This window comes from Grampus griseus, assembly GCF_964374135.1.
Source record: "Grampus griseus genome assembly, chromosome: 4".
Classification (NCBI taxonomy): Eukaryota; Metazoa; Chordata; class Mammalia; order Artiodactyla; family Delphinidae; genus Grampus; species Grampus griseus.
The window spans coordinates 101,325,471-101,395,886 of NC_138997.1; the positions used below are offsets into that span (position 1 = coordinate 101,325,471).

Here is a 70,416-nt window from a genome sequence, read left to right on the forward strand (position 1 = left end):
CCCCCACTGGTGACATGTACTGAAAAGGCTGAGGGCTGGACACCTCGCACTTGATCCTCCAGTTTCTCCACCCACTTCCATTTGGCTCTCTGCCCCCATCCTACCCCAGCAGGCTCTCCCAGAGGGAGGAAGGAGAAAGCTATGTATTTCCTGTCTTAGTTCATTTGGCTACTATAACAAAACACAAAGACCAAGTAGCTTCTAAACAACAGAAATTTCTTTCTCAGTTCTGGAGGCTGGGAAGTCCAAGATCAAGGCACCCGCATGGTCGTGTTCAGGTGAGGTCCCTCCTCCTGGTTCACAGATGGCACCTTCTCGCTGTGTCCTTACATGGCAGAAGGGGAGAGAGACCTCTGTGGGTTCCTTTTCATAAGGCACTGATCCCATTCATCAGGCTCCACCTTCATGGTTAAGCACCTCCCACCAGCCCCACCTCCTATTACTACCAACTTTGGGGGTTAGGATTTCCACATATGAATTGGGGGCACACAAACATTCAGACCACAGCCATTGCCCTGGCTGGCTCCCTCCTTGCAGGGTGGCCTCCCACCTGCCGGATTCATTGACAGAAGGTCACTGCTGCTCTCAAGGTGACCTCTCCATGGGACTCTTTCCTTCCAGATTCTTGTGGCCACCTCATCTGCTGGTCCCTTTAGGCAGTGTTTCTGCACACTCTCAATATCTTTGTAAATGGTCCTTTGTTAAATCTTCTTCAAATTATCCAAATTTGAGTGTGTCATCTGGGTCCTGCTAGGACCCTGAGGGAGTAGACTGGCCCTGCCTGCAAAGCAGTTTGATTTTGCCCCATCATTGCTTTTGATGACCTCTCTCACTGGGAACCTGCATCTATGCCATAGTTGGGTCACTCTTTGGTAGCTCGGTCCCCCCACAATGCTATTCGTGGCTCTGTGTCCTGTCCCTAAGGCTCTCCCTCCCAGAGAGAGATGCTGTTAAATAATTACACGGGGACAAAGGAAACCAGTTGGCACTATGGGCCAAACAGGATGTATGATGTCCACACACACACACACACACAACAAATCTCTACTACAGATATAATGATAACCTTCTAATTCTTCTCCACTTTCCAGAATTCCTTTGTTATCTGATAACCCCTCCCACAATGGATTTCCAAAAACCCCATGCCATCAGCCCAGACCTTTCTGAACCCCAGGGATAGACACAGCTTTGACAAAAGCTCAAAAACATGTAATCTGACATTTTAGAAGAAGAGTAGAGTGTCTTATATTTTAGATATGACATTATTTCAAAGACATAGAGGTAGAGAGTAATCCATTGTCAGATGAAACTCTACCAGAATAGTACTTCACCTCCTTAGGGATTGGTATTTGATTGATATCCTCAACCAGTATTTGGGGGCATCAGTATGCTGTGGCCAGAAGGCTCCTTCCAACAGGCCTCCAATGGCTTTCCATCATATTCAGAGAAAAGTCTGCAAAATGGCCTGCAAGATCCAACCCGATTTGTCCTCTTTCCCTCTGTCACACTGATCCCACTATCCTGGTCTCCTTGCATTTCCTCGAATAATTCAGACACACAGCCCCCCAGGGCCTTTGCTCCTGAGGCTCTTGCCTGAAATGTTCTTTCCACAGAGATCAGCTTGGCTTAATCCCTCCACTCCTTCAAATCTTTGTTCAAACATCATCTTCTCAGGGATGTTTTTCCAGACCTCCTTATATAAAACAGTAACCCCCAGCCCAACACTTTCTATCATCCTTCTCTGCTATATTTTTCTTGATAGCATGCATCACCTTCTAAAATACAATTTACTTCTTTATAAAGACTACTTATTGTTCATCTCCCCCACATACTAGAATACGCACTCCAAGAAGGCACGGATTTTTGTCTGCTCACTGAAGTAATCCTAGCAGTTAGTGCTTGGAACCTATAGACACACAATATTTGTTGGATGAGTTAATGATTAGAGCACAGATCTGATCATCCGTCTCCCTTGTCCAAGTTTTTTAGTCTTCAATAGTTCCACATTTCTCTAAGGACAAAACTAAAGCTTTTTAGGGCTTCCTTGGTGGCGCAGTGGTTGAGAGTCCACCTGCCGATGCAGGGGACACGGGTTCGTGCCCCGGTCCGGGAAGATCCCACATGCCGCGGAGCGGCTGGGCCTGTGAGTCATGGCCACTGAGCCTGCGCGTCTGGAGCCTGTGCTCCGCAACGGGAGAGGCCACAACAGTGAGAGGCCCGCGTACCGCAAAAAAAAAAAAAAAAAAAAAAAAAAAAAAACTAAGGCTTTTTAGCATACTTGTAAACTGGCAGCAATTCACCTTCTGGTCTTATACAAGCCTCCCTCCCCTATTGCCATGAGTTGTTGTAAGAGAAGAACTAGGATGATCTGTGAAAAATGAGAAATTCTGGGTTTTCAGTGTTGTGTTGAGAAAAGAGAAGCAAGGATGTAAACATAACATGACTAAGGAAATGGTGAGTATTATTTATAATACTCACCATTATATACATAATAATACACGGAAATGGTCCATGTATTATTTAGCCTACTCAGCACTCCTCCCTTCCTGGACCAGCACGAGCTTTCTTCTAAAGCATTGCTTTTTCTCTTCTGAATAGGAAACATTATATGTGGAATCTAAAAATATTACATGTGGAATCTAAAATAATGGTACAAATTAACTTGTTTGCAAAACAGAAATAGAGTCACAGATGTAGAAAAAATAAACTTATGGTTACCAGGGGGGAAAGGGAGGGAGGGATAAATTGGGAGCTAGGGATTGACATATACACACTACCATATATAAAATAGATAACTAATAAGGACCTACTGTATAGCACAGGGAACTCTACTTAATACTCTATAATGACCTATATGGGAAAAGAATCTAAAAAAGAGTGGATATATGTATAACTGATTCACTTTGCTGTATACCTGAAACTAACACAACATTGTAAATCAACTATACTCCAATAAAAATTAAAAAGAAAATATTTGCTGAATGAGTGAGGGGAAACAGCACAGTTGGAAATAGAAAAAGTTAAATGAGTAAATTCAGGAGAAAAAAAGACTGTCAGTGGATCTTGGGGAGAAGGAAAGAGAGTACTTCCAGATGTTACTGGGTTCAAAGAAAACCAGACAGAAGTTAAAACAGCAATGGCAAATTTTATTCAGGAACTATTATAATATGGGAGAAAGAGAGCTTGGTATAGAGCTGGCTCCAATCTGAATAGAACATGGACAAGTAGAGACTTATAGCCAAGGCATAGGGGGAGGTCAGTGGGTGGAAAATTACCAACAAAAGACATCAAGAATAGGGAAGGTTATGGCTAAACTGACTTTAGGGGTTTTGCTAAAGGCAGGTACAGAGGAGGAAAGAATAATTTTGCCTCTACCCCTTTACGTTTTTGGCCAAGGGCCCTGTAATAAAAGACAGAGAAAAACAAACAGATGTATTCACATGTATACCTCATGCATACATGGGAGATACCCAGGGAAAAAAATGAGTAACTCCCTGAGGTGGCTTAGCATTCAGAATTAAATTCCACCTTAATAGGGAAAGGGGAGTGGGGGGAAGACAGTTCTGGGAGGTTATCAGGAAAAACATGGTAAACAAGGGCAACGTTTGTTATGCAGATTTAAGTGAGTGCCTTCTCCACTGATAAGATTCTCTTGTGATTTTGTTTTCAGCTATATTGAGGCATAATTGACAGATTGTAAGATATTTAAAGTGTACAACCTGAAAATTTGATATACTTGGGATTCCCCCCATCAAGTTAAACACACAATTTCCTCACAAATTTAACTTTTTTTTTCCAGTGAGAACATTTAAGATCCATTCTTTTAGCAAATTTTAATTATTCAATACAGTGTTATCAGCTATAGTCACCTCAGATCATAGTCATCCTAAAACTGAAAATTTGTACCCCTTTACAAACCTCTTCCTGTTTTCCCCTCCCCCCAGCCCCTGGCAACCACTTTTCTGCTTTCTGTTTCTTTTTACAGAGGTACGATTTACCAAGTTAATGTAAGTTATAGATAGCTTAAGAGAAAAGAGAAAAATGTTTCCTTAAATCTGTAAAACAAACCATTAAAGAACCAGCAACATCACCTAGAGGTAGAAAAACACCACGCGTCTATAACATTCATGTAAAGGCAGACACAGAGATATTACAGCTTTCGTTCTAAAATTTTGATCATGAGACAGGTACAATGATACAAAAGTCACCGATTTATAAAAGAACAGTTAGATCCAAACTGTGATTCTGGCAGATGGACTATGTTAAGTTTACCCACTCAGATGGCCAAAACTTTTAACTAATATTTGTGGCGAAGACCTTGTCAAATAACAAAAATAATACACTTTAGTAAGGAGTTTGATGTTTTTTAATCAAGGGAAGACAATCCATGGATTGGGAGACTGCTGTGCCTCACAAGCTGTGGAGCAATCTTCTCCAAAAATCTTGGGCAAGAGGAAGTTTTATACAATATTAGAAGAGGTAACATGGAAACGGGACATGATTGGCTAGGAGGTCAGGGATTTCCTTAAACAACTCCAGGTCCCATTTTCTCGGACAATGTGACCTAGCTAAGCCAAGCTGGTGGGTTCAATTTTTAAGATGTTTCATTTGCTTTTTTCCAAATAGCTCAGGTAGTTGCTTTTGGGGTTGCTTGAGTCCCTGGAGAGCCCCCAGTGGAGAAGGGGGGCCAAAGTTCAAGTGACTGTAGGAATTGAGGGGCGGGAGAAGGAAAAGTCTGGGAGGCATGGACAGAAGGATGGAAGAGGCTGTGATTTTTGGTGGCCTTGGCCTGTAGCGGCTTGAAGCAGTATCTCAGTTCCCTGACCCGAGGTTGAAGCCAGTCTGAAGCAGTGAGGGCACCTAATCCTAACCACTAGACAAAAGGGCCGGTGGCCAGCAACAAGGCCCTGGCTCGTCGACTTTGGAGAAAGGAGTTTCAACAAAGAGACGGAAAGTAGTGAAACAAGTAAAATGTTCATTAGGGGGAAAAAAGTATGTGTGGAGAGACACACACGGTCAGTCTCAGAGAGAGAGTTGTTTAAATCACTTATACGGGGGCAGTTCTTCTGGGTTTCCTCTGGCCAATCATCTTGCTTTGTCTGACTCTGAGTCCATTTTTGGTCTGACTCAGGGTCCTCCCCCGTGGGCACGCACATCGCTTAGCCAAGATGGATTCAGTGCAAGGCTTTCTGGGAAGTTGACAGAACATATTATGGTCTGGCACACACACACATCCCTTCTCTGATCTCTGAGGAACCTTTCTGTGCCTGCGTAGTTTGGGAGGTCTCCTTGACCTCAAGAGTGAGAAATATTTGGACTCTTTATCTCTTATCTGGGGAGGACTCAGCTCCTCCTTGCTCCGGCCATTATCTTTATCTTGGAGTATCTGTCCGCAGGGGACAGACTCCAGCTGCTCAGCCAGAGGCCCATCTATTTCCTGCCTCACTTGAACAGACCTGTATCAAAGGACTCAAGGGAGCTGGATGGAAGACAGAAGGTGACATGAGGAGGAAGGATGTTTAGAGGAGCCACTCTGGGGAGCACTTCCGTTTCCCAAAGAGGCCAAGGAAGTTCCAAATTATCCTCAGCAAAATCACGCTAACAATGAGATGGGCAGAGTTGACAGAGCATAGAGTCAGCAGGAGTTTGAGAAGGGGGTTCCGACTGAGAAGTTCCCATGGGAGGAGCAGCATCAAATAAAACAGACAGAACAGAGACCTTTTAAAAATAGCTCCGATCAGCCTCTGAATATCAACTGCCAATGTGGCTAACTTCTGACCATAGAGCTATTTTAAAAAATCCTTTCAAATATCTTATTATCAGATTTCAGCTGGAACAAATAGCAAATATTCCTGGTGGTATTCAACTCTTCTTTTTTTTAATCCTTTTTCTCTTAAACCAAAGATATAGCTTTTCTCTTCCTGGTACAGAGTGGGAGACACCCTTACAAATGGAGATTTCCTTTATAAATGTAAATTTCCCTTACAAAAGGGTAATTAATCCTCAGTTTTTGAGCTTCTCAAGTGTCTGCTGTTTCTTAATCAGCTCAAAGTAATCCTTTGGCCCAAGAGGCACATTTTGGGGTGACATATTCTACTCCCCTTCACAGGGTAGGGTGATAAGATTTTGAGGGTGGGAGGCGATGAACTTGACCATCCATCAAAGGTGGGGGACTTTGGCTAAACTGACCCAGCGGCATTCTGCTTTAGCAAGAGTCTTTGCTAAAACTGGACTGAACAGAGTTCAAGATCAGAGCCCCAGGTCAGGGTCTTGAGAGTTTAGAGGAGCCTGACTAGAGTGAGGTCAAGGAGAATCTTTGTCACTGGTCAGATACTTCTCCCAGAGTCTCTGGGCAGGGTCAGCAGGAGGAAATAAGCCATGTGGTTTCACAGGCAAGTTATTCACCATGTGAACTCAGTCTCACTGCTTGGAAGGAAGCTCCTGAAATCGGGGACCTAAAGCTGAGGACATGGGACTGCTTGGTCTCCTGGAGCCCTGGGAGGGGCTGTGGGGGATGCTGGGACTGTTCTCCCTGGACCTCAGCCCATCCCTGAGAGTCTACACCAAGAGGGAGCAGACCAGGGCTGCAGGGCAGCACTTGAGCTCCAGTACAGGTTTCTGGAATCTTGCAGCCAGGGTTCATACTAACTGGTCAGTAACGAAAGTCTCAGACCTTCGCCCCTGAAATCAACATGTATGTGGGGATTAATGAGTTAATACATGTAAAGCAGTTAGAACTCTGCCTGGCACGAAGCAAGCACTCGAATATAAGCTATGTGTAAATAGGAAAAATTTGGAAAAGTATCCACTACACTCAGATCAGTTATCTCTAGTGAATGAAATGTGGCAAAGATACTTTCACTTAATACATTTCTTAATTTTTTGGCAATTAAAGAAATACATTAATTAGAGCCTGCAGATAGAAGTTGATAATGATGAGGATGATTCTGGCAAATAGTAACTACATGGATGATCCAACATAGTTGTTAAGAGTACAAGTTCTAGAATTACTTCGCTGGGTTTGAGTCCTGGCTCTGTAATTTCCTAGATGTGGTATCTCGCTGACTTATTTTCCTGCTCTACGCTCCTGAGTTTTCTCACCTTAAAAAGGGGGAGGGGGGATATTATTAACTATAAATTGCAGTGCGAGGCTCAAAAGAGGTACTGCATGGAAAACACTTAGAACTGCTCCAGACACACAGCAAATACGTCATCATTGTTAGCTAATATTGTCCAGTCATTTCTGGTCTTCTAGCTTATTCACAAAACCTTTAGGATATAGGGCTGGGATTTTTATAGCAATATAACTGGAGCTCTTAGGATGGTAATTAATACTCTGCTGGGGTTTTATGTTGTTGTTTCATTTTGTTTTAGTGTTTTGTTTTGTTTGTTTGCTTCTTTTTAGATTTTACTTAGCTTTTCAAACACACAAAAGTAGAGAGACCAGAAATGAACCCTGCTACATCTTTCGTCTGACTTAAACAGTTATCAACATGTCACCAATCTTTAATACTGGATTTTGTTCCCTTTCAATTAGGACACAGATTTGGTGAGATTACATGACTTGCCCTAATTGGTGAATCAAATAATTTGCTGTGACAGGTAAATTGGTGAGAAGTGCACAACGGTTTCATTTTTTAATTAATTGTTCCCTCTTCAAGAATTCAGAAATAGCTTAACTGTCCTGAGGGCTCAAATTTGTGGACTTTTGACTCACAGTGTAGTTCATGGCGGGCCATGTGATAATTCTTTCTAGATCAGCACTGTCCAGTAGAAATATAATGTGAGCCATAGATGTAATTTTAATTTTTCCAGTAGCCATATTTTTTTAAAAAAGCAAAAAGAAACAGGCATAATTAATTTTAATAATATATTTTATTTAACCCAACCAATCCAAAACATCATTTCAACATACAGTGAATATAAGAATTATTAATGTGATTGCTTACATTCTTTTTTCTTTGTACTAAGTTTCTGACATATGGTGTTTATTTTATATTTATAAGACATCTCAGTTGGGATGCTCAGTAGACACAAGGGGCTAGTGGCTACCACAGTGGACAGCACAGTTCTGAATAGTAGTTCCTTGAGGTTTAAGATCTGTATCTTCTTCATCCTGCTGTCTTTTACAAATAATTAATGAACCTCTCTCTAGTTTTGAGCAGAGATACATATTAAAATTCTTCCACCTGAAGGGGTAGGAATGGATTGCTAACTATTCCTCACTGTCATTTGCTAGAGAAAGCCACATCTGCTACATTTTGGGTTTGTTATCATTTTAAACAAGGAAGCTCCGTCATTTTAATGAAATAAATACCTTTATTTTCAAAGGTATCCTTTGCTTTGAAAAATAAGAAAGTGACCAGGAAAGTGATAGAGTAGGAAGTCTGCCATGAATTAGGCAGTACTGTAGCAAGAAGGGATTTTGAGGCAGAGGCAAAATTGAAAGGATCCCAGAGAGAATCCCTAAATAAAATCCCTTATCTCAACTGGGAAGTATTTAAATCAAGTGAGAAAGAAACCAACCATAGCAGATAATGCTGGTGTGTGATGCTTACCCACTTGGGCAGTTTCTGGGCACTTGTCCAGCTGCCCAGGGGAGGCACCTGCAACTCTTTGTCTGGGAGCTTTCTCTGACTTCCAATACCTGCTCTATCCACACACAGGGTAGCTTGAAAGTGCCCAGGAATTCACACCCTCCCTGGGAGCAGCCCTCAACCAATGACTGACTGGAATGAAGAATAAAGACCTCAGCTCACATGTGTCTCTGAAGTGTTCTACCCTGTCAGCCCAAAGCTGCCTGCAGGATCAAGTTCCAGTTGCCCTCAGTGACAATTTGCCTGGAAATCCATCCTTTATTGGCTTCTTCCCTCCCTGGTCTCAATGTACCCCTCCTCTGACATGCAGTGGCATTACAATCACTAGGACCATCACAGGAGGGAAGCTCATGGGCTCAGTGAAATGGATGCATCCATTTATATACTATCTGAGCCACTGAGAGATGTAAGGAAAATAGTATTATAAGGAATGTGGAGGTTGCTTTCTGCTACCCCCAAAGTGCTAAGGGAAGAAAATGATAGAATCAGGTCAGCCAGCTATCAACTAAGGTATGGTGGGAGGCTAGAAGACCTCTATGGTGCATTTAAGGAGACACTCACCTCCTGCAGCTGCAGGGCAGACTGTGCTGAACATCATGTGAGCCCAGTATGTTCACCGTGAGCAGAGCAGAGTGACAAGAAATCTGAATTCATAGCCCTGGTAGGTCTACATCCCTTCCAGGCAAGGAGTGAGACCCTGAGACTCAGGATGGGCACATCTTTGTATATGTGATTGAAAACCTTGAACCCCCAGAGTTGGTAGGACTGGCTTTCTCTTCCTTTCTGGAGGACAGCAGCTCCCTTTGCCTGAAGATGTGCACAGGCTTCACATGGCAGGGTGATTCTTGCCCTCTTCAGGACCTGACTCCCTTCGTTGCTTTTAGATCATAACTAGGTTCGGAGCTTCCCTGGTGGCACAGGGGTTAAGAATACACCTGCCAATGCAGGGGACACGGGTTGGAGCCCTGGTCCGGGAAGATCCCACATGCCGCGGAGCAAATAAGCCCGTGCGCCACAACTACTGAGCCTACACTCTGGAGACTGTGAGCCACAACTGCTGAGCCCGTGTGCCACAACTGCTGAAGCCCACGCTCCCTAGAGCCCGTGCTCTGCAACAAGGAAAGCCACTGCAGTGAGATGCCTGTGCACCACAACACAGAGTAGCCCCTGCTCAATGCAACTAGAGAAAGCCCATGCGCAGCAACGAAGACCCAACGCAGCTGAAAACAAATAAAATTAATTAATTAATTAAAAAAGAAAAAAAATGTATTGATAAGGGGACGCTCTCCCATAATTCAAAATTTAACAATCTGACAAGGACACCTAGGACCTAGTCCTAATAACATTGTTGGAATGGTTCATTGAAATCTGGAATAAAAGATGCCCTGAAGTAAATGAGATAAGATTTATTTATTATTTTACTTTGGCAGAGTAGTAAGAAAGGGGTTAAAGGCTCAGAGAGATGGGCATGCTGGAAAGAATATATAACACATCCAGCTGACTATGTTCCCTCAGAGCGCCCAGAGATGCTCTTTGTTAAAACAATAAAGAATGTGCTAGTGATGGGGGTACTGTCCTCACGGAGAAGCTCATAAGTGCCTGTGTTCTGAAGGCCAGGGATGGTGGTAGTGATGTTGCCATGGGATTGTGCTTCCTAGCGCCAAGAGGAAAAACAGGAGTCCAGAATTGCAGAGACTGGGAGGCAACACTTAACTGGCATAGGCAAGGCAGATATGATTGCCATATGGCAATGAGTTGACATGGCAAATGGGGGCCTGGCAGGAAGGAATCTGCCACAGAGGCTAATAGATCCTATAGCTCCTTAGAGCAAGATATAGCTGTGGGCAATCAATGAGAATGTTGCTTGACCTTTACAATCAAGAGTGATATAGGGCTTCCCTGGTGGCGCAGTGGTTGAGAGTTCGCCTGCCAATGCAGGGGACATGGGTTCATGCCCCGGTCTGGGAAGATTCCACATGCTGCGGAGCGGCTGGGCCCGTGGGCCATGGCCACTGAGCCTGCACAACCAGAGCCTGTACAACCAGAGCCTGTGCTCCACAACGGGAGAGGCCACAGAAGTGAGAGGCCCGCGTACTGCAAAAAAAAAAAAAAAAAAAAGAGTGATATAGAGCAAATGAGCCAAAGGCTGATGTCCGCTATTACAGTGGGGGATCACAATTATTCACCCAATCCCCGGACCTGTATCTGGAACCTCAGACCCAGATCCAATCGTTTAAGGGGGAGGAAATGTCCTGCAATGCCACAGCAAGTATATAAAATAGTGATTCTCTCAACCTTTCCTTCAAAATGACCTATGGCCATTTATCTGAGTTACTGCACATTAGAAGAATGGAAATATTCTGACCTTCTTATGACCACTGACTATAAAATTTGAACTGTCACAGCTACAAGACTCAAAACACAGTCACGGCCCCCCTTAGTTAAATAAGGGCTTACTGAGGCCAGGTAACTAATGGACTCCTGGCCAAAGTTTATCACAGTGGGTCCCATTGTCCAGGGACCCATCCAGTGGTCATTTCCCTAGCCCTTCTCACATTGGTTCCTTGACCTGTAATAGCTATTACAGTAGGAAAGACCAAATGGAAGCCTCTGAAACTGACCTCCATTCCAGAAGCAGGACCACATCCCAGGTGCAATGCAAGAGCTTAAGACCACCCTCAAAGTCTCAAAAAAATAAAGTAGGGTGGATTATTCCACTATATCCTCATTTAATTCAGTCTAGACCCTGCAAAAACCAAACACTAGATGGATTATGTCAGAAGGCAGCAGGCTATTATATATTTAATCAAGTGATAATCCCAATTCGTAGTTGCAATGCCAGAAGGTAGTATCTTTTTTTTTTTTTTTTTTTTTTGCTGTAAGCGGGCCTCTCACTGCTGTGGCCTCTCCCGTTGCGGAGCACAGGCTCCGGACGCGCAGGCTCAGCGGCCATGGCTCACGGGCCCAGCCGCTCCGCGGCATGTGGGATCCTCCCAGACCGGGGCACGAACCTGTGTCCCCTGCATTGGCAGGCGGACTCTCAACCACTGCGCCACCAGGGAAGCCCGCCTCAGACTTTTAGGTCATGGGTCAGTGCGCATTTTCTTTAAAGGGCCCAATAATAAGTACTTTCAAGTTTGCTGGTCATACAATCTCTGTTGCAACTACTCAATTCTGCTACTGTATCTCAGAAGCAGCCACAGACAATATGTAAACAAGTGAACGTGGCTGGGTTCCAATAAAACTTTACTTCCGGACACTGAAATTTGAACTTCATGTCATTTCCACGTCATGAAATACTGTTCTTCTTTTGCTTTTTTCAACTATTTAAAAATGTAAAACCCCCTCATGGCTTTTGGGTTGTACAAAAGCAAGTGATGGGTCAAATGTGGCCCCTGTGGACCATTGACAAACATACTCTCAATAATGCTGTCAGTTGTACCCCTCCTCAACTACGTTGTGAGCCCCTTTGAAGTCTGAGAGCTTCTGGGCATCTATCACTGTGACCTTTTTTTTGTTTAGTTTTTATTTTATATTAGAGTATAGTTGATTGACAATGTTGTGTTAGTTTCAGGTGTACAGCAAAATGATTCACTTATTCATATACATATATCCATTCTTTTTCAGATTTTTTTCCCATATAGTTTATTACAGAATATTGAGTAGAGTTCCCTGTGCCATACAGTGGGTCCTTGTTGATTATCTATTTTATATATAGTAGTGTGTATATGTTATTCCCAAACTCTCAGTTTATCCCTCCCCCACCTACCTTTCCCTTTTGGTAACCATAAGTTTTTTTTTGAAGACTGAGAGTCTGTTTCTGTTTTATAAATAAGTTCATTTGTATCATTTTTTTAGATCCCACATATAAGTGATGTCATATGATATTCATCTTTCTCTGTCTGGCTTTCTTCACTTAGTATAATAATCTCCAGGTCCATCCATCTTGCTGCAAAAGGCATAATTTCATTTTTTTATGGCTAAGTAATAGTCCATTGTATATATGCACCACATCTTCTTTACACATTCATCTGTCAATGAACATTTAGGTTGCTTCCATGTCTATCACTGTGACTTTTCATGAAGATTATCGAGGGTACAGACAGAACGTTTCAGCACTTCTCCCTACTTAATCTGCCTAGCCTCACCTCTTTCCACACCCCAATGCCCTGTCACCCCCTTTCAGGAAGGAGCAGATCCTGATATGATTTCTGGGAGCAAGGAATTCTTGAGCCACTTTTACTCGTGGGCGAGGTGACCACATCATGAGAGTGATGTGCTCTGGGGCACATTCACTCAGCTTAGCCAGGGTTGTCCCTAATTAGCAGCCTGACAATCGAGTGGTTAAATAATAATTGTCAGTTTCCAATCTGTGCTTGGGCTTGCCTGTAGCTTGTTTGGCAACTCCACTGGAGGAGAGGGGAGAAATTCAAACAGTCCTGGGTTCTTGGATATGACACCTCCAACAGTCACTACCTCTCCCAGGACTCCTAATCAAGATAACCAACAACTATTGGCTGAGTAGTATAAAGGTGTTAAATAAACAAAGTGCAAACATTTAAGACAGACTCAATAAGTTGAGGACATAAACCTTTGTACATATTAGTCTCTATGCCTGGAAATACTTTCAGCGCACCTCCTCATGCCCCCACCTCTCATCTGGCTGAATAGCCCTTATCTTTCCCATCTCCACTTAGAGGTCACTTCCTCTAGGAAGCCTTCCTTCCCTGATGTTACATCGAGTTAGGTCCCCACTCTGCCATCCCAAAGCACCCTGTGTCTCCATCACACACATAAAAATAGAGAGCAATTCCTAGTTTAATTATCAGGGTCAGGAGAGTCTCTCTCCCTCCCCACCTCTCTCTAACCCTCCTAAATTCTACTAACAGCAGCAGTGGTAAACAAGAACTCCATTCTGATTATAATTCTGTGCAGATCACTGTGTCACACAGAATCCAGTCCAAACAAGCTTAATGTGTTCTTCCAAGAGATTTTAACTATGTGCCAGCTATTCCCAAATAGCAAAATTTTACAAGTCGCATCTTAGAATTATCACGTCACATTTCTATCACAAAATCATGCACGTGCAGCTGATACAAGTCAAATTAAAGCCTTTCTATTTCCGCACAGGTCAGAAACACACACACTTGGAATGGCTTTTTGACATGCATTTTTCTCAAGTAAATAAATCATTTGAGTGAAGACTTTGGGTAGTTTTGACAGCAACCCTTTAACAGCTACATGACAATGGGAATTTGAAAGGACGAAAATAACATAACAATGAAAATATGATTTGGGGAATCTGCTTCAATCCACATCTTTCGGGGAAAAAAAAACTATATTCCTAAAATTCTAAGTAAAGCGATTTCATACATACACATTTCTTATTATTGGGACGAATTTGGGGATAGACTCTACCAAGAAAACACAGAAACATAAGGCTAAAAGTAATGAATAGTTGTGTTGAAATTAGCATAGTGCAGATCCTGCCACCTGCTTCATTGGTTATTAATGTGGATGTTCAGAACCCTGGCCAGGTCTTAAAAAGACAGCTTCCCAGTCTCAACAATAGTTGAGCCCTGCTGGCCAGTAAAGTGTTTGAGTTTACCCTTTTCTTTGGTGCCACAAGTCTCCTTGTGTAAAGTGTAAAACTGTGCTCTGTGTTTCAAAAGCCTATAAATGAAGTTCTAGCAATTGCAAAGTCTTCAGTGAAGTTTCGTTTTCATGAGTTCCACTTTCGGGCACTGAGGAATTTTGGAAAGACTAAATAAATGGAAGAATACCATTCAGGGCTGGTTCAGCTCTGCTTTGGACTGTCCCACATGGAGTGAGGCCACGAATTCTTCTCTAAGTGACACTCTTTATTCACCGTATCTATTTAGCACTCTTGCAAACCTCAATTTTCATTATCTCACAGAAGAAGGAGTTGAGAAAGCTGGTTTTCACTTCAGCACAGGTCTGCCTCTACATCTTACTTTTGAAATATTCATTGTTGTATTAGTTTGTTGGGGCTGCCATAACAAAACATGAACCGGGGAGGAACCTAATTTAGTCCGCAACATTTGTGTTCAAGGGGAATTTCAGACATGTAACTGATCAGCCGGCCAAGATGTGCTCACTCCCACTACACGTCTCTGAAGATCACCAGGAGAGGGTCACCTCATTTTTTGATCAAAGTCCTGTGCCTTCCAAAATATTTGTTAAATCAATCAATATTCAGGAATGTTTTAAGGATTTTTTACCATTCTTTTTCTTTTTAATTTACCTCAGATGCCTCAGAATCCAGGTCCTCCCTCTTTAACATCACATTTTCTCATCTTTGTGCACGTCCCTCCACTACATTAATACGTGCACCATACAGAGTGAATATCTTAGCAAGGAAAGGCTCATAAACATTACACTTTATCTCAAAGGTCTGAAATTCCTTTTCAAATTGGGCTTCTATTTTGTCCTGTTGCTTCTGAAGTTTTTGAGGGACGTTGACACGGACCGACCTCAGCCAGGGTCGCTGGAGATTTTGGCTTCCTTTCTGTGGGAGTCAAAGGCATTTGAGACTTGCTGAGCTGTCAGTATCATGTCAAAATTAATAAAGGGAAACCTCACTAAAACGGAGTCAGGAGGGCTGAAGGGGAATTCTCATGCAGGTACCACTCTAAGTCAATACAGATCCCAAAAGGAAGAGATGTATCTTGCATCTCCTACAGGAAATGACACTACTTTACTACTGCCAGCAGAAGGGAGAAAATTTTTCTCCTCGCCTGGCAACAACTCAGCCAATGAGAGACTGTCACAACTTAGCCAATGAAAAGCCACCATACTTCGAACTCCCAGTTTCCTCCAGTGGACTTTTTGTTTATAACAGCCCGTCTTAACTTCCCCTATTCCTCTATAAAATAGTTCCCTCTCTTTTGCTCTACTGGGCTTGCATATGGTTGCCATACTTGCCTGTCCTGAATTGCAATTCTTTGCTGCTCCCAGATAAACCCATTTTGCTGGTAAAGTAACTGCAAATTTTATCATTTTAAGTTAACCATCTTCACCATCATAGTTTCTACCATTCCTCTTCAGGTTCCGAAAGTCACTTGTTATCAAGTATGTCGTGCTAGAGGGAAAATGACCAATTTTTAGGGTGGCTACCAAGGAGACCCAGAACAGAACAGAATAGACTAGTACTCAGTTCCTCAACCTGCCTGCCCAGCTCTCTCTCTTGTGCTCTGGGGCCTTTCGTAAGCATTTCGTTTGTGGTCAAATGCCAATCATTATTCAGTCACTCAGAAGATATGCATTAAGTACCTACTAAGTGCCAGGCTTGGTGCTAGCACTGAATGTCAGTTCATGAAGAAGCAGAGCTGGTATATCACTACTTCTGCTAAGGCTGGCTGCCACCATCCCTGCCCAGGGCAGGAGGAACTCTCAGAGATGCTGGAGTTGTGTGATCTTAGCCATGTAATGAAACTCTCTCCTTCTACAGTTTCTCCTCGTAAAACAGGATATAATAGAACTGATCTCATGGGGCGGTGAGGACTAAAAAGGGCACCTATGAAGGTACTTGGCACAGTGCCTGCTGCACAGTAATCTCTGGACTGCACTAGAAAGTACTGTATTGGTAGATAGTGTTTAGATAAGTATCAAACATCTCTAGTAGTAATAATGAAAGCGCACACCTCAGACTGGCACTTGAAACCAGCCAAAACTCAGATTAAAACTTGAACCCACGGGCCGGGGGTCAAACCCGCTGTCTTTTAATTAAAATCACTCACCTGGTATCAGGACTTACTGAAGCTCATGTTCTTTATGTCTCAACGCAGAAGGACTTCAGCGAGAGGCAGAGGGATAGGCAAGAAGTAGATTTATTAATACAGGACCCTTGTGAGAGATACAAGAGGGCAGGCAGGGGACTCTGCCCCAAGAATTAAGTGGGAAAGCCGGTTTATTTAGGGAGATACACACTCCATAGACAGAGTGTTGGCCATCTTAGAAGGCGAGAAGCCCTGAAATACGGGGTGGTTAGTTTCTATGGGCTGGGCAATTCTATAAGCTAAGTGGGAGGCTTATTCCAACTATTTGGGGAAGGGGCAGAGATTTCCAGGAATTGGGCCACAGCCCCCTTTTTGGCCTTTCATGGTTGGCCTCGAAACTGTCATGGCGCTTGTGGGTGTGTCATATAGCATGCTACCGCATTACAGTGAGCGTATAATGAGGCTCACGTTCTACTGGAAGTCGAATCTCCCACCGTCGTGGGCATAATTGGTTCTAACCAGTTTATGTCATAGCCTCAATGGCTATGTCATTCTTTTAAAAGATTGTGCCCTACCCCCTTCCCTCCTGTCTCAATAACAATATTAGCAACTAACACTGACACAGTGCTCACTTATCACAGGCCTGGCACTGTCCTGGGTTCTTTATGCACATGGACCAATTTCATTCTGAGTACTTGTAATCCCTATTTACAACAAGGTGATGCAACTTGGAGACATACATGATCTGCCCGGGGCCACACAGCTAGCAAGTGATAGAGGCAGGACTGGCCAGACCTATGTCGACTGAAAAAAATGCACGACGTAAAAGTTGAGAATTATGTTTCATTCGGCAGACAAAACTGAGGACTTAAGCCCAGAATGCAGCATCTCAAATAGCTCTGAGGGACTGCTCCAAAGAGGTAAGGGAGGAGCCAGGATACAGAGGAGTTTCTGCAGCAAAGACCAGGTAGTGGAACATCAAAAGATTACTGTTAATTTAAAAAATCCAGATATCTTGAGTTAAGGAATTTAGCGCTTTTCTATATATGGGAAGATGCAAGAGTCTGGGTTCACTGAAATCATTCTTTTGCTATGCACCTCAGCCGTCTGCGGCCAGTATCTTGTGCTGTCTCGACCTGAGTCTCCTCAAAGCGCATCGTTGGAAGATGACTGCAGTGGCTGATGGCTTGATGGCTGCAACATCCTTTGTTTACTGATATGGCGGGGCAATATTTTTCATTCACACCTAACAGAATCTGCTCTTAGCCACAATGTTGGGCTGCAACCCCATTTGGTTCCCTGTAATATTGTGATTTATAATAAGAAATACAGGTTTGGTCTTCATCCCTGCTCCTGGCACAGAGCTCCTAAAAACCTTGGAATTTCCTGAGGAGGGCAGTAAATGTGTCTTTGTTATCTTAATGAGTGAAATTTTGGAAAGCCGACAGGTAAAAATGGAGGCTGCTTGTCAGGGGAACCGACCACATGACCAGAGGATTGGAACTTTCAATTTCACCCCCTTGACCTCAGGGGAGGGAAGAAGGGCTGGAGTTTGAGTCCAATCACCAATGGCCAATGATTTAATCAATCATGCCTGTGTAAGGAAGGCTCCATAGGAGAGCTTCCAGGTTTGTGAATCCACAGAGATGTGGCAGAAGTGGGGCTTGCAGAGGGCGTGGAAGCTCCGTGCCCTTTCCCCGTACCTTGTCCTCTGCATCTCTTCCATCTGTCTGTTCCTAAGTTACATACTTTGTATTAAATGGTAATCTAGTGAGTAAACACTAGAGTTATGTGACCTGAGTCATGTGACCCACTTCAGCACATGAATCAAACACAAAGAGGAGGTCATAGGAACCGCTGATCTATAGCTGGTCAGTCAGAAGCACAGGTGACAACCTGTAAAGGAGCAGGACACTATGGGGCTTTCCCAGGACAGACCCCACCCCCACATCCTCTGCCGTAGCTCCTCTCTGAAGTACCTAGTTAACAGTATCTGATGCACATTTCTTGAGTTGTTTTTTCAGATGCTAAAACCCCCAGCAAATGGAAGATGTTGACTACTTGATGACCATGAGCAAGTAGCCCCCAGACTTCCTGGAGCCTGAGGATTGATAATGTTAGTTATCATTATGACACTGCCCTGTTACCTCACCTTCAACCAATCAGAGAATTGTGCACGAGCTGACCATATACCCTGCAACTCCCCTCCCTTACCTGGCCTTTAACACTGCTTTGCTGAACCGCATCAGGGAGTTCGGGCTTTTTTGAGCACTAGCTGTTCTGGACTCCTTATATGGCATCTTACAATACATGCTGCACTTTCCTTTACCACGACCCAGTGTCAGTAGATTGGCTTTACTGTGCATGGACCACCAGACCCAAGTTTGGTTCAGTAACAAACATGGGCTGACAACTGGCTTGGTGGAGGAGGGGAGGGGCAGTCTTGTGGGACTGAGCCCTTAACCTGTGGAATCTAACGCTGTCTCCAGGTAGATAGCATCTGAATCAAGCTGAAATGTAGGACACGCGGCTGGTGTCAGAGAATTCCTTGATGTGGGAAAAACCCCACATATCTGGCAACCAGAAGTGTCAGAAGTGAGGTGTTCTGTGTGGCTAGTAAAGGGGAAACCCAGGAGGAGTAGTGAAATGGAGCAGGACACTGTGGGGCCCTCCTGGGTACAAAATCCTTTCTGTGTCCCCATTTCTTATTTGCAAGAAAAAGTCTTCATCCCCCTAGACCTTCCCTGAACCAAAGGGCAGATTTCAACAGTTGCTAATCTGGGAAGTGAGAGAATGTGTTATAGAAACAAAGGAAAATCAGTTAAGAAACAATAGTTTGGCAATAAAGCAGAGACCTAGTTCCTCCCCAGGGGACATACATGACAATACATCTTTGAGCTCTTCTACAGGAACCCTCCACTTGGGTGGTAACCACACACTGAGACCGAAGACTGGTTGGAACCAGAAGGCTGATGATTGAGATTCTTGGAACACCATCCTGTTATCTCATCACCAACCAATCAGAGGAAAGTCACACACCCTGCATCCCTCACCCCAAATTTTGCCTATAAAACCTATTCCCCCAAACCCATTGAGGAGTCTGGGGTATTTGAGCATGAGTCACCCATTCTCCTTGCTCGGTCCTGCAATAAACCTTTCCCTGCTCCAAACTCCGATGTTTCCTTTCATTTGGCCTCACTGTGCTTCGGACACGTGAACTTGCGGTCAACAAGAGCAGTGTAGGATTTTTTTTTTTTTTTTAAGATGTTGGGGGTAGGAGTTTATTAATTAATTAATTTATTTTTGCTGTGTTGGGTCTTCCTTTCTGTGCGAGGGCTTTCTCTAGTGGTGGCAAGCGGGGGCCACTCTTCATCGCGGTGCGCGGGCCTCTCACTATCGTGGCCTCTCGTTGCGGAGCACAGGCTCCAGATGCGCAGGCTCAGTAGTTGTGGCTCATGGGCCTAGTTGCTCCGCGGCATGTGGGATCCTTCCAGACCAGGGCTCAAACCCGTGTCCCCTGCATTAGCAGGCAGATTCTCAACCACTGCGCCACCAGGGAAGCTCCATGAGTAGTGTAGGATTTTTCTTCATATTCCCCAAACCTGATCATCTTGCTCAATCTTAAATGCAAATTCAGTATTGATGCCTTCACATATCAAATGCTCACTGGGTCATCATAGTTCAGGGTGAAGCCTTCTGACAGACACAAAGACAATGGATGAAGTCACTGTCCTTCAGAGAGATATTAAAAACAAATGTATCTGAAACTGGAACAAAGTGAGGCTTCAAGGAGGAGGTGAGTGAAGGGACCGGATATGAGGGTTTTGTTGAGAATGGGGAACTGAGAATAAGCGGCTGCAGAGCATGGAGGGTCTCTGGGGACACAAGGTGAGGAAGACAGTTTGGGGGCAAGTGGAAAGACCTTGAATGCTAGATTTAAAACTATGGATTTTATTTTGCACTGGTGAGTTTGTGAGACAGGAGGGAAGGGGGCATGGCACAACCTTTAAAAGAAGGACACAGCCGCTGAGGACATGACATAAACTGGTTAGAACCAACTAGGCCCAAGATGGCAGGAGATTCAACTTCCAGGGGACCTTGAGCCTCATCATATGCTCATTGTAATGCATTAGCATCTAAATGACACACCCACAGGTGCCACGACAGTTCTGAGGCTGACCATAAAAGGCCAAAAGTGAGCAGTGGCCCAATTCCTTGAAATCCCTGTCCCTTCTCCAAAATAGTTGGAATAATCCTCCCACTGGTTAGGCTATGAAAATACCCAGCCCATAAACACTAACAACCCCATATTTCAGGGCCTCTCATCTTCTGAGATGGCCCACACTCTGTCTGTAGAGGGTGTATTTCTGCTTTAAATCTGCTTTCACTCTACTTCAGCTCGCTCTGCAATGCAATTCTTTCCTGCATGAAGCCAAGGACCCTCATTTGGCGGCCAGTCCCAGGGACTCACTGGAGACCTGGGATGTGACCATCCTCTCGCACCCCATTTTCCTACGACATCTTAAGTAGGGGATCAGATCATTCGGTCAGGACCCTCACTTAGGGTGCTTGCTCTGGGAGCACTGTAGAAGTTAGGCTGGAGAGGAAACAGATCAGGAAATGTTTGAAATCAGCCTGTTAATGTGTAAAAAGCCTAGAACTTGCAGTTGAACGATTCTGCTCTCAGTTGTATTCCTGATATCAAACATAGCTTCATGTGTTCAAAAAACACGAGTATGTGTTTGAATGTATATAGAGAAAAATTTGCTACGTTGCATATAGGATGACAGAGGATATTTATCGCCTTCTTCCTTAATTTTTCTGTATTGTTTAAAGTTTTCCAAGTGATCAGATGTCATTAAAAATGTAAAGTTATTTTTATTTTTAAAAAAATAAAACACTTTATTTTCCGCGGAGCTCAAAATGACAGCATCTAATTAAGTCACAGGCCAGTGTGCTGTGAATGACTGTGTAAATCCACTGGTAACCCAGGCAACCCAAAGGCAGTGGACACTGTGTTCTCCAAGCCTAGCCTGAGAGATGCCCTTGGCTGGGACTTCCATGGGATTAGCCTGAGGAGCCAGCTGACCCTGAGACAAGCTGAATTGGAAGTCAGTAGGGACCTTTCTCTTCCTTTCTAGGAATCCCAAGTTCTTATGCCACTTGTCATCCTCCCTTCTACTCCCCTCACCCACACTAGAATATATCATATATTTCACGTTTTATTGAAGTATAGCATAAATACAGAAAAGTATGACATGTGATGCTTTTTTTTTTTTTTTTTTTTTTGCAGTACACGGGCCTCTCACTGTTGTGGCCTCTCCCGTTGCGGAGCACAGGCTCCGGACGCGCAGGCTCAGCGGCCATGGCTCACGGGCCCAGCCTCTCCGCGGCATGTGGGATCTTCCCGGACCGGGGCACGAACCCGTATCCCCTGCATTGGCAGGCGGACTCTCAACCACTGCGCCACCAGGGAAGCCTGACATGTGATGCTTTTAATCTTCCCTTGTACCATCCCTGACCTCCTTCAACAAAACTTACATTAAAAGAAAATTAAAGAATCACCCAACCCTATGTTTTCTTCTCTGAAACCCAGTTCATTCACATATCCATTCTCTCGTTAAAGCCACATGTGGAATGTCCACTTTATCCAGGCAAGGTCAGGCCAGGGAGGAAATGATGAGTAAGTCTTCAAAAACCCACAGTCCCAACGATGACAAGACAGTGAAGATGGACCACCTTAGGGGAATGCACAGGGGCTGAGGCAGCAAAGGAGCAAAGAACAGCCAAGGCTCTGGTGGTAGAGGTACCAGAGGACGCAGGAGGCTGTCGGGGAGGAAGAAATTTTCCTCTACCCTTCTAGGTGCTTCTGGCCTAAGAATTGAATTGACATGAGATGGATTAGCAGGAGAAATCAAAAAGGAGTTTAATAACGTATACATGGGAGAGACCCAGATAAACTGAGCAACTCACCAAAATGACTGAAGTCTTCACCTTAAATACTATCTTCAGCTAAAGATGAAAGAGGACATTGAGGGTAGTGGTTGGGGACTTCAAAGGGTAAAAATGCAATTCACATGAAGATAGTAAAGCAAATGTCTGGTAAATAAATGTTTGCTGGGTCATGCAGAGACAACGGGTCACAGAGTGGACCCATTGTCTTTTCTCTAAGCCCTGCTGAGTTTCCCCCTCCACACTGAGCCCATATCTTTGCAGGTATCTCTGGTGATAGCTCTATTCTAGGGAACTGGCCCTCTTTCTTAATTCTTTTAGGCAGTTAGGGGGAATTTCAAAGTTTCTTCCTGAGTCTTTTGGGCCTTGGTTATTTTCAGCTCAAGGTAATCCACATGCCAAAGAGATATTCTGGGGTGGAAAATTTTACTCCCTTACAAGGTGATGCTTAAGATGGGCCTCAAAATCTGACAAATGGATGGCAGAGCAGGAAGGGAAATCAGTGCAGAGAGACCATCGCATTCAAGACCCCAAGGAGTGGGAAAGCAGGACACATCTGGGTTATGGCAAGCTACTTGGTTTGACAGTGCCCAGCTGGGTACAGCCTCTCTAAGATGCTGACACCACTCACAGTTCACAGCAGTAGCCACACCAATGAACATTCTACATCATGCCAGCTCTTCTTGGACTTCGTTCCTCTACCGTCTTTCTTCCCATACCCTGTTTACTTAGCCCATTCTGAGCTTGACCTGGTTCCCAGCCCCATCCACTCCCTGTGTAGCCAGTGTCCTACCACACCGTGGTCCCCCGAGTGTCCTGGCTTGGAGGGAGGAATCCACTCTTCTACCAGGTACCTGAGTGTCTGCTCTATATGGAAGCTGGAAAGCATGACCAGTAGCTTCAGGGAGCAGGGCTAACTGGTGTCCACGTCCTGAGTAAGGGCAGGCTAGGCAGTCACAAAAGGTCCAACACATTAGGTCCGAGAATTGCTTTGGAGCAAATCTAGGATCAACAACAGAGAACAATCATTTATTCACAGGGATATTTATTGAGCATTTTTTTATGTGCCATGCACTGGGCCAGGGGCTGAAGATACAATGAGGAGAGTTAATCCCATCCCTGCTGTGGCTGCTACTGGTACCCTCACCATGGCTGACCAGTTGTTAAAGCTAGTGGCCTTCCTGATTAGGACATTTAGTGTCTGCTCTGATTGGTCAGGCCTGTGCCACAGTGATGGTTATTTATTTATTTTTTTTTTAGTGATGGTTATTTTTAATGCTACCTCTGGTCCCTGGCCTTGTTGTAAGTGGGCAGGTACAGATGTTAATCAATATTCATATTAACAAACGTACAATTACAAACCGAAATAAGGAAAAGAACTTTGAATCTGACCTAGAGTGGGAATGGTGGTCAGGGAAAGCTTCATGGAGGAAGAGACCCTTGAGCTGAGATCTAAATGATGAGCAGGAGATAACTGGCAGAGATGTAGTGGGTGGAGCAGAAGGTTAGAGCATTCTGAGCACACAGGGAGAGCCAGATGGCTTTGTGGATAGAGTTTGGTTGAACCCTCTAAGGTGAAGGGGTGGAGTGCAAGATGGATGAGCTATGAAGAGTTCTGAGTTGGCTTGGGCATCAGTGCTTGTTATGGTCTAAATGTTTGTGGTCCTCCCAAAACTCATCCCCAAAATGTTGAAATCCTAATGGCTGAAGTGATGGTTTGGGGAGGTGCTTAAGCCTTGAAGGTGGAGCCCTCATGAATGAGATGAGTGCCTTTACAAAGAGGCTCCAGAGAGACCCCTAGTTCATTCTTCCATGTAAGGACACAGCAAGAATGCCCCTGCTTACGTATCAAGAGGAGGGTCCTCACCAGAACATGACCTTGCTGGTAACTTGATCTTGGACTTCTCAGCCTCCAGAACTGTGAGAAATACATTTCTACTGTTTTTAAGCTACCCAGTCTGTAGTATTTTATTATAGCAGCAGCCGAAGTGGACTAAGACAGTATCCTTTTTTTGGGGGGGGGGCAGCAGGGGAGTTGTTGAGATTCATACAAGAAGAGATGGTGGCTCAGACCTCAGCAGCAGAAGTGTAAAGTGATGGACACTCAGCACTTCTGTCCACCACCGCAAGTTAGAAAGAAAGTATACCACAAGGGCACCAGAAACCACAGGAAATTGGCAAGCCCAGACACGCACACTGGCAACCACTGCCATTTCACATAGGGATGCTCCTCTTCATCAGTGAAAAACCTCATAAGCTCCCAAAATATGGAGACATGGCTGAGCAAGTCATCTCTAACCTTCACCTTGAGCTGGAGAGGGCTTCAGTTAGAGTCAGAAGCTTATCAGTTGCAAACAACAGAATCCACTCCAGCCAGTGTAAGCAGAAAGCACTCATAGAATCTCCAGGAGAGTCAGGGAATGAAACTTCCAGACTATGAAACCTGAAACCACACCCAAATTAACAACGTCCTTCCACCCAGCAGAGATTCGGAGCCCAGTGACCGCTGGGCACGGTCGCCTCAGCCTGCACCAGTCAAGGCACCAATAACACCCCACTCTTCATGCTTTTCCCCTCTGATCAGGCCAAATCCTGGAGGCATCTCCATGTTCACCTCTCTTTCCCCTGAAGGGAAGTCTCCTGCATGAGCACCTGACCAGCGAAGTACAGGTCACATGTCTGCACCCTAGCTTCAAAGAAGACTGGGAAAGCATGCTGCTAGCTTCCTTCGTGGGGAAGCGGGACTTAGAAGATAAAAAATTCCCCAGGTATATGAAATACGCTGAAGAGGAGCCAACAGGGGTGTTTTCAGCTCCCATTAAGCGCTGAAAGCCTGTGATCAAGATTGGGCACAGTCAGGGCCTCCATCACCTATTTCTTATATATATAACAGGGCCACCTTCGACAGAATAAGGCTCCCTTTGCTTTGGAATGCTTTACTTCCACTCAGGACCAGCTACATAATTTACAGGTCCCAGTGAAAAACGAAAATGCTGTGCTCCTTGTTCAAAAATTAAAAATTTAAAGACAGAGACAGAAGAACAGTAAACCAAGCATGGGCCCCTCTGAGCATGGGTCCCTGTGTAACTGCACAGATCACAACCCTTGAAGCTGGCTCTACCTCCTTTTTCTTCCGGTTGGCCAGGAGGATTTATGTCGTTTGGACACTTGTCTAATCTACTGTTGCTAGACATGGTGGGAAGAGGTGCTAACTCAAGTGATATCCTCAATAATAAGATACATGGTAAGGTCTGGATCCCTCTGGAAACCTATTAGAGCTCATTGGGTAGGGGGAGAGGTATCATAAAATTCTGGAACCTACACAAAGAAGAAGAAATGATGAATTCCAAGGCTGAATTGAGAACAAAAGTTGCTTTGGCAAGCTTGTTCATCCTGCCTCTCTTTATAATGCTCTACTTCTTGTCATGGCACATGGGTTGTTATGGTGAGTGAACTGGGACAGCGTTGTGAAACATTACAGAGAAGGTTTTCTTTTTTCTTTCTTTCTTTCCTTTCTTTCTTTCCTTCTTTCTTCTAGAAACCTTGGTCAAATGTATTCTCTGAAGCTAAGGTAAGACATCCGTAACCTGGTATTTCATGACAAAGGATACACGTGTTCAGCATTTATATAAAAAGAAAAAAAAAATCCCAAGTTTCAACCATCCATACCAGGCTTCTCCAAAACCCATGGGCCTCAGCTACAAAAAAAAAAAAATCTTGACACTGGTAATACCTCATGCTCATCTGCACACCTGGAAGGATTCTAGCTCTAAGTCTAATGCCCACCTACAATGCTCAGGCGGTCTGAATAGGGATCTGACAATGTCAGCTCTGGGAAGGTGAGGTAGAAGGCATGTCACCCTGACAAGTGTCCTTAAATGTGCTGAGGTGAGGAGGAGAGATGCAGGTGTAGAAAAGATGGGAGTTCAGTTTGGGACAAGAGAGACTGGTGTCAAAGTGCAAAAGAAAAGCAAAGACATAAATGGTAGGTGGAGTGTGGGGTTGGAGATCTAAGAAGACTGAGGAAATAGAAAGAGGAAGGGGGAAGTGAGTTCGGAGGGTTCTGGAGCAGAATCCAAGTGTTGTTAACATTCCTGGGGCCTTATTTAGTGCAGCAGATGGAGAAAAGCACCTCAATGATGGAGTCAGTCCACCTGGTTGTAACACTTCTCCTCCATTACTAACTGGGTGACCTTGCAGAAGTGACTTAACCTTGTCAAGCCTCAGTTTTCTCATCTGCAAAATAAGGATAGTAATGAGAATTCAAAGAATGATTAAAACTTGAAACAGTGACCGGTTCATGGTAAGAACTCAATAAATACTAGGCATGGTGATGATGATGGTGATAATGATGGTGGTGATGATGACTGTTAAGATGATGGAGATGATGAAGGTGACTGATGGTGATGGTCAAGGGACCTGCCCTCTCCCGAACCCTGGAATGAGCACCACGGTGTGGGGCGGCTGAGTGTGTAGACCCCACAAGAGAGGGGTAGTGATGGGAGATAAGAAGGAACCAAGAGAGAGAGAGATTGGAGGCACAGGGAGCTAGTTGGGAGACCTGTGCAATCATTCCCAGTGAGATTCCCTGCCCAGCGCAGTGTCTGAAGTGATCTCTAAAAACGCACGAGATTGAATTGTAAATGTGTGTTATATAAAACAATCAAGCTGTGAGGATTCCCAGCTTTACAGTGAACACTTGGGCAAGTGGTTACATAAAATGGAGTAGAGGCTCTGTCAGGAGGAAGAAAGAGCTCTGCAGTCAGGGCAGCAGGTTTGAGGAATGGCTCTGCCCGCAATGGGCAATTCTTTTTCTCTCCAGAGGTTTACAGGAAACGACAGAATGTGAGAGCTCTCACTCCCAGTTGCTGGCCGCTGGGGCACGAGAATCTGCGAGTTCTCACATCTAAAGCTCCCATGCTCACTTTAGGTGAAAAAGGGAGTAAGAACAGGAAGTGTCTGTGAGGAGTTTTGGTTTTCTTTTCCTCTTTTGGAAATGTTTTGTGTTGTGTCAAATTACCACACGTAGATGATGTATGTGTTTATTTCTCTTTTTCTGATTAGAAAAGTAATGCATGCTCATTAGAGAAAATTTGGAAAACACAAAAAGTCAAAAGTCAAGAATAGGGATCACTAATAAGAACATTCTCCAGAGATCACTGCTCCGCTTTTGGGCTTATTTCTTTTCCTTTCATTCATTTACAATATGCGTATAATACAAACATACATCCACAATGTTACATTTGTATTATATTTTAGACAATTAGATCGTATAAACACTTTTATGTCCTATGTCTTACACCGATCGCTGGCATTTTTCTATGTCACGAAATGTTCTTTGAAAATTTTTAATTTACAAACAGTGAAATGACTTTATGGCATACAGTTCTGAGTGTTGGCAAATATAGATTCCTGTCGCCACCACCATAGCCAGTGATCCAGAACAGTCTTGTCACTCCCCTCAAATTCCCTCAGGATGCTCCTTTTCAGTTAGCCCCTCCCCCTAGTCTTAACCCTGAAACCAAAAAGTTCTCCATTCCTATAGTTTCACCTTTTCCAGAATGTCCTGTAAACAGAATTATACGGTATGTAGCCTTCTGGTCTGGCTTCTTTCACTTGGCATGCTGCAACTGAGCCTCGCCCACACTGCTGCATTTATCCATAGTTAGTTACTTTTTATTGCTGAGTAGTATTCCACTGTATAGATATACCAAGGTTCGTTTATCCATTCACCAGATGAAGGACATTTGGGCTGGTAAACATAACTTTTCCTATTTGAATAATATTCCATCCTACAGATATACCAAAACATATGCAAAGAGTTCCCTATTAGTAGAATGTTTAGTTCCCCCTCATTATAAATAAGCCTTAAATGGATGTCATTATACATAACTCTTTGCCTACCAAGCATGTATGAATACACTTATATAGTATACATATATTTGAAGCTATCAACAAACATGCAGTGTGCCCTGCTGGTTGTATAAGAAAATATAAATATATATACATACAATTCTACCAAAATTTTCTTAAAATGTTTGCTTATATAACAAACAGTCTGAGCCTCAATATGTTGTATCATTATGAAAATAAGAAAATAATAACTAGCTTTAATTCTAATGCAGTAGTTCTTTTTCTCTGTGCTGTACAATCGGTTCTCATTAGTTATCTATTTTATACATAGTAGTGTATATATGTCAATCAAATTGTTAATGCAGTAGTTTTAACCGGTTAAATAGAACTAGCTTAATTTCTGAAATCCTGACCGTGTATATCATTCAAAACCCATTTCAGGACATTGTTTTCCCAGCAGGAAGCTTCTTTAGACAATGGAGTCACCTGGCGTACACAGAACAAGAAGGATGACTGGGCAAGGGCAGGTTTCAGGACTGCAGGCTGCTTAGTGCAACATAGCTGAGTTTCTAGTTATTACATCTGAGCAACTGAAGCCAAAGCCACTATGAGAGGAAAGACAAAGCTGGCACTTCGTTCTGCATAAAGGGACAGGGCTTCTCTTTGAGTAGAGGTTGCTGCCCTGCAAATTAAAAAGGAAATAGAAAACACGTCAGTATTGGTGGATGACACCTACTTTCAAAAACATATACGCACACTGCAGAAAATTTAAATAGTACATGGGACTTCCCTGGCAGCGCAGTGGTTAAGAATCTGCCTGCCAGTGCAGGGAACACCGGTTTGATCTCTGGTCCTGGAAGATCCCACATGCTGCGGAGCAACTAAGCCCGTGCACCACAACTACTGAGCCTGTGCTCTAGAGCCCGCGAGCCACAACTACTGAGCCTGCATGCCACAACTACTGAAGCCCACGCGCCTAGAGCCCATGCTCTGCAACAAGAGAAGCCACTGCAGTGAGAAGCCCACGCACTGCAACAAAGAGTGACCCCGGCTCGCCACAGCTAGAGAAAAGCCCACGCGCAGCAATGAAGACCCAATGCAGCCAAAAATAAATAAACAAATAGATAAATAAAATACCTAGTACAGAAAGTTACAAAGTGAAAAGTAAAGGCTTCTTAGCTTCCCTATTCCCACTTTCCATAGAGAATCATCCTTGATAGTTTTGATTTGTCCTTCCAGGAATGCGATACACACTCCCCCCCCCACACGTGTGTGCACACACACTCCCACGCACACACACACACAGACTCACATATCCTTGTATCTAAGTACAAGTGGAATCTACAACTTGTTTTTTCACCCAACAGCACATCTTGCACATACTTCCATATCGGTACACGTGGAGTTTATTCATTCTTCCTCATGGGTGAATTCTGATTGTATGGATGTACCATAAAGTTCCCCAACTTCCCTATTGATGGACATTACATCATCACAGTTTAACTGGTGAGGAAAAACCAGTCATGACATAAAGACACTGAGAGAGGATCTGGCCAAAATAGGGACTCTGGTCATAGCAAATAGGGTCTGACCACCAGATTTTTAAAAACAGAAATTACTGAATTCTTTGAAAACAATTAAAAAACAAACTTTTAAAATTATGAAACAATCTGAGGTTTTTATTCCCTGGATCCTGACTAGTGGCTGGGGTCCTTGAAAGTTGCTTACTCCATATGAGTGCTATTCGCCCCTTTTTTGCTAAAGGAATCTCGAGCAGCCCACAAATTTGTACTAGGGCTCCTCCTGCTGGACATTTTCTATAATTGCACTTCTAATTCAGTTAATGTTCCAGACAGTTCATTCAAAACTGATTAGTGTTTTTGCTGTTAAATAATTAACCAATTAAGACAAAGACAAATTTACTTTTACTTTTTAAGAAAATAAAATAATACAGAACTAAACAGTAATAATGAGTCTCCCTTCGTCTTTTTCCAGTTCTCACTCCCTTCCCTAGCCATTGGGAGTTTATCTTAGATCTATTTCTATCATTTACATCTATTATCATGCACAAACAGAATATAATTTTGTTTTCTTTCACTTTAGATGCATGGGTCCACTTGTCACATTTTAGCTTAAGCTTTTCATGTCACTGTGAGGCTTTGCTTGAGGGTGGTGTTTATGCAGAGAAAAAGCACATTATTTGCAGTTACTTTGGTTTTAAAAATTAATTCTAACTATTAAATTTATAAATTCAAAAGCTTGACTTTCCCATACACTTTTCTAGTTAATTTATGAATAGTATTCTTCTAATTTAAAAGCCTAGTCAACTCTGATAATAACTTTTAAGGGGGCTTCACAATTATTCCAATTTCCTGAATATTTTAAACTCAAGTTATTTTAGGTTAAATTATTTTAAACTTACATTTTAACACATTACATTTTCTTTATAAAATATTTTAAATGACTTTAAGTGAGCAAAACCTTCTCGAATACTTAATTCTAGTAAATCTAATAAATGTATAAAATTTAATCTTAATTCTCTTAAACATTCCAGTACTGATTAAAAACTTAGTAAAATTCTCTTATAACTTTCAACTAAAAATCCTAAGTCTGAAATAAGTTTTTTTGTTTTTTTTAAATCAGTTATTTAATAGTTACACTTATATTGGAATCACAGGGCTATTCCAAGAGCTATTCTTAAATGATAAACTCTCTAAAATGTTGTAAATAAATTAAGATGATGTAAATAAATTAAATATCAAAAGTACAGATTGTTCCTAAACTTACCACAAAAATAATGCGATTTGGATCCTAAACTTTTGCAGGTTCAAAGTCTTTTACCCCATTATTCCTAAGCAAGTGAAATTTGCCATCCCACTTCTGTGGCCTAAGGCCAGGGCACAGCGGGGGAACACATTTTGGAGAGAGAATTCAGGGCAAGATGGGAAATCTGATGTTTTCCCTGGACCCTGACTGACACAGCAAACCCTATGTCAGTAACACGAGTACGTCTGTTTTCTCATAGCCTCACCAATCCTGTAGATTATCCATCTACTGAATTTTTGGCCAATATTATAACCTATAAGCATATAAAGTTGTTTTCTACGTGTTTTTCACTTTAATTGTTTGTGAGAATTTTTCCATATTGCTGCATGATTATCGTGATTACGGTTGTTTCACCTTCACCCCCAGCTTTATGGAGATATAACTGACATAAACCACCTACGATTGTTTTTAATGGCTACATTCTATTCCATGTAGTAAGTATAACCCTTTGATGTAACCATTCTCGTACCCTTGAATACTTAGCTCCAGCTCTCAATGTTTGCACTTCTGATACTGCATAATAAAGAATTGTTTGTGAACATCTGTGAGCATGTAGGTTGAATCTATATTTTGAGTCATGTCTTTAGAATAGGGTACCTAAAGTCTGACTTAGGTCAAAGATTATGAATATTTTTATAATTCTTGATACATATTATCAAGTTGTTCTCCCATCAAGCATTGAATAACATCTTTAAAATATTTTTCTGCTGGGCTTCCCTGGTGGCACACTAGATGAGAGTCCGCCTGCTGATGCAGGGGACGCGGGTTCGAGCCCCGGTCTGGGAAGATCCCACGTGCCGCGGAGCGGCTGGGCCCGTGAGCCATGGCCGCTGAGCCTGCGGTCCGGAGCCTGTGCTCCGCAACAGGAGAGGCCACAACACTGAGAGGCCCGCGTACCGCAAAAAATACATATATATATACTTTTTTCTGCTATTTTTTGTCACGGTATGTTAAAGAAGTTGAGATGGAAATTGTCCCTTATTGAATGTGTAGTTCATTATTATTAGATCAATAAAATAATGTTTCATATTTGCCACTGATGGTTCCTCTTCTGTAAATTATCTACCAGTATTCGTTGCTAAATCACTTTTAAAGGAGATTAGTAAAATTCCTTCCAAAGTAATGAAAGTGGAGAAAACCTCAGCAAAGCGTGAAAGAGGGTTTTATTCTTGACGTTCAGTGGACTTGGGAAAGAACTGTCATAAATAAATCTGTTCAACAGTCACTGAAAGAATGCCCAAAGAAGGAAAGAACAGGTCAGGAACTATAAACCTCTTACTTCTCTGCTGTGGTGTGAACCCCAGAAACATCTGGAGGCAGTGTGGTTCAGTGGGAAGAGCAAGGACTTTACACACCGACAGACCTGGGTGCCACTTCTGCCTCTAGCCAGTCCTGAGTGACTTTAAGGGGTCACTTAACCTCTCTGAACCTCAGCATCACTAATGGTGATCAAACTGCCCACCTTCCAAGAATGTGGTTGGATGTAATGAGATGATGACTCCGAAGACCAGGTTGACAGGCTGACATGGGCAAAGTGCTCAGAAAGACCTGAAGACTGGTGAGGAGAGCTGCCCTCATTCACCGTACAGAGCCTGCAGCAGGGGAGGGAAAAGCAGGCACCAGTGCCAGGGTGGCCCCACTTGCCTATTTTGGGAATGGCAGTGTAGGGTGCAACAGGTTTTACAGGAAGGAACTTTACACCATCTGTATCTGCATAAAGTTTAAAGTGTGTTTAAGGAGACAGAGTAAAACCAGAAAGACCTAAGTTACACAGTAACAATAAGGACATTTACCTCTCCAGACCTTATGAGGCCCCCTGCTCACTGGAGAGTCTCTTCTATTAAATCCCCCCAACAACTTTATTCCCCTTTTTTCCACCTACATGAGCCACAGCTGGATTCTGTTTCTTACAATCAAAATCTGTTACTTCTACACATGCTGCCCCTGCTCACTTCTTATAGGACAAACTCTCACAGGACCCGTGTCATTCCCTTCAGTTGCCCAGCCCCTTTCAACATCCTTTGTCTCAAATCTGTGCCTCCCCAGGGTAGAAAAATCAATCATTTGTTCACTCATTCATTCGTTCCTCAGTGCCTACCAGGCTGCAGGCTCCCTCCTAGGTTCTTGAGTCACATTCATCAGCGAACAGAACAAGGAAAAGACGAGTTGATGTTCTAACAGATGGGAAACAGGTAATAAAAAACAAACTTAACAAGCAAATAAGTCAGAAGATGATAAACAAACACTATAGAAAAGAAAAGTAGAGCAACATGAGGGGGTTTGCAGAGCCAGAGCTGACGGTGCAGGCTGCAGCTTTAAACACAGAGGTCAAGGTTGCCTCAGGGAGCTGAGATGTGAGCAAACACAGTGAGTGAGTGAGTTGGCCACATGGGGAAGGACTTCCGGGCAGAGAAAACAGCGACCAAGACCCTGTAGTGGGAATGTGCTGTCAAGTCCCAGGAGGTCACTGTGGCTGAGGCCCAGTGAGGGAAGGGGAGGAAGAAAAAAGTTGGAGACAAGTGGGGCTGGGGGTCCTGGGAAGGCTGTTTGGCATTAACTCTGAGTGATGTGGGACTGACTGCAGGGCTGTGAGCAGATGAGTGACATGACTGAATTTTTAAAGGACTATTCCTTATACTATGTGCATGTTTGAGATTTCCCTAATAAACAATAAAAATAAAAGGCTAACTTCTTAGTAGCTGGGTTTCAAAGAGGCCCAGTGGCTCAGACCAGGCTGGTCACAGTAGATGATGGGATTTTCCATAAAATTTGTAAGTTGAATCAACAGGATTTTTTGCCGAAGGGTGAAAGAAGGGAAGGCATCAAGAATGGCGCTAAGATTTTAGGAACAGGCGCTTGGAGATTTTTGGAAAGGTGGGTCGTTACCATCAATTGAGACAGGGATGTATGGGTAGACCAACTGAGGGGTGTATTAGTTTCCCGTTGCTGCTGTAATAAACTCAGTGGCTCAAAACACCACAGTTTTATTTATTCTCTTACAGTTCTGGAGGTCAAGAGTCTGAAACCAGTTTCCAGGGTTAGTCGAGGTGTCAGTGGGGCTGCTTCCTTTTGGAAAATCTCCTGAGGGGAGACTCTGTGTCCTTGACCTTTATCTACCTTTAAAGTATATCATTCTAATCTCTGCTTCCATCACCACATTGCCTTCCCCTCCTCTTGAACCAAATCTCCCTCTGCCTTGTTCTTATGAGGACACTTACATTACATGCAGAGCCCACCAGGATAGTCCAGAATAATCTCCCCACCTCAAGATCGTTAACTTCATCGTATCTGCAAAGCCCCTTGTAATATAAAGTAAAATCCACTCATTCCAGGAATTAGGACCTGCCTATCTTTGGATGCCATGACTCAGCCTACCATCCTGGGTCAATTCAGTCCGGTTTGGGATGTGTTGCATCTGAAATATCTATTAGACATCAGAGTAAACTGCTGAATATACAAGTGTGGCGCTCAGTACAGGGCCTGGACTATAGAAATACTCATTTTGGAGTCACCAGCATACAGATGAGATTTAAAGCCGTGAGACTGGATTTAAAGCAGAGATGCAATTTCCCAACCTCCCTGGAGTTAGAGCACAAACACGTGCCCAAAACTCTGCCAACCAGATGTACCCACATCTGGGTATAGCTGTGGGCAGAGTAGATTGAAACAGCGGATGCCACTGAGGGTTCATTGTCGCTGGGGGTGCCCTGGCACCAGCTCTCCGAGGCAGCCGTGGCAGACATTCTAGAAGGAGCATCCAGGCACGCGCATCATAGGAACTCTCTACGGTGTCTGTGCCCAACAGGCTGCAGGGGGATCTCCCCCAGGGCAGTTCTGGGTGGGACTTTGGCATAGCCTCCAGCCCCGCTCCTCTGGCTCTCCCAGGAAGACTCTGAGTGACCCAATATCCTTCAACACATCCCATTTCTGCTGAGCTACCTGGATCTGGTGTGCGATGCTTTGCGATTATGAGTTTCGACCAATGTGCTCCTTACTTGAACTTTAGGAACCTGAAGCCTGCGCCTGGGTCCAGGCTCCGGGGAGTCTTTCTAGTATCCTGTCTAGAAGGGAGGTTGGGCGCCGTCTTCACAACAAACCCATGTGGCAGTTCCCATTATTTCAGTTTTGTAGATGAGAAAAATGTCAAATTCAGGTCATCTGACTCCAACTGCATTGCTCTCACCATGGCCAGAAGGGTCAGTGTCCACAGGACTGTGGGCAGGAAAGCACAGGGTGTCTTCAGGGAAGTGGATCCAAGCTTGCAGTGAAAGTTTCTAGTGGGGAGCAGTGGGTGGTGTGTTTAGAAGGAGGTTCTTATAACCAGGAAGGCCAAGCCAGAAGTTCAGACTCGGTAGCAGGGAACGTTGAAGGTTTCTGAGCAGAAGGGACAGGAGAGTGGATTTCATTCTCAGGTGAGGAAAGTGAAGACCCAGGTACACAGACTGTTCTTTACTTCCTGTGAGAGGACTCAAAAACATGCGTGCCTAATTCACAGACAGTGAACAGCAGAGAGTGGGAGAGGACTCAACCTCACCAGCCACCCTGGGACACATGCTGGTGTTGGTGGATCTCTTATCCCAATTTCTAGTCAAAAGAGCCTAACAGTCGCCAGGGTGAATTCTGGAAACCTCATAGACTCGCTTCAGACCCACTCACTGGCTGGGTAGTCTTTTCTTGGGCAAATCCTTCATTATCTTCCCTAAGCCAGAGTTTCTACACCCCTGAAATGAGGGTAACAGAACCTATCTGTATCGGTTCAGATATAGGTTTGGTTACTGTTGAAAGGACCCCAAATCCCAGGGGCTTAGACAAGACAGATGTTTGTCTCTCTCTCTGTAACTGTGCAGGCTGATCTGTGTTTCCATGGTAGGGGGCACCCAGCCTCCGTCTATGGCATGCTCTGCCATGCCCAGCGAAGGTGGCCCATCACCACACCTTCTGGGTCCATACACCAGCCAACAAAGGGGGAGGGAATGAATGTTCTTTCCTTTCAAGTCACCCACATCACTCGGTCACAGAGGAAAGAGAGGCTGGGAAGTACAATTGTTATTCTTGGCAACCATGAGGCCAACTAACATTCAAGGGTTCTATTACTAAATGAAGATGGGAAGAAGAGCTATATGGGGATGATGAGCAGTCTCTCTGCCTGTCTGTCTGTCTGTCTTTCTCTCCCCGCTCTGTGTCTATCTAATGAACTAGTTAGAAGGATGAACAGAATGTTCTATGCAATGCACACAGCACAGCCCCTGGCATACAGTTGATGTCCAGCCCAGATTAGTTCTCTTCTCCTTCTAGATGGAGAAATGGACCCTACAGACATTTATGAAGCACCTACTCTGTGCAATTGTGATGAGACACGCAAAGAGGAAGTTCATGCAATCTCTACGTCGAGTGTTGGCGACAGATGGTGAGGAATGAATTACAACATGACTGGAGAGAGGGAAGTGCTGCAGTTGGGTTGTGCACAAAGTCCATGGAGCACAGAGAAGGGAGTCTTACATCCACCTACAGAATTAGGAAAGCCTTACAGACAAAGGGACATTTGGAGTTGGGTCCTTAAAGGTACATACAATTTTAGCAGATAGGAAAGGAAGGGAAGAGAACTCAGGTGTTGGCATATGAAATCTTCCTGCCAACACAAATCAAAACAACAATACAGGGCTTCCCTGGTGGCGCAGTGGTTGAGAGTCTGCCTGCTGATGCAGGGGATACGGGTTCGTGACCCAGTCCGGGAAGATCCCACATGCCGCGGAGCGGCTATGCCCGTGAGCCATGGCCGCTGGGCCTGCAAGTCCGGAGCCTGTGCTCTGCAACGGGAGAGGCCACAACAGTGAGAGGCCCGCGTACCGCAAAAAAAAAAAAAAACAAAAAAAAACCAAAAGAACAACAATAAAGCATCATGTTTTATCCAGAAGACTGACTAAAATTAGGTATAGATACAGGTACAAGTACAGATAATACCCAGGGTTAGTGAAGAAGGGGAGAAAGGGGCACCTGCCATGTACTGTTGGTGGGAGTGCACACTGGGGCAGCTTTGTTGAAACATATCAAAATTCAAACTAAAAATACATCCTTTGACCCAGCAACTCCCTTTCTGGTAATCTTTCCTATGCAGACACTTGAACAAGAGCTCAAGGCATGCAATCAAGGATTATATTTCAGCATTGTTTATAATAATAAACAACTACAACCACAACCTACAATGAAGTCAGCCTATGACTGAAAAATGGTTACATAAATGGCGAGTGGCCATCCTACAGAACACTCCGCAGCCACTAAAAGACGGAGTCAGAAAGTACGCACAGACAGAAAAGGATGACGTCCTTATATCGTTAAGTGAAAAGGGGCCACAGCAGAACAGTCTGTCCAGCATGACTGCTCTTTGTACAAAAACAGAGGCAAGTAAATAAATGAAAATAAGACCAAACCAAAAACAAATACATGAACATCTCTGCCTGGTAACATATGTGTATGTGTGTGTACTGGGATGTATGGGAGAGATGGACCAAAATGTTGAAGGAAATTACTCTGAGGAAATGGAAGTAGAGGGAAAAGGCTTCATCTTATTCACGGTTGATGATAGCTAAATACTGGAAACAATCTAAATGTCCACCTATGGGCAATGGGTTAAATAAATCATGATGTGCGCACACAACAGAACACCACAGATAGGAAAACAACACCAAGACACTATTATGCGAAAAAAGCACATTGCAGAATCCTATGTATACTATTATTTATACTAATAGTATAGGGCTTCCCTGGTGGCACAGTGGTTAAGAATCCGCCTGCCAATGCAGGGGACACGAGTTCGATCCCTGGCCCGGGAAGATCCCACATGCTGCGGAGCAACTAAGCCCATGCGCCACAACTACTGAGCCTGCGCTCTAGAGCCCGTACTCTAGAGCCCGTGCTCTGCAACAAGAGAAGCCACGACAATGAGAAGCCCGTGCACCACAACAAAGAGTAGCCCCCGCTTGCCTCAACGAGAAAAAGCCCATGCACAGCAATGAAGACCCAACACAGCCAAAAATAAAAGCAAATAAATTAATTAATTTTTAAAAATAGATACATTAGGATTGAGAAATGTAAACCTTACCACTTAAATGGAGTCAGGAGGTCAGAAGGGGGAGCTCTCATGCAGTGCCACTCATCAACTATAGGAAGAATTGTTGATTACAGACCCCAACAGAATCATCCACAGGAACAATCATCAATCATCAACAGGCCACAGCAGGAGAGATGTACACTGCATCTTCCGTAAGAAATCGACCACCCCAGCAACTCAGCCAATGAGAAACTGTCATCACCTTGAATTCTCACTTTTCTCTGACGGACTTTCATTCAAAACACCCTCTCCCTACTTCCTCCTTTTTCTCTATAAAATAAAGTTCCTCTCCTTCATTTATTGGACTTGTCTATGGCTTTTGCTCTAGCCTGCTTGTCCCGAACTGCAGTTCCTCTGCTATTCCCAAATAAACCCATTTTGCTGGTAAAATAACTGTCATCTCTAAGGGCAACAGAAATAAGTTTTAATAGGTCCTCCTGCCACCCCATTCCCAGCCTTTGTGCTGAAGCTGAGGCATCAGGGCAGACTCTGCTCTGTGGTACATGGCAGGGGTTCATTCAGCTCAGCTGCACAGATGTTCAGCAAACCTGCACCAACCCAGCAGCTCAGATATGAAGAGAAGTGCAGTGTAGAAGTACCAGTCTTACTCTGCAGCCAGACGTTTTAGGGGGTGGGTGTAAAATGATATTGCAATCCACCAGCATTCTGTAAATAGTACGGACTGATTATTTTGGGGAAGCACGGAAGTTGGGTTAAGACATTCACTTACGAATTTAAGGCACAGTCAGGATGAGTGCTGTGTTGCACACACTGTAAGAGCTTCACTGGTCTATAAAATGAAAAGAAGTAATATTTAAGGGATTATTTTAACGACTTTCATTCATCAAACATTTATGGGGGGGCCTGCAAGGTACTGGAGATACAAAGTCTTTGACCTCGAAGAGCATAGTTTCTTTTTAAAAATATTAGCTAGCATTTATTGAGCACTTACTATGTACCAAGAAATCTGATTACATATTTTACATAGATTATGTCATTTAATCCTCACAACAGCCAAACAAAGCAGGTACTATTATCATCTCCAATCTACAGTTGAGAAAGCTGCCCAGAGGAACTTGCCCAAGTTCTCACAGTAGCAAGCTGTGGAGCTGAACTTGAACCTCCACTCCAGAGCCCGAGCATGGAACCACTTCTGTTAAGGATGTATGATTTTGCTTGGAAAAACCTCTTGATAAGAATTTTGGGCAGGTTGGACTCGAAGCACACAGGTGATGGCTGGTGCCCAGGCTTCAGTGAAGAAAGTTAAATTGCTTGTACAGTAGAGGTAGAAGATGTGGGGTCCAGGCAGCCAGGAGGGAAGGGAAAGCAGCAGTGAAGACAGGATCCAGGTAACAGTGGGAGGAAGGCCAAGGAAGGATCTCTGGGTAGGGGGACCAGAGGGGACTCTGGAAGAACAGGAAACAGGTTCGGTCTATGGCACGCTATGTGACCCCTCCGTAGGACTCCCTACTTCTCAGTCTACACTATTCAGATTTTGTGTGTGTGTGTGTGTGTTACCGGGCCTCTCACTGTTGTGGCCTCTCCCACTGCGGAGCACAGGCTGCGGACGCGCAGGCTCAGCGGCCATGGCTCACGGGCGCAGCCGCTCCGCGGCATGTGGGATCTTCCTGGACCGGGGCACGAACCCGTGTCCCCTGCATTGCCAGGTGGACTCTCAACCACTGCGCCACCAGGGAAGCGCTATTCAGATATTTTTTACAAGAGTAGTTTGTTATTGCTGTGTTACGTCCCCCCAAAAAGATGCATTGAGTTTCACTGAGTCTGGATCAATACAGCACTAAGGAGAAAACAATCAAGAGACAAGAGAGGCTTTGAAGAAAGACATCGCCAAAATTTGCAGGAATTCTGGGGAGAACTTTTAACTGCCACAGGACAGAGGTCAATGTCACCTGAATTTTGAGAGGCATCTAGCTTGAGTCTGATTTTTTAACCTTGTTCGCTCTCCCATGTTAAGCCTGTTGTTATCGCCTCTGGGCTCCCAGGAGCAATAAAAACCCTACCTTAACACAGAAAGAGCCCACGAGCAGTACAAAAATGGGAGTTGGGAGGCTGAGCCAGGCAAGGGAGGAGCCCTGAAACCAGCTTTGGTAGGGTAAACTCGAGCCAGTAAAAGCAGGCTGAGACCCTGAGGCTCACAGCCGTGAGTCAGGAATGAGACCCTGGCTGGGCTCCCACACTTGACCTGATGACTTATAAAAAGACAGCCTCCTTGGGGGAGGTCCTGGACCAAAGCAAAGGGGTCATAACTGTGGAATTTTTAGCCATATTTTTCTCTATCATTGAGCTGTTTTAGAATAAGAATTACCTTTTATTTAATTTACTAAAATCTGATGCCTTGATTAAGAATTAGAGTTCTATAGTAGAAAGAAAAGAGGAATCTTCAGGGCCACACAATGCTGGATTCAAAATTCAGCTCTGTCACTGAGTGGAGACCTTTGGGAACTTGCTCAACCTCTCTTAACACTTAATTTACCCATCCATGAAAAGCGGATATTTATATAAACCTTAAAAATAGACAAAACTAGGGCTTCCCTGGTGGCACAGTGGTTAAGAATCCACCTGCCAATGCAGGGGACATGGGTTCAAGCCCTGGTCTGGGAGGATCCCACATGCTGCGGAGCAACTAAGCCCATGAGCCACAACTACTGAGCCTGCACTCTAGAGCCCGCGAGCCACAACTACTGAGCCCGCGTGCCACAACTACTGAAGCCCGCACGCCTATGGCCCGTGCTCCACAACAAGAGAAGCCACCGCGGTGAGAAGCCTGCCCACCACAACAAAGAATAGCTCTCGCTTGCCTCAACTAGAGGAAGCCCGCGCATAGCAACGAAGACTCAACACAGCCAAAAGTAAATAAAAATAAAATTTTGAAAAAACAGACAAAACTAACCTATGCTCTTACAAGTCTAGAGAGTGGTTACTATTGTAGGCAGGTGGGGATCCTGAAAGGGAAGCCAAAGGGAGACTAGGGGTGCTGGTTGTGCCCTGTTTCTTGATCTACATGCTGGGTACATGTGTATGTTGAACTGGTGAAAATTCATCCACCTGTATACTTACGGTTTCTGCATTTTTTCTGTACACAGATTATATTTCCAAAAAAGAGTATGTGCTTCACTTTGTTTTCAAAAGAGGGTGATAACAACACCTAACTTGAGAGATTCCTGAGAGCATTAGCAATAATAGATGAGTAAAATGGTACAGCCTTAAGCTGTGGAAGAACAGCTTTGAGGGGCTTGTTCTCCTGGGGAGTCCAGAGTAGGGGGAGACCCATACTTCCAGGGGCTTTGCTCAGGTGGGACAGTTACCAGGTCCATGGAACTTCTGAGACAGCAGAGGGCAACAGGGCCGCCTGGACGGTCACGGACACTGGCAAAGACTGCAGATGTAATGTGCACCCTGCCATACCCACAAACGTTCGGGAAAGCCACTAAGTCCTTGCAGTGTTGGACTCTAGCCCCTAAGGAGACAAACAGGCCTGCAGACTCAGGTGCCGACACAGAGAGAAGAAGGAAGCAGCAAGGTGAGTAATTCCCAGTCCAGGGGAGGGCTTTCAACCGTTGCAGGGTTTGAGCCAAATTTACCTACATTTCCAAGTATCAGGAATGCCCTGAAACGATCTCTGATTATACGTATATAAAGTGCCTGGCCCATAACGTGCTCAATAAATGGTAGCTATGATGCTTTTCCTGTTGGTCCACAGTCACCATGCATCTCTCTGTAAGTATCTCAAACTCCACCTTAGCACATGTCATGCGCAGTGTGGCATCCAGAGATGCAGGGACCATAGTCCCTGTTCTCAGATGACGCACATGCAGTAAGCGAGTGAAGAGAAAACTAGACATACACAAATGACAAAGGGCTGCTGTCTGTCCTTTAGCGTCATTAAAAAGGACTCTGGACAGAAGTGGGCGGGGACCAGGTGGAACCCTGGCCGGAAGGCCCTCCCAGTCCCCACACCCAGTGACAACCCAGAAGGCACAGTTCCATGGCCTTTGGAGCTGATCTCTGAAAAACCTTTTCGGCAACCCTCTGCTCCTCCTTTGAATATATACACTGACTATAATATGCCACCTACTTGTAGTCATTGATACAGCTATACTGGAAACCCATTTTCTCCAGTCTCTCTTCCAGGATTTTCACACTGCCTTCTCCACAGGATTCCCTGAAACACAAAAACATAAAAACTATCAAAATAGAAGGAGAAGAGGATGGGGGGAGCTGTTTCTGTGTTAATCAAAAAATATTTTGACCGTGTGCTCCCTAGATGTTCTCCTCTCTGGAGAAATACGTGGCAAATTCTCTGGACCCAAAAAGGCTGCCGGCAGTCAAGCCGCGGGTGCCCAGGACGGGGTGCTCTGAGCCTTCAAACCTGCCCGAAGTTTTGCGAGTCACACGCCTTCGGAGGGCTTCTGCCGGCGCATGCGCGGTACTCCACAGGGCTCATCGTAGCCCCACCCGTCAACGCAGCACTGTGCTTGTGCGCCGAGCCTGACCAAAGGCGAGTGCCAGCCTGTTCAACCCAGAGTGTATTAAGTTAAGCTTCAAATGGAAACAAAAACATACGTGTCAAAAAATACTAGAAAACTCAACTCAACAAAAGGGAAAAAAACCCAAATCTCACATCACTAGAGATAACTGCTGCTAACACTTTGGTGTACATCATTCTAGACTTTTACAGTATATTTATTCCCACAAGACTTTTAAAATATTTCAATGTGATTCTGTTGCCCAGCGCATTTTGTAATATGCATTTGCCCATGTCTGTGTCTATACATATATACCTCTCTGCCATTATTCTTAATTCCTGCCTGGTCTACCTTACATAATCAGAACACAGTTCATAAAAGCAGTCGCCTCTTGTTAAAGACCAAGGTTCATTCCTATATTGCAATGTCATTGACACTACAAAAAAACCTTGTTGAAGTTTCATTTTCATACACATGCTTAATTATTTGTTTCCTTAGCATACATTCCTGAAAGTAGGTTTTCTGTCACCGAGGTTTTGAATGCATTTTCAGGCTCTTGACAGCACTGCCACACTGAACCCCACGTTGACCACCCCAACAGAGTATAAGATGTCTATCTCCCCACGTTCTCATCAACAAGGATTCTTGCCCTCTCGACGGTCAGAGTTAAGCAGGCAGATTGATAAAGGCAAAGAGAGGTGGGTACAACACTGCCAGCTGTGATGAGTAGGTATGTTATTCACGTTGCAGACAGGATCCGGCCTCAGTTTACCTGGAGTGGGAAGGTGAACAGCCTCCCCACTATAAAATTAACAGAGAGGGAGTGTACAGGGAGGAAATGAGCCATTGGAGGAAGTTTTCACAGAAGTGGAACTCTAGGCATTACGGGAATGAAGAGGGTAAGGTGTTGTGTGACATCATGTTTTAGAACCTTGCCAAAATCTGGGACTATGTCCTTCTCTGGGCCAAGTTCACTACTTAGAACTTTTTGGTAAGCAATGACATGGAGGTTTCAGGACACCTAGACACAGAGCTCAGTCAATGGGTTATTTAACCTTTTTTTTTTTTTAATAAAAGAAATCAAAGCAGTGCTAAACACAACTAGCTATCAGCCATGTGATTTTTCACTCTCTATGATTTTTTCTCCTAAAATCTAAGCAGTTTGGGAGCCCCATTTTCTTAGCTCATGACCTGCACCTCCATCCTGTGGCACAGATGTGGACAACCAGGTGTTCTTACCCCTTTATTATCTCTCCTGACACAGGAATAATGTGCTGAGATGACAATGAATTGCAATTTCCTTATCTCATTAAAAACAGATTCAAAGAAAATCAAAATAAACAAATGTGACCTAATGAAACTTAAAAGCTTTTGCACAGCAAAGGAAACCATACGCAAGACAAAAAGACAACCCTCAGAATGGGAGAAAATATTTGCAAACGAAGCAACTACAAAGGATTAATCTCCAAAATATACAAGCAGCTCATGCAGCTCAATATCAAAAAAACAAAAAACCCAATCCAAAAATGGGCAGAAGACCTAAATAGACATTTCTGCAAAGAAGATATACAGATTGCCAACAAACACATGAAAGGATGCTCAACATCACTAATCATTAGAGAAATGCAAATCAAAACTACAATGAGATATCATCTCACACTGGTCAGAATGGCCATCATCAAAATATCTAGAAACAATAAAGGCTGGAGTGGGTGTTGAGAAGAGGGAACCCTCTTGCACTTTGGTGGGAATGTAAATCGAGACAGCCACTATGGAGACCAGTATGGAGGTTCCTTAAAAAGCTAAAAATAGGGCTTTCCTGGTGGCGCAGTGGTTGAGAGTCCACCTGCTGATGCAGGGGACACAGGTTTGTACCCTGGTCCGGGAAGATCCCACGTGCCGTGGAGTGGCTAGGCCCGTTAGCCATGGCCGCTGAGCCTGAGCGTCCGGAGCCTGTGCTCCGCAACAGGAGAGGTCACAACAGTGAGAGGCCCGCGTCCGCAAAAAAAAAAAAAAAAAAAAGCTAAAAATAGAACTACCACATGACCCAGCAATCCCACCACTGGGCATATACCCTGAGAAAACCATAATTCAAAAAGAGTCATGTACCACAATGTTCATTGCAGCACTATTTACAATAGCCAGGACATAGAAGCAACCTAAGTGTCCATCAACAGATGAATGGATAAAGAAGATGTGGCACATATATACAATGGAATATTACTCAGCCATAAAAAGAAACGAAATTGAGTTATTTGTAGTGAGGTGGATGGACCTAGAGTCTGTCATACAGAGTGAAGTAAGTCAGAAAGAGAAAAACAAGTACCGTATGCAAACATGTATATATAGAACCTAAAAAAAAATAGTTCTGAAGAACCTAGGGGCAGGACAGGAATAAAGACGCAGATGTAGAGAATGGACTTGAGGACATGGGGAGAGGGAAGGATGAGCTGGGAAGAAATGAGAGAGTGGTATTGACATATATACACTACCAAATGTAAAGCAGATAGCTAGTGGGAAGCAGCTGCATAGCACAGGGAGATCAGCTCGGTGCTTTGTGACCACCTAGAGGGGTGGGATACGGAGGGTGGGATAGGGAGGGTGGGAGGGAGACGCAAGAGGGAAGGGATATGGGGATATATGTATACCTATAGCTGATTCACTTTGTTATACAGCAGAAACTAACACAACAATGTAAAGCAATTATACTCCAATAAAGATGTTTTTTAAAAAAAAAGATTCAAAGAACAATCTTTCTCTGATAGATACCTTAAAACAACAAGCAAGCATAATATCTAGACAAAAAGCGACTTCTCACAGAAACAAGAAAAACAATACACATTGTTTTTCATGCAACAATAGGTATAAGTTGTCTTCTGGGAAGAGAGGAGCAGATTCTGGTATGACTATGTAATAAGTCATTTGCAAATTTAATCTTCTGCCCAAGAGAAAAAAAAATATCACTCATTATATGGTGAGTCTTAGGGGGTCCTGGCGGCCTGAAGTGGGGAATTTGCTAAGATTCTTCCAGAACATTCTTTCAATAACACATCCACTCAACGCTTTCCCCAATGTAGATTCAATGCTCTGAAGGACAGGGTCCCAGCTGCTTCTGAAGCACCATCACGGCTGCACAGCTTTTACCAGGCTTGGCCTTATTGGCTTGTCTCTGAGCCAACTGGCTTTACGTTTTTTATCTTTAGTTTTGCCAGCACTGCCCTTTGTTGATGAGAAGGATGAGTTCAAGTTTGCTTGATATCTGAGTTGATATAACCACTTGAGTTAGCGGCTTCCGAGAAAAATATGGATCATAAATATTTCCTTGGCCAGTTACCTGAGACCCAGCTGCGAAACTGGTTGTTCTCTGAGAAGAACGTCTTCATTACATGATCCATGAGTCCATTCTGTGAACTCCCAGTGAGGCTTTTGAGCTTTAAATGACCAGGGAGAAAAACTGGCTTTGACCTACACAAATGACCTACTCAGAAAGGCTGAGAGGAGTATCTGGATAAAGGAGGTTTTCTCTCTGGGCTCAGGACTGACTCATGGCATTTCCAGAAAGTCAAGCCTTTGCCTTTCTCTGCCCACCACATTAGAAACAGAGAAGACCATTGATTCCCCAGAAATGTAAATGTAAATCAGACTGGATCATATTACATCCAAGAAAAGCAGGTTTGCACAAAGATCAGTAGCATCATAACTTACACATTGGTTCCCCCGATTTCATGCATAACCCAGATCTCAATGCGTGTGATTTTATCCTTCTGTAAGTGGGGAATTTCAAAATCTGCAAAAAACCTGAGAAACAGGAAAGACATTTCTTAAAGTCCTAAAGCAATATGATACTGTTCCCATATCAATGTTAGTTGACTTACACATTACTTTTGTTTTAAAGCTTTGCGGGAGGCACTTTTTAGCTTTAATTTTTAGGTTACTTATTTCATTCAGGCATTCATCAGCTGTTAGTTTTATAAATGTATGGACATAGTTCTGATCTCCAGGTCATTCAATTGTTTTTCTCTACCTGATCTTACAGAAGCAAGCATTAGACTGGGGATGTGAATGATTCTCTTAAGCCTCCGTTGAAAACAACTAAAAACACATTTTGGCATCTTTGTCTTACATGTTGGTGCTGCATTCTTACCCTTTTACAGGATAGGCTCCTGTTGGCTCTGAACCATTCAGCATGACATTGATCACCCCAGAACTATCCTTTGCATACTGCAAAAAGAAACAAGCATTTTGAGTAAGCTGTCATTTTTAAGCTATGAAATGGTCAATTGTTTTTTAAATTGACAATTTTCAATACTGGCAAGGATGGGATAAATTTGGTATTTCATAGAGCCAGAGGGATGCAAACTGGCATATCTTGGAAAGCAAATTGCTTTGAAATGTCAAAAACGCAGTAATTCCATGCCCGGGAATCTACCATTATAAAATAATGCAAACCAGTATCAGATTCCAGCATTGTTTCAGCTGGTGTACACTAACTTATGCTGGCATTACAAGCAACCTCAAAATCACAGTGGCTTTAAACAAGAAAGATTTATTTCATGCACACACTACATGTTTATCACAAGTGTTTGGATTTGGGGTTTGGGTTTTGCTCCATATGTCCTTGCTCTGGGACCCAAGCTGATGCAGTTTCCACAAATGCAGAGTCACTGGTTATCAGGAAAGGGAGAAGAAAGTGGCAAATCACAGACCAGTTCTTAAAGGTTTCCACCCAGATGTCACACAGTCATTCCTACTCACATCCTATTGGCCAGTGTAAGTCACACGTAAGTAACTTCAAGAGACAGAATGAGTGCAAACCACATGCTCAGAAGATGAGCCAGAAATACTTGGTAAACAGCACGAAGGATCACCTGGTGCACAGAGATGTGCACAAAGATGTATATTGCAACATGGTTTGTAACCAGTCTAAAACAGTCAACAACAGGGAAGGATAAGTCAATTATGGCCCTTTCATGTCTGAAATATTACCCAGCCATTAATAAAAGTCTACAAAAGATATGCAATAACATAGAAAGTGCTTACATTCAAAGCAAAAAGCAAGACTAGGTGGACAGAGCATGTGCTCCACTCTGTTAAAAATAAATAGGCATGGCTTCCCTGGTGGCGCAGTGGTTGAGAGTCTGCCTGCCGATGCGGGGGACGCGGGTTCGTGCCCCGGTCCGGGAAGATCCCACATGCCGCGGAGCGGCTGGGCCCATGAGCCATGGCCGCTGAGCCTGCGCGTCCGGAGCCTGTGCTCCGCAATGGGAGAGGCCACAACAGTGAGAGGCCCGAGTACAGCAAAAATAAATAAATAAATAAATAAATAAATAGGCAGAAGTCTGGGAATACTAGTCAATATTCTCTGGACCTGTCTGTCCCTGAGATTCCCAAGGGACAGACAGGTCCAGAGAAGTTCCCAAATCTCTGGCTGAGAACACTACTGGAGCATATAATTTCCCTGATAAAACGTTTATTCTAGTGTGAAGCTGGGTTGGGGGGACGGCAGGGGGTATCACACAGCTCTGTGACACATGCCCGGCAGAGCCACGCCGAATGCCAGCCGCAACAAAGCAACAATGTACTCCGTGCCACGCCTGTCTCAGATTGCTTCCAAGTAGGCTAACAGTCTCAGTTCAATCTGCAAATGTCAAGGTCTGATGACCACTATTTGCCCTTAGGTAGCATGAATATGGATGATTAGTTTTCTTATTTATACTTTCTATAATTTGTCATTCTCTACCTTGAGCAGTTATTACATTGATGATAAAATTTTTTTTTCATTAAAAACATGCGTGCAGATACAGTGAGGCTCTATGAAGTCATGGTCGAAAATGTGGTTTCTGGCTGCTGCACTTAGTAGCTGGGTAATAAGTCTGATCAAGTTTCTTGGCCTCTCTGTGCCTCATTTTTCCTATCTGTAAAACAAGGGTAATAAGAGTCCCTACCCCATAGGATTGTAAAGATCAAATCACTTAAAATAATACTTAACATTTATGGAATACTTATTTGCTATAGTTCAGACCCTCTCCTCATCACTATACTAGACTACCTCTCCTCATGTTCAGACCATCCAGCGTATTCTAAGGGCTCATAAAATGTGAGCATGATTATTAGATTCCCATTCTAGAGTTGAAGGAAGTATAAGATGGTGGCTTACGGCACACTTTGAAGTTGGGCAGATCTGCTGGGGAGAATACGGTTTGTTTGTTTTTAACATATAATGTTGACATCACCCCCAAGTTGTCGTTATGATCCCACGTTCAAGTGATGATGCATCCACCACCTCCCACTCCTCACTGAGGGGCTCGGGCAGCTCACTGCCAGCTGCCTGGAGCCTGAACTCCAAGCAGAACCTGTGGGGAGTGGGCATGGACGGAGGGCTCCGACCGGAGCTGGCAGGGGAGCACAGGAATAAGAATGCTTCTGTCTGGAGCGGGCCCTCTGCTTAGTTCCAAACTGCAGCTGTGGTGGAAGATTTGACCAAAGTCTCGCTCACCCTGATTAACAGTGGACCCAGCGGACACCTGGTGGTCCAGAGCAGGAAGTAGGACAAGAAGAGACACAGAGAGCCCTGAAAGGAGCTTGGTGGCCGTGGGTAGAAGGACCTGACATCCACCAGCCTCCTAGTCAATACAGCTAACAGTTAATAGTTGACTGCTTTGCTCAATACTTGAGCTAAGGACTGCACCCTCTTTATTTGGAATCTTTGGTCTAACACTGGTGACAGAAAATGTAAGCTGTAGTCACTGGCATGTTATAGCTACCAATAGCTATCATCAACTCTGGTGACAATATCCTCTGAGAAACAGACCCACATTTAGGGGACCATTTCTTTGTCTCCAGCTTATCCTGGTCTCCTATTGCCTCCTCTTCAGTTAATATCAACCTTGTGCACATCTCTGACGCCCACATCTAGATCTTAGGGGTCCCAGGCTCTCCTATAAAGCAGGGGTTACCCCACTTCACACCTCAATCAAAATCACATTGATTTGAACTACTAACAACAACCACAACACCAGAGTAATAATGACTGTTTAACACCTTCTTCTGGAGCTAACATTCAGAATTTTTTCTCTATACAAGGCATTGCATTAAGCATTTTAGCTTCTTAAATCCTCACCCCTTTATGGAGCAGAGAGCGTGAATCAGAATGTTGCAAAGGTAGAAACCGAGACTCAGAGAAGTTTAGTAATGACGCAATGGCCCAGCCTCTGAACCCTTCTGTCCCCTGTTCACAGATCCCGCACCTGCTCAGTCACCCAACCAGTCATCCCAGGATTACCTGGATGGATGCACTTTTCCAGTAAGAATCCACAGGATTGTTTTCACAATCTTCAGATGTAGGGCAGGATTGGTAGTCGAGTCCTACAGGGAAAACAGACAAACACATTTTATTTCAAAGATTATATCAAGGAAGAATTAATTGCAAATATTTGCTGGCTCCGCAAAATATACTGAAACTCATTCTACATAATGTGTATGGGCTTAACATTCATAGCTCTGCCCGCAGACATTTGTCATTGTGCTCGGCACAAATGTGAGGAAAGCAGAGAACTAAACAGCTGGGTTAACTCTCTACTGGAGCTCTAGCAAGTGATATATATATATATATACACACACACACACATATATCCAAGAAATATATATAATATTATATTATACATTATGTCCATATTAAAATTATATATTAAAAAATTATATTTATTACATATATAACTTTTTTTTTGCATTGTTGGGAGAAATGCCTTCTCCAATTAACCCAGGTCTTAGAAGTAAATACAAGAAAAATAGACCAAGAAAGTAACAGTCCTTAATCAGAAAATAGAAATTTTATAACATTTAAAATATAGAAAATGTTAAAATGTATTACATTAAAAAAAATTTTAAAGACAAAATTCAGCAGATATATAATGAGATTTGTTCCCCATTTACTCTATAACAAAAGGAGAAAGTGCTAATTGACAATTCGTTCCAGGGAGAACAAAGCAGGGCAAAATGTGAACTTCTTGAAGGGAAACACACGGAGCGTCCTTGCTCCCTCTGGGAGCACCAGCATCTCGATGTGCTCACCAACTTGGAGGCTCCCCAAACCCCATCAGAGAGGGGTTTTTATGGAGATTTCATTAAGTAGACTGATTAACCATTAGTAGATTGATTAAACCATTGGTGATTAACTCAATCTCCAGTCCCCCGCCCCTTCCCAGAGGACAGAGGATGGGGCTGAAAGTCCCAACTCTCTAATGATGCCTCTATCTTTTTGGTGACCAGCCTGCATCTGAAGCTATCTAGGAGCTCCCAACCACCAGTCATCCCATTACCATACAAAAGACACTCATCACTCCTCAGAGCCCAAGGGTTTCAGGAGCTGTGCGCCAGGAACCAGGGGGTCCAAGACCAGCTATTAATTTGTAGTATACCACCGTCTCCCTCCCTTCATGATCTTTCCATCTCACCCCTCTTCCATGCTCCCTCACCCTCTGTAGGATCATCAAACTGAGGCTTCCTGGTCACAGTCCACTGGAAGAATGGCCATGTCCATTTGATCTGCACCCTGCCATGCTTCCCGTCTCACGCAAAGTGAAAGTCCGCATCCTCACGATGTCCTGTGCTGTCTGGCCCTCCCTTATTCCTCTAGCCTCACAGTCTACTACTTGTCTCTTCACTTACTGCCTGCCTTTCTGTTCCTTAAATATGCCATACACACTCCCACCTCAAGGCCTTTGCACGTGCTGTTCCCTCTGTCAGGAAATGCTCTTCCTCAAGTCCTTTAGGTCTTTGCTCAAACATCAGCTTCTCAGTGAGGCCTTCGCCGGGCCTGTGTAAAACTGCAATGCTTCCCTCTCCCCTCCTTACCAGCCAGCACTCCCTACCCTCTTTTCCCTGTTTTGTTTTTCTCTGGAACCTTTATAATCTTAAGGCGAACTATACGTACATGTTTTTACTTGCCTGTTGATGATCTTACCTCCACCCCTGCCCCTATAAAGTAAGGATGAGGTATTACTTTCCTGGTTTATTCTCTGCTGTGTTCCCAGTGCCCAGAAGAGCAAGGACTGGCACGGAGGAGGCACTCTACAAACTTTATAGATGGGTGAATGAATGGAGCCGCCAGGAAGCTTCCCGAGGCTCTGGTCTATGCCGGTGTCTCCCTCTGCTACTCCCTAGCTCTGGGTCATTCCCGCCTCAGAGCACACCTCTCTGCACTCACAAAACTACATGTTTCCTGAGGGCAGAGACCGCTGCATCACCAGCTCCTAGCGTGGGAGTTGATGAATGAAGAGCGTTTTCCTTACCATCAGGCCAGCCCCTGTGACTTTAACTTTCACTGTGATTTTGCCAACTACAAAATTGCCACTTGCCATCTACCTCTACAAGTATTAAATCATGAGCCGCTGCAGCCGCTGACCTTCAACACCCCCTGAAAGGAGTTCAGGGTGATCAGGAATGAGGCACTCTGTGCTGTGGGAAAAGCTGGCATAACAGGTCTTTAGATAGTTAAATAGTTTCAGGAGAAGATTTTATGAGCCCAAGTCTTGCATCTCCTCATATCTAGGAAAGTACTAAAATTATTAACGGTGACATCTGTTCCTTGTGACTAGCAGCAGGTCTCTGCCAAAATGTGTGCCTGACTCCACACACCCACCCCCTTCATTAAAATCGTACATAACAGTGACCCTTCCCCCCTACCTCTTTGGAGCAGTTTCTCAGAGCTATCTGTCTAATGGGCTATAGTCCTCATTTTGCCCTAAATAAAGCTTAACTCTCAGCTTTCACGTTGTGCTTTTTTTTTTTTTTAAGTCAATAATTTGAATCTCAAAATATCTGCTGGTGGCCTGGAGCAGCTTCAGAATCAGTGAGAAGAGGGGAGAATCCTGGCCCTAGTACTTCAAGTCATTTAACCTCCCAAAGCCTCAGTTTCCGCCTCTGGAAAATGGGGATAGTGAGGCAGAGTCATGCAGGACTCTGAGTCAGACTCTGACTTTGCTGTTTACGCACTGTGCAATCCTAAGCAAGTTTCTCAATCTTGCTGTGCCTCACTTTTCTCGTTTGTCAAAATAGGAATCAGGATAGGACCTATCCCATGGGGTTGTTGCAGGGATTAAATGAGTTAATACCCATAAAGTGCTTAGAACAGTACCTAGCAAAAGATAGATTCTCTTCCTCTATTATCATTGTTATTATTTAATTATTATTATGACCACTTTACCTGAGAGGATTTGAGGGGGGTGGAATCCAAAGAGATAAAAATGCATATGAAAGGACTTAGCACAAATGGCATATGCATAGTAAATAGGAACCCTGACTTTTCTTGTGATTTGTGCAGAAGTCTTACCAGAGGCATTTTTCTGTCGACACCAGCTCAAGAAATCTCCGACCATGCCATACAGAACATTGCACAGTGGCATAAAGCGGCGGCCGTTCTCCGCATAGCTGGTGACAAGGAGGTGGTTGTTTTCCCAGAATAGGGACTAAGGAAAAAGCAACACAAAATGAAATCAAAACAGATTTCTTCAGGCACAGTATCATCAAGACAAGTCAGGCCAACCATTTCTCATTCACCTGGGACTTGCCTCACAACAACTGAACCTTCTTTGTTTTTGTCTTTAGTTACCCATTCAGAGAGTGCTACCAGCTCTCTTTTCTTTATTCCAAGGGTATCATGCAAATGTTAATGAAATATTTTCCCAGCAGAGAAAAAATATAGATACATACATACATATATATTTTTTCTAGTAGTTAAAAAATTATAGATCGATTTTTTTTTTAAATCAAGGGACCTGTGTTCAAATTTTGGGTCTGTCACATACTAAATGCGTGATCTTGAACAAGCCATGTAATCTCCCTGTGCCTCAGTTTCCACATGTGGAAAATGGGGAGTATGAACACTTCCTCTTCTCCCAGAGCTGTGGTTAGGATGATATGCAATCACAAATTGAATTCCTAAAGGGTAAAGTGCCTCAAAAATACATTACTATGAAGTTACAATGTTTTCACATAATAATAATACAAATAACAATATCCCCTCATCATGCCATCAGATCCTCAGTATTCCAACCAGCAATCTCTGTCTAGACTGGATGCTTCCCGAGGGCAGAGGCTGTTTTGTTCCCTGTTGCATCTGAAACTCTGAGAACAACACCTGGTACATGGAATTAGCTCAGTATTTACTGAGTTTATCAACCAAAGTCCATGAGGAAGGAGAACAAAAATAACAGCTCCTCTTTTTACTGACCAAGAGGCTGCAAGGTTCAAAGGCAACATATACTCAAAAATCATGTTTTCAGCCTATTATGTGTTTGAACCTCCCAACTCCATTTACCTGCCTTTACAAATGAAAAAAATCAATGTTAAGATGTTTTCATTTGTAAACATCAATGTTACATGGCTTTACAATGAAAAAAATCAAGTTAAGGATTTGTGTCAACCTATTTACAATAGCCAGGACACGGAAGCAACCTAAGTGTCCATCAACAGATGAATGGATAAAGAAGATGTGACACATATATACAATGGACTATTACTCAGCCATAAAAAGAATCGGAATTGAGTTATTTGTAGTGAGGTGAATCAACCTAGAGTCTGTCATACAGAGTGAAGTCAGAAAGAGAAAAACAAATACCGTACACTAACACATATATATGGAATCTAAAAAAAAAAAATGGTTCTGAAGAACGTAGGGGCAGGACAGGAATAAAGACGCAGACGTAGTGAATAGACTTGAGGACACAGAGAGGGGGAAGGGTAAGCTGGGATGAAGTGAGAGAGTGGCATGAACATATATACACTACCTAATGTAAAATAGATAGCTAGTGGGAAGCAGCCACATAGCACAGAGAGATCAGCTCAGTGCTTTGTGATCACCTAGAGGGGTGGGATAGGGAGGGTGGGAGGGAGACGCAAGAGGGAGGGGATATGGTGATGTATGTATATGTATAGCTGATTCACTTTGTTATAAAGCAGAAACTAACACACCATTGTAAGGCAATTATACTCCAATAAAGATGTTTAAAAAAAATTTATGTCAAAAATATGTCTTTCATTAAGAAAAAATTTATGTCAGAGAAATAAAAATGATATCTAACTTTCTTTAAACTCAAGATACTGTTCTAAATAAGCAATTTACATAGATGTTCTCATTTACTTTCACTGTATTAGTGCTTAGAGTGCAGACAGAATACAGACATATAAACCACATGATTATATGTTAACCAGTTTCTTCAAGAAACTGGTCCTGAATGGATATAATCTTAAAACCTGTTAAGAGGAGGGATTGGTCTCCCGGGAGGATACTGACATAGAGGGTTTTCTGAAGTACTCAAGGTTCAGGCCTTTCGAGCCAGTTAGGATGGAGATTGTTCAGAACTAGCCAGGTGCAGAGGCCCCGTGGGAAAGGTGTGGTGACGCCCTGATGTTCTTGTGGTTTTTGCACTGACTTCTTGACTTAGGAAAGTCCCTTCTGCCCAGGACAGGCAGGAGACCCAGGAGCACCGTTGAAGACAGAGCCACTTTCCCACCAGAGAGCCTGGCGCACATTGTGAGTTGGCTGCTTGGCCTGGACACTGTCTCTATAGAGACAGAGCAACGTTTTACCGAGGCGAAGGTAGAGTTGTCTCTGGGAATGGAGTGCCTGGAGAGGTTAATAAAAAGGTCGTAATCTGAGGGAAGCACAGAACAGGGATCCTTATCCAGCACCAGTTTAAAGGCTTCCCAGATGGCTGTGCAGTTCTTGTCCCTGCAGAAAAGTACAAGTTTAAAAAAGAAAAAGAAGAAACAAAACAAAAGACCACATTCCAGTGTGATATATTTCCGTTTCTCTCTCCAAGTTTTTTACTAGTGATTTTGTTAAATATCAACTCTGCAGAACTGGGCATACAAAAAAGACAGGAAATTGTCATAACTCTTGCATTAACCCCAATTCAGAAGAGGAAGAAAAATAACTTTGGTGATGGATTTAGAAATCTGACAGTGGAAGTGTCTTTCAGAGGTGCAACACACATTTCTTAGAACTTAGAACAGGCTCACAGAGACAGCAGAAAATGCACAGAGCCAGAAGGTGACGATTCCAATAAACCACATGGGCTGCCAGCTTCAGGTGCCCCTTCATTTAGACACAGGTCCATCCTGGGGTTGGGGGCCAGGTGAGATCAGGCGGGCATGCGACCTTGTAAAATCAGGAGTGAGCACAGGGTGTGGAAAAAGACTGTCCCACCTCCTGCTGAGGCAGAAAGTATGACTTCCAGTGTCCGCTGCAACTCCTTAAGTCCAACCTAGCTTTCCAAAACCATTTCCCACCCCATTTGTAACTTATTTCTTATGCTGGGTGGTAACATGGTGTTCCGTGGGTGTTCCCATTTTTTTCCATTCTTTTTTATTGGCCTAAAATCTGTCACAATAAAAACAACTGGCACAAGAGAGGGACTTCATGAAAACAAAACATGTGTCCAGGGAAGGAGCAAAAATTAGTAAGAAGCACAGTGCTGGCAAGAGAGACTCAAACTTTAAAAGTCCTCTAAATTAGAAGACCTGAAATTTGAATTCCCAAAGTACCTGGACTCGGGGAATTCCAGTTGGAGACCATATTCCTGGGTCATGGGTTCTGGTTAACCTTACGCTGGCTGTCGTCCAAACTCACCACTACCTAATCCTCATCCACTCCCCAACACCCGCTTCATTTTTACACACACACACACACACACACACACACACACACACACACACACACACACACACACACACACACACACACACACACACACACACACACACACACACCCTTCACCTCCAGACCCCACCCAGTGCACCCTCCCCAGTAGATTCCCCATCCTCCTTCCCTCTCCCCCCTCCTCCTCCCCTTCCTCTCCCCCCTCCTCCTCCCCTTCCTCTCCCCCTCCCTTCCTCTCCCCCTCCCTTCCTCTCCCTCTCTGGCTCCCTCGCCAGCCGCCGCGCTCACCGCAGCTCGGGGCTCAGCACCGCAATGTACTCCGCGCACCGGCCCAGGAAGATACTCTGCAGGTGTGGGGTGGTGCCCTGCCCGCTCCAGCGCGCGTCCGCAGCGCCTGCAGCGCCCGCGGCCGGCGGCAGCAGCAGGATCAGCAGCAGCGCCGGCAGCGGCCGCCGGGACCGCGCGCACCCCCGGGCTTCCATCGCAGTCACTTTGGGGGTGCCTCCCAGACTCGCCTCCTCCCGTCGCGCTGAGGTGGCTCCCCGAGCCCTAACGGAACCGGCGCTCACTTGCTGTCTCTTTCTGCTTCAGCTCCGGAACTGAGTTGGGATATTTCCGGGGGCAGGAGTATTGCCCTTGGCTAATCTCGGCCGGAGTCCACGAGGTGGGAGGCCCAAAGAAGAAGCAAGGCTGGAGAAGGGGTGAGGCGAGTTCGGCCTCCCGAAGGAAGATTTTTCTGGCTTCAAACAATGACAACTTTCACAGACACCCTCTTTCTCACTGGCTAATGATGAGTGGACGGTGTTTGTTTCCAGGAAATAATAACCACAAAAGCTAATATTTATTGAGCTGTTACTATGTGCCAACCACTTTGCAAGCATAATTTTCATTGCCTTTTCACAATATCCCTCCAAGCTAGGTTCATCACTCCCATTTACAGGTGAGTGAATTCAGGGAAGTTAAGTAGCTTGTCGGAGGTCACAATCTCCCTTCCAGATAGATGCAAAATTCCAGAGACAATCAGTGTAGAGATTTGAGATTAACAGAACTCACTGGAGGGCCAAGTCCTCAATTCCTACGGTAATGATAGCTATGTGCCTGGCAGACGTGATAAATGTGGGAGGCCCGTGAGAGGTAGGGTGGAGGGTTCTGGAATATTTTATTTTAATCTCTCTTTTCTATTTTTAAAGTTTATTACCCAAACTCTCATTGTCCTGTCCAGCCCCTCCCTAACTCGAGTCCACTTTCCAGATATAAGCATTTTAAATTATTTCAACAGGTATTTTGTTTTTGTTTTCCTGGCATTTACTTCCACATTTCCAAATAATATGCCTGTATCCTGTTTCTTGATGTTTCCATTTTGGATGGTATTCTATGACTTCCCACCACGTCAAAGGAAATTCTATCTTTAACCTCACACATCCTCAAAAGGCATCCTTCTGCACCCTTCATTGTCCAAGTCTTTTTATCCAAAGCTTTAACTCAGTAATCAGCATTTATGTTATTATGACTTGTGAATATTATTCATGGCTGAGTTGTAGTATTCTATGATTCTGTTTCCTTTCTTGTGAACTTCGTGCTTACCCTAGAGGTAATAATAGTCTCCCTTCCACCATCCCCAACCACTGGCTTATTTGTTTGTTTGTGATATTATATGTACACTTATGATTATGGTCAAATTCTCTACAAGGCATGTAAATCTTTCAATGCATTTAAAAGCATCAGTCAATATTTCAGGTGGTGTGTGTGATTTCTTTCTCTCTCTCTCTTTTCTTTTTGTTTCTTGGAAACACCCTTTTTTGTCCAGTTTACTGTCCCAGTCTGAGCTTACTGCTCTCAACTTGCTGCATAGTTGTCTTGCAGTGGCCCAGGAAGATGCCTGTTCTTGTCTCTCCTGGATTGTCTCTTGTCTCTCCCTGTTTCCTAGATCCCATGTCTAGAGGACACTTTCTAATAGCTTCTTGAGAAGATGCCATAGGGGCTAAATTTTTTGACTTTTGCATAATAATGTAAAATGTCATTATTCTACCCTCATGCTTGATTGAGAGTTTGGTTAGAGAGAATTTTAAGTTGCAAATCATTTTCCCTCAAAATTTTGAAGGCAGTGCTCCACTGTTCTCTGATTTCTATGTTACTATTGAAAAATCTAGAGCCCTTTTCCTAATCCTGTTTATTTGACCTTCTCTCTGGAAGTTTTTAAGATAAATCTCAAGAGTATGAAATTTCAGAGATGAACTTGAGAGCAAGTAATTTCCATTCATTGTGCTGACAGCTCTAGGAAGGATGTTTCCAAGAAACAAAAACAAAAAGAGAGAAAGAGACAGAGGGAAAGAAATCACACACACACCACCTGAAGTATTGACTGATGCTTTTGAATGCATTGTGAGATTTATATGTCTTGCAGAGAATTTAACCATAATCATAAATGTATGTAGAATACCAATCGAACAAATAAGCTGGTGGGGAGGGGAAGGGAGACGATTACTACCTCTAGTTAAGCAAGTTTATAAGAAAAAAATATATAGTCATATAATTCTCTAAGCTCAGCCATGAATAATATTCACAAGTCATAATAAAGTAAATGCTGATTATGAAACAGGAGGGAAGGCGGCAGGGCACAACCTTTGAAACAATGACATAGCCAGAGGACGAGACATAAACTGATTAGAACCAAATGGGTCCAAGATGGCAGATAAGTCAAATTCCACTAGACCCTGAGCCTCAGTATATGCTCACTGTAACACATCAGCAAGCTAAATGACACACGTACAGGTGGCATGACAGTTCCAAGGCCAACCATAAGGATCAAAAAGTGGGCGGTGGCCCAATTCCTGGAAACCACCATCCCTTCCTGAACCAGCTGGAATACTCCTCCCACTCATTAGGCTATGAAATTACCCACCCCTATAAAAACTGACAACCTCATACCTTGGTGCCTTTCTCACCTTCTGAGATGGCCCACACTCTGTCTGTGGAGTATGTTTCGCTCTAAATAAATCTGCTTCTTAACTATCACTCTGTCTCTCACTGAATTCTTTCCACGCTGAGACACAAAGAACATGAGCCTCAGTAAGTCCAGACACCAGGTGAGTGATTCTAATTAAAACACCGTGAGTTCGAGTCCCAAGCAGGGTTTTGGCCATGTTCAAGTCCTGGCCGCATGGGTTCAAGTCGCAATCTGAGGTGCACGGTTTCAATTAATGCTTTAACATTTATATCCAGAAAATAGAAAGAATTTGACAACTCAAAAATAAGAAAAACAACCCAAATTTTTAAATGGTATCTGCTTTTAAAATAGTTGAGCAGATACCTCACCAAAAAAGACATTCCACTACTAGGTATGTACCAAAGAGAAAATGAAAATATGCCTGCCCAAAGATTTATACATGAAATGTTCACAGCAGCTTAATTCATAGTAACCCCTAAACAATGCAAATACCCAACAAGAGAAGAATAAACAAATTGTGATATAGGCTACAATAAAATACTACTAAGCAGTGCAAAGGAATGAACTACTGATACACTGAAGAATGTAAAAAAAGTGTATATGCTAAATGAAAGAAGCTAGATATAAAATAATACACACTTTTTTATTCTCCTTACATGAAGTTCTAGAAGGGATAGGATGCTGATATACAGAATTGGGGGAAAAGAGATTTCAGATGGAACCAATTGCCTGAGCAAATACAGAATAACGGGAAAGCATGGGGCTTCTCCTGAAAAAGGTAAAGTTTTATTTTGACTGATAAATAGGGTACAGGTTGAGACTTGACAAAATAAGTTAGGGTCATACCTTTTTTTTTTTTCCACGCCTAGCAGCTTGCAGGATCTGAGTCCCCTGACACAGGATTGAACCCATACCATCGGCAGTGAAAGCACGAAGTCCTAACCAGTGGACCTCCAGGGAATTCCTAGGGTCATGTATCATTTTTTCTTTTTCTTTTTTTTACCATCTTTATCGGAGTATAATTGCTTTACAATGGTGCGTTAGTTTCTGCTTTATACCAAAGTGAATCAGCTATATATATACACATATCACCACATCTCCTCCCTCTTCCGTCTCCCTCCCACCTTCTCTATCCCGCCCCCATATATTATATCCTAAAGACCTTGGATACAATAACAGTTTGAACGTTGTGCTCTTTTTCTTTTTTTTTTTGAATTTTATTTTATATATTTTTTTATACAGCAGGTTCTTATTAGTTATCCATTTTATACATATTAGTGTATACATGTCAATCCCAATCTTGCAATTCATCATACCACCACCCCCTCCCCCTGCCACTTTCCCCCCTTGGTGTCCATACACTGGTTCTCTACATCTGTGTCACTATTTCTGCCCTGAAAACCGGTTCATCTGTACCATTTTTCTAGGTTCCACATATATGTGTTAATATTCGATATTTGTTTTTCTCTTTCTGACTTACTTCACTCTCTATGACAGTCTCTGGAAACATCCACATCTCTACAAATGACCCAGTCTCGTTCCTTTTTATGGCTGAGTAATATTCCATTGTATCTGTGTATCACATCTCCTTTATCCATTTGTCTGTCGATGGGCATTTTGGTTGCTTCCATGACCTGGCTACTGTAAATAGTGCTACAATGAATATTGGGGTGCACATGTCTTTTTGAATTATGGTTTTCTCTGGGTATATGCCCAGTAGTGGGATTGCTGGGTCATATGGTAATTCTATTTTTAGTTCTTTAAGGAATCTCCATACTGCTCCATAGTGGCTGTATCAATTCACATTCCCACTAACAGTGCAAGAGGGTTCCCTTTTCTTCACACCCACTCCAGCATTTGTTGTTTCTAGATTTTCTGATGATGGCCAATCTAACCGGTGTGAGGTGATACCTCATGGTAGTTTTGATTTGCATTTCTCTAATAATTAGTGATGTTGAGCAGCTTTTCATGTGCCTTTTGGCCATCTGTATGTCTTCTTTGGAGAAATGTCTATTTAGGTCTTCTGCACGTTTTTTTGATTGGGTTGTTTGTTTAATATTGAGCTGCATGAGCTGTTTATATATTTTGGATATTAATCCTTTGTCCGTTGATTCGTTTGCCAATATTTTCTCCCATTCTGAGGGTTGCGTTTTCGTCTTGTTTGTAGTTTCCTTTGCTTTGCAAAAGCTTTTAAGTTTCATTAGGTCCCATTTGTTTATTTTTGATTTTATTTCCATTACTCTAGGAGGTGGATCAAAAAACCATCTTGCTGTGATTTATGTCAGAGTGTGTTCTTCCTATGTTTTCCTCTAGGAGTTTTATAGTGTACAGTCTTACATTTAGGTAGCTAATCCATTTTGAGTTTATTTTTGTGTACAGTGTTAGAGAGTGTTCTAATTTCATTCTTTTACATGTAGCTGTCCAGTTTTCTCAGCACCATTTATTGAAGAGGCTGGCTTTTGTCCATTGTATATCCTTGCCTCCCTTGTCATAGCTAAGTTGACCATAGATGCATGGGTTTATTTCTGGGCTTTCTATCCTGTTCCATTGATCTATATTTCTGTTTTTGTGCCAGTACCATATTGTCTTTTTTACTGTAGCTTTGTAGTATAGTCTGAAGTCAGGGAGTCTGATTAGTTCAGCTCTGTTTTTTTCCCTCAAGACTACTTTGGTTATTCCGGGTCTTTTGTGTCTCCATAATAATTTTAAGATTTTTTGTTCTAGTCCTATAAAAAATGCCATTGGTAATTTGATGGGGATTGCATTGAATCTGTAGATTGCTTTGGGTATTATAGTCATTTTCACAATATTATTTCTTCCAATCCAAGAACATGGTATATCTCTCCATCTGTTTGTATCATCTTTAATTTCTTTCATCAGTGTCTTACAGTTTTCTGCATACAGGTCATTTGTCTCGTTAGGTAGGTTTATTCCTAGGTATTTTTGTTGTTGTTGTTGCAGTGGTCAATGGAAGTGTTTCCTTAATTTCTCTTTCAGATTTTTCATCATTAGTGTATATGAATGCAAGAGATTTCTGTGCATTAATTTTGTATCCTTCAAATTTACCAAATTCATTGATTAGCTCTAGTAGTTTTCTGGTGGCATCTTTAGGATTCTCTATGTATGGTATCATGTCATCTGCAAACAGTGACAGTTTTACTGCTTCTTTTCCAATTTGGATTCCTTTTACTTCTTTTTTCTTCTCTGATTGCCATGGCTAGGACTTCCAAAATGATGCTGAATAACAGTGGTGAGAGTGGACATCCTTGTCTTCTTCCTGGTCTTAGAGGAAATGCTTTCAGTTTTTCACCATTTTGCTGTGGGCTTGTCATATATGGCCTTTATTATGTTGAGGTAGTTTCCCTCTATGCCAACTTTCTGGAGAGTTTTTATCATAAATGGGTGTTGAATTTTGTCAAAAGCTTTTTCTGCATCTATTGAGATGATCATATGCTTTTTCTTCTTCAATTTGTTAATATGGTGTATCACATGGACTGATTTGTGTATATTGAAGAATCCTTGCATCCCTTGGATAAATTCCACTTGATCATGGTGTATGATCTTTTTAATATGTTGTTGGATCCTGTTCGCTAGTATTTTGTTGAGGATTTTTGCATTAATATTCATCAGTGATATTTTTCTGTAATTTTCTTTTTTTGTTATATCTTTGTGTGGTTTTGATATCAGGGTAATGGTGGCTTCCTAGAATGACTTTGGGAGTGGTCCTTCCTCTGCAACTTTTTGGAAGAGTTTGAGAAGGATGGGTGTTAGCTCTTCTCTAAATGTTTGATAGAATTCACCTGTGAAGCCATCTGGTCCTGGACTTTTGTTTGCTGGAAGATTTTTTTTAAATTAATTAATTAATTAATTTATTTTTGGCTGTGTTGGGTCTTCGTTTCTGTGTGAGGGCTTTCTCTAGTTGTGGCAAGCGGGGGCCACTTTACATCGTGGTGTGCGGGCCTCTCACTATCTCCGCCTCTCTTGTTGCGGAGCACAGGCTCCAGACACACAGGCTCAGTAGTTGTGGCTCACAGGCCTAGTTGCTCCGTGGCATGTGGGATCCTCCCAGACCAGGACTCGAACCCGTGTCCCCTGCATTAGCAATTAGCAGGCAGATTCTCAACCACTGTGCCACCAGGGAAGCTCCTCTTGGAAGATTTTTAATCACAGTTTCAATTTCATTACTTGTGATTTGTCTGTTCATATTTTCTATTTCTTCCTGGTTCTGTCTTGGAAGGCTATACCTTCCTAAGAATTTGTCCATTTCTTCCAGATTGTCCATTTTATTGACATAGATTTGCTTATAGTAGTCTCTTAGAATGCTTTGTATTTCTGCGGTGTCTGTTGTAACTTTTCCTATTTCATTTCTAATTTTATTGATTTGAGTCCTCTCCCTCTTTTTCTTGATGAGTCTGGCTAATGGTTTGTCAATTTTGTTTACCTTCTGAAAGAACCAGCTATTAGTTTTATTGATCTTTGCTATTGTTTTCTTTGTTTCTATTTCATTTATTTCTGCTCTGATCTCTATGATTTCTTTCCTTCTACTAACTTTGGGTTTTGTTTGTTCTTCTTTCTCTCGTTCCTTTAGGTGTGAGGTTAGATTGTTTTTGAGATTTTTCTGGTTCCTTGAGGTAGGCTTGTATTGCTATAAAATTCCCTCTTAGAACTGTTTTTACTGCATCCAATAAGTTTTGGATCATCGTGTTTTCATTGTAATTTGTCTCTAGGCATTTTTTGATTTCCTCTTTGATTTCTTCAGTGATCTCTTGGTTACTTAGTAATGTATTGTTTAGCCTCCATGTGTTTGTGTTTTTTACATTTATTTCCCTGTAATTGATTTCTAATCTCATAGCACTGTGGTCAGAAACAATGCTTGATATGAGTTCAATTTTCTTAAATTTACTGAGGCCTGATTTGTGACCCAAGATGTGATCTATCCTGGAGAATGTTCCATGTGCACTTGAAAAGAAAGTGTAATCTGCTGTTTTTGACTGGAATGTCATATAAATATCAATTAAATCTATCTGGTCTATTGTGTTATTTAAAGTTTGTGTTTCCTTATTAATTTTCTGTCTGGATGATCTGTCCATTGGTGTAAGTGAGGTGTTAAAGTCCCTCACTATTATTGTGTTACTGTTGATTTCCTCTGTTATAGGTGTTAACATTTGTCTTATGTATTGAGGTGCTCCTATTTTGAGTGCATATATATTTATAATTGTTATATCTTCTTCTTGGATTGATCCCTTGATCATTATGTAGTGTCCTTCCTTGTCTTTTGTAACATTCTTTATTTTAAAGTCTCCTTTATCTGATAAGAAATTGCTACTCCAGCTTTCTTTTGATTTCCATTTGCATGGAAAATCTTTTTGCATCCCCTCACTTTCAGTCGGTATGTGTCCCTAGGTCTGAAGTGGGTCTCTTGTAGACAGCACATATATGGGTCTTGTTTTTGTATCCATTCAGCGAGACTGTGTCTTTTGGTTGTAGAATTTAATCCATTCACGTTTAAGGTAATTATCAATATGTATGTTCCTATTACCATTTTCTTAATAGTTTTTGGTTTGTTTTCTTAGGTCCTTTTCTTCTCTTGTGTTTCCCATGTAGAGAAGTTCCTTTAGCATTTGCTGTAGAGCTGGTTTGGTTATGCTGAATTCTCTTAGCTTTTGCTTGTCTGTAAAGCTTTTGATTTCTCTGTCAAATCTGAATGAGATCCTTGCCAGGCAGAGTAATCTTGGTTGTAGGTTCTTCCCTTTCATCACTTTAAGTATATCATGCCACTCCCTTCAGGCTTGTAGAGTTTCTGCTGAGAAATCAGCTGTTAACCTTATGGGAGTTCCCTTGTATGTTATTTGTAGTTTTTCCCTTGCTGCATTCAGTAATTTTCCTTTGTCTTTAATTTTTCCCAATTTGTTTACTATGTGTCTCGTCATGTTTCTCCTTGGGTTTATCCTGCCTGGGAGTCTCTACGCTTCCTGGACTTGGGTGGCTAGTTCCTTTCCCATGTTAGGCAAGTTTTTGATTATAATCTCTTCAAATATTTTCTCGGGTCCTTTCTCTCTCCCTTCTCCTTCTGAGACCCCTATAATGTGAATGTTGTTGTGTTTCATGTTGTCCCAGTGGTGTCTTAGGCTGTTTTCATTTCTTTTCATTCTTTTTCTTTATTCTGTTCCATGGCAGTGAATTCCACCATTCTGTCTTCCAGGTCACTTATGTGTTCTTCTGCCTCAGTTATTCTGCTATTGATTCCTTCTAGTGTATTCTTCATTTCAATTATTTTATTGTTCATTTCTGTTTGTTTGTTATTTAATTCTTCTAGGTGTTTGTTCTTAATTCTTCTAATGTCTTTGTTAAACATTCTTGCATCTTCTCGAGCTTTGCCTCCAATCTTTTTCCAAGGTCCTGGATCATCTTCACTATGATTATTCTAATTCTTTTTCTGGAAGTTTGCCTATCTCCACTTCATTTAGTTGTTTTTCTGGGGTTTTATCTTGTTCCTTCATCTGGTACAAAGTCCTCTGCCTTTTCATTTTGTGTATATTTCTGTGAATGTGGTTTCCTTCCACAGCCTGCAGGATTGTAGTTCTTCTTGCTTCTGCTGTCTGCCCTCTGTCTATCTAAGAGGCTTGTGCAAGTTTCCTGATGAGAGGGACTGTTGGTGGGTAGAGCTGGCTGTTGCTGTAGTGAGCAGTGCTCAGTAAAACTTTAATCTGCTTGTCTGCTGTTGGGTGAGGCTGGGTTCCCTCCCTGTTGGCTTTTTGGCCTGAGGCGACCCAACACTGGGGCCTGCCTGGCTCTTTGGTGGGGCTAATGGCGGACTCTGGGAGTGCTCACGCCAAAGAGTACTTCCCAGAACTTCCACTGCCAGTGTCCTTGTCCCCACAGTGAACTACAGCCACCGCCTGCCTCTGCAGGAGACCCTCTAATACTAGCAGGTAGGTCTAGTTCAGTCTCCTACGGGGTCACTGCTCCTTCCCCTGCGTCCTGATGCGCACACTACTTTGTGTGTGCCCTCCAAGAGTGCAGTGTCTCTTTTTCCCAGTCCTGTCAAAGACCTGCAATCAAATCCTGCTAGCCTTCAAAGTCTGATTCTCTAGGAATTCCTCCTCCTGTTACTAGACCCGCAGGTTGGGAAGCCTGACGTGGGGCTCAGAACCTTCATTCCAGTGGGTGGACTTCTGTGGTATAAGTGTTCTCCAATTTATGAGTCACCCATCCAGCAGCTATGGGATTTGATTTTATTGTGATTGCACCCCTCCTCCCATCTCTTTGTCGCCTCTCCTTTGTCTTTGGATGTGGGGTATCTTTTTTGGTGAGTTCCAGTGTCTTTCTGTCAATGATTGTTCAGCAGTTAGTTGTGATTTCAGTGCTCTCTGAAATTTGTGCTCTTGAACATCAAGAGCTTTCAATACTTTCTGAACTTCCTTATTTAAAATTTTATCTTGTTTGTTAGTTGGCATTTTTTTTGCTTGAGGATGAAGCAAGAGATATCATGAATTTGAAGTTTTTAGAACAGTGTTTCATAGTGTCCTCTCAAGGAATGTTTCAAATACTTATTAACAGCTTATTTGTTCCTTGTTTATTTTGGGTTGTGGTAAGCTGAGTAATGGCCCCACAAAGATGTCCGTGTCCTAGTCCCCAGAACCTCTGAATACATTACCTTACATAGCAAAAGGGACTTTGCAAATGTGATTAATTTAAGGATCTTGAGATGGAGAGATTACAATAGATTGTCTGGATGGGTCCAATGTAATCATAAGAGAAGGGCAATCACCCAGAGAGGTGATCGTACAGAGAAGGCAATGTGATGATAGAAGCAGAGAGATATTTGAAGGTGATTTGCTGCTGGCTTTGAAGATGTGAGGCAGGGAATGCAGGCAGACTCTAGAAGCTTGAAAAAGTACGGAAACAGATTCTTCCCCAGAGTCTCCAAAAGGAACAAACCCTGCTGACACCTTGACTTTAGTCTAATGAGACTATCATTGTACTTCTGACCTCCAAAAGAGAATAAATTCGTGTTGTTTTAAGCCATTAATATTGTGGTAATTTGTTACAGCAGCCGTAGGAAATGAGTACAGATTTTGGTATCTGAAAGTATCCCTCTTTCTGCCTCCCTTTGTCCTCAGTTCCAAGACTGAGCTTGGGACATCATTAGCACAGGATTATTACTCTTGGCTAGTCTTGGCCAGAGTCTGCAAGGAGGCTGCCCCAAAGAAGAAGAGAGATTGGAGAAGGGGTGAGGTGAGTTCAGTCATCAGAAAAAAGATGTTTTTCTAGCTCCAAACTATGGCAACTCTACTGTAACAAATACTAAAAATATGAAAGTGGTTTGGAAGTGGGTAATGGGTAGAAGTTGGAAGAATTTTGAGGAACATGATGGAAAAGTCCTAGATTGCCTTGAACACACTGTTAGTAGAAATATGGGTGTTAAAGACTGCTGGTGAGGTCTCAGAGGAAATGAGGAATGTGATTTGGGAAACTGGAGGGAAGGGGATCTGTTATATAATGGTAGAAAGCTTAGATTGTGTCCTATAATTATACAGAAAACAGAACTTTTAAGCAATGAATTTGGGTATTTGGTTGAGATTTCCAAGGAAAATATTGAAGGTGTGACCTGGTTTCTTCTTGGTTGCTTTTAGTAAAATGTGAGAGAGGAGCGGAGAGAACTGTTACAAAAAGGAAGCAGAATTTGATTTGGGAAATTCTCAGCCTACACAGATTGCAAACAATGCTGAAGTTAAGAGATCCACTGCCAAGAAAGCATGCTCTGCAGAGTAAGCCAATGATGTAGTTGCACAGCTTTTTCTTTTTTGATTAAAAATGTTTTAAATTGTAGTAAAATATGCATAAAAGTTATCATCTTAACCATTTTTAAGTGTGGATAGACTTTTGCTAGTACTTGGAAAGTACAAAAGGTTAGTACATTCAAGTACATAGAGGGCTCTTTGAAGGGGTGTAAGACTCAGAAGCCAAAAACAGATGAAATTATTCAGGAAAGATCTGTGGAGTAGCCTGTTTTTTAGTAAAGTGAATCTCCGTGACCCACAAAGTTTTTGAGAATGCTATACCAACAGAAACATTGTCAAGTTGGACTAAGAGGGACAGAGGGCAAAAATGAAAAGACTCTCAAAAGTCTACAGGCAGAAAACATGCTGAGAAAAACCACTCAGTGGCAGACATGTGTTACTCTTCATGAAAAAGGATGATTCCAAGGGTGGAAAGCTCCAAAGAGTGGAGTCAGGGGTCCAGAGGGCAGAGGCATGAGCCGTGTAAGTTTATTTCCAGGCTTTGAAACTTAATGGAGTTTGCCTAGGTGGACTTCAAAAGTAATTAACTGACTTTTTCTTCATTTTCTCCCTTCTTGAATGAGAATGGATCTGTTACTCTATGCCTGTCACACCACTGTATTTCTAGAGCACAAACATGCTTTCTAGTTTCACAGCTCCACAGGTAGAGGATTTTGCCCCAGGACACATTATATCAGAACTGCACCCATAATTTAGATGATTAGATATGAGATTTTAGACTTGAGTTGATACTGTAATGGGCTGAGACTCTGGGGGGCCTTGGAATGGGTGAAGGTATTTCTCATGTGGGATGTATGAGTCTTTGCGGACTGGCAGTGGACTGTGATAAGCTGAATAATGGTCCCCCGTAAAGATAGCCAAGTCTTAATCCCTGGAACCTGTGAATATGTTGTACATAGTAAAAGGGATTTTGTAGAAGTGACATATACTGACATAAAGACACAAGACCTTTGGGTCAGAGATACAATTTGTTACTCATAGCAAAAAAAAAAAAAAAAAAAAAGGAGCCAGATCAGCATCGTGGGTTGGTTTCCCATGCCCCAATTCCCACAGGTGTTAGCTCTGCACACAGTGGGGGCTGCTGGTACATCCTCTCACCCTTCCCTACAGGGAGATCACTCATTACTCCTGGAATGCACGCAAATGTCTCCAGGGAGGTAGGAAAAGGCTTTATATTTACTTCCCTGGGATGTTTCTTGGGAAGATGTCTCTAGTTTCACCATTCTGAAATGTCTCCTTACACAAGTGTTCTTAACTTAAACACAAATACTTTCATTCAGAGGATCCAGACTGTGCAGAAATGTGAGCTATTCATGGAAAACTGTCTTCCAACTGTATTTTAAGCATGAATAAGGGGGAAAAATCTATTACCTTTAATAGAATAGAAAATCTGAAAAATCAAATGTTTCAATAATGCCAAGAGTGGCTGATGGAAAGGAGCTGCTAACCTATATGATTTTAGAGAAAGACCACGCCCAAAGAAACATCACCCAGTGGGGTCAGGAAATATGTAAAGAGAGGCAGAAGTTGAAATTAGTTTGAGGAAGACATATTAAGCAATTAAATTGCTTAATTTCCAGCAATGATGTGAGGAAGCAACATCAATCAATGCCGTTTGGGGATGCTTATAGAGATTATCTGACAAAATCAGATTTTTTAATGTAAAAATGGCAAAGAAATTTGCCATACATTTAATTATTATTCCTGGGACTATGACCTCATGTTACAGGTATTAGATGTTATTGAATTTTTTCTCCAACAAATGTAAATGGAATATCCAGTTACTATGTATCATGCAAGATGACACGATCTCTGCTCCTATGGAGCATGCATTTCAAGGTGGCAGGTTGACAGAACTATTAATCACATAAATAAATACAACTATTACAAATTACATACTACCAAGAAAACAAAGAAATAAAAGAATAAAGAAGGATGTACCCAAACTAAAGTGGTTAGGAAAGACCTCTTTAAAGAGGTAACATATAATTCAATCTATTCTCCAAATAGAAGTCAGAGTGAGTTTTTTAAAACCTAATGCACATCATGTCTTTCCTCCACAGAACCCAACTGCTCTCCATTTCACTGACAAAATCCAGAGCCCCTATAATGGTCTAGAGCCCTTCATGATTTGGTCCCCAAATAGTTCCCTGACTTCCTTTCTTATTACTTTCCATAGCACTTATTAAAGTCTAAATATTATAAACGTTATTATGTTTATTGTCTCTCTCTCTCCTTGCCAGAACATAAGCTCCACTAGAGAATGGTCTCTGTTTTCTTCATTTCGTATTCCAAATGTGCCTAGAACGGTACCTGACTTCTAATAGAAGTTCATTAAATGTTTGTTCAATGAACATAAAATTACACTGATTTTATTAGTATTAAAATATAACAAAAATAAAAACAAAGTTATCACATACACTGCTATATTAACATTTAAATA

The 70,416-nt window shown here is 42.9% G+C and overlaps 1 protein-coding gene across 1 annotated transcript; it reads right to left on the minus strand.

The window, feature by feature from the left end:
* Nucleotides 1-27,367: 27,367 nt before the first annotated feature.
* Nucleotides 27,368-56,704, minus strand: BST1 (bone marrow stromal cell antigen 1; the record flags this gene model as incomplete). The annotated part of the gene is made up of 9 exons (XM_082653394.1): nucleotides 27,368-28,823; nucleotides 38,806-38,865; nucleotides 42,172-42,258; nucleotides 46,268-46,360; nucleotides 46,707-46,783; nucleotides 49,845-49,927; nucleotides 52,893-53,028; nucleotides 55,151-55,292; nucleotides 56,511-56,704. 9 exons carry the CDS (start codon nucleotides 56,702-56,704, stop codon nucleotides 28,718-28,720), a joined length of 978 nt encoding a protein of 325 aa, XP_082509520.1. The 3' UTR covers nucleotides 27,368-28,717.
* Between the last annotated feature and the right edge of the window lie 13,712 nt (nucleotides 56,705-70,416).